The following is a 72089-nucleotide window of genomic DNA, read 5'->3' as shown; positions in this document are numbered from 1 at the left end:
GTCCTTATGAATCTCACCCACCAAAACCCTCTTCAATCTTTTTGCCAAAATGTCTGCAAAAATTTTGTAATCCACGTTAAGCAATGATATAGGGCGGTAGTTCTTAATCTGATTCTTTTCCTTCTCAGATTTTGGTATAAGTGTAATATAAGCTTCTTTCCACGATTCAGGTGCCTTCTTCCCCTCTAAGATTTCGTTGCAGACTTCCTTAAACGGTTGAATCAACCAGTCTTTCAAAGCTTTGTAGTATCTGGAAGTCAGGCCATCTGGTCCTGGAGATTTTCCCAATTTCATGTTTTGAATGGCTCCCTCTATTTCTTGCTCAGTTATTTTCTGGTTCAAAATCATTCTACTTTGATCAGATATTTTTTGTAGTCCATACTTTTTAAGAAATTCTTCCATCTCTTTTTCCTCCACCGGCCCTTGTGCATAAAGTTTCCTGAAATAACTCTGAAAACAGTTTCTAATCTCATTTGGCCTAAAAATGTTCTTTCCTTATAATAAGCTCAACCATAAACTGACCAGACTGAAGAGAATGTAAATGCTTCTCTTACCAAGTAGCAAAATTCAAAAAAAAAAAATGTATTTGGGTGTCCATTGATGTCTCAAGGCCCCTTTTAACACCAGGTCCCATAATGCCAAATCACTAACACTTTTCTCTAAAGATTCATGAGTTTTTCAAGTAACAATTTTCAGAGTGGTTCCCTGCTTACCTGACTGAGGTTCCTCTCTGCATGGTGGGAGATGAAGGCACTTTTACAAGGGGAGAATAACCTTAATTGGCCTGGGAAGATCCACACATCAGCAGTTTTTCTCTTTGTTGTGACTTTGGGAATGCTGATATGTCTCTTTTCAAATGTGCTTTCTGCAATCTTCTGTTTTATTTTCAACTGATGTGATGTAGATGGTAATACAGAATGTAGATTGAATTCACATCCAGTGTATCAAAAGGTCTGTGAGGTGGAGAGAATGATCTGGCCAAGTTACCTGGGAGCAGAAATGCAGTGCTTGCACTCTGGGTTTATAAGAGTGCAAGAGGTCAGCAGTGCTGCAATGGTGGCAAGTTCAACTACACCAGGAGCAGCCAATGCGGTGCTCTCCAGATGTTTGCTCGATAACATCTCCCTTCATCCCTGATCACTGGCTAGTCTGGCTGAGGCTGATGGAAGTTAGAGTCCAATGACATCTGGAGGGCATCATCACATTGGCTTCCCCTAAACTACATGAAGAATTAAATGTCATTTGTTCTGAGCAGCCATAATTGCCATAATTATGTTGTTAGCGATTCAGCTGCAAAGGAGCAATGGATTATCATAGTAAAGTTTGAAGAATGGGGAAATGTTTTAACAGATCATATAATCTACCTTCCTGTGTGGTCGCCAAAGAAGAAGAAGAAGAAGCTTTAAACACTCCTTATGTGTTTGCCTCTGTTCTCAAACAGGGTGTAAGTAAAATGGTTGATCCATCTTAAGACAGGATTCTGAAGGTGCAAGGTGTACCATCTTATGCAAATAGGAACAGCTGCTAGTCATGGTGCAAATTTCCTCGACTAGCAATGCAAATGTTGGGTACATCTTGACACTTGCTTACAACCCATGCACACACCTTTCAAATGCCCCAGTCAATAGCCCAAGCAACACCATGCATTCTCCCTTGCACTAATTGCTAGCTCTGAAAACCCAGTGAATTGACCCCCTATTATTTTCAGGATATTTGTTTTGGTTCCCTGGAGTGCTTCCCGTAGAGTCCTTAAACTGTGCCATGCTCTGTTTCTTTTCCACTGAGATGCTTGGCATTGTGCCTAGGATAACAATAAGCACTACTACCCAAGTCAAGCTTGTTTTCCCTTAGCTGTACGGGAGAGAGCTCAACCAGCTTGTGCCTTGATTGCGAGAGGCTTGCTATGACAAGGTTTGAGACTTCCTGAATAAGCCCATTTCAGTGCAGCATCTGTAGCATAGCCGAGTCAACATCTCCTAAATGGCCTAATCTATCACAAGTGAGCTCATTATTGGAGCAGAATGAATAGGGAGTATTTAGTCAGCAAGCAAGCTTACACTCATTCTGAATAGTTGTTTTATGAGTTTTGAGTTATAGTACCCTAAAATAGATCGGAATGCTTGTAACAGCCCGGTAACATGAGTTGATTACATTACATAAGTAATAAGGATGGAGTCATTTCACTGAAGCGAGCCTTTCCCTTTGTTGAATTCTCATTTTATATGCTGCCAGTGATTTGCAGCCTCCCAGGAGTTTGATTAAAAATATATCTGCATTTGCCCATCAGGGCAAAGGTTTTCATCTTTACAGATCCACATGGCGATGGCGCTTTAAGTTAATCTTGTTAAAGTATGCGCTACACCTGTGGTGAAATGAGATTAAGGCTCAAAGCATATTTATACCTGGGTGACTTTTCCAGCCTTGCCACAAGGCTCTTGTTGCATTTGCAATTTTTGTAGCAAACAAAACCACAATTATAGCAGGCTGGTCCTGGTGGAAATTCAAGACTACTCTGTAAAAAGGAGGAGGGCGGGGAGGAAAGCTCACACCGACTAGCTGCCAGAAACGACGAGGCAAAGAATAACAAGCCCTGTGTTCAACTGATATAATCATTTTGAGATTAGTCTACCTTGGCTGCTTCATCAGATTGCTACCCAAGTTATTAGGGTCCCTTTACAAGGGTTGCATAAGATCCAATCTGAGGACTGAAAGATAAATTTAACAAAGTTATTCCATATGGAGTAACTGCACAGAGAGCATTGATATTTCTTCCAAGTTCATCACCTTTCAAGCTGCCACTGCTGTTTCCCAGAGAAAGACCTAGCTCAGTGGTTAGAGCGTGGTGCTGATAACACCAAGGTTGCAGGTTTGATCCCTCTATGGGACAGCTGCATATTCCTGCTTCGCGGGGGGTTGAGCTAGATGATCCTCAAGGTCCCTTCCGACTCTACAATTATATGATTCTGTGTCAAATCTAGTGGTGAAGCTGTCATTTAGTAGCAGAGCATCTGTTTTACATGCAGAAAGTCCCTGGTTTAATTCCTCACATTGCTAGTATAGACAATACTGAACCAGATAAGCCAATGGTCTGACTCAGTAGAAGAAGAAGAGGAGGAGGAGTTTGGATTTGATATCCTGCTTTATCACTACCCGAAGGAGTCTCAAAGCAGCTAACATTCCCTTCCTCCCCCACAACAAACACTCTGTGAGGTGAGTGGGGCTGAGAGACTTCAGAGAAGTGTGACTGGCCCAAGGTCACCCAGCAGCTGCATGTGGAGGAGCGGGGAATCGAACCCGGTTCCCCAGATTACGAGTCTACCGCTATTAACCACTACACCACACTGGCTGCCTATGTTCCTAATTAATCAACTAATGACTTCCATCCCTTTCAAGCTGGACATCAGCCTTGGAATTCAGCACTCCCTTTCCCATGGCCATCATCCTTTCTTTCAGGGTGACAATAGAGATTACATTCTAGTCTAGATCTCGGCCTGATATGTGAATGGTCAATATACTTTGGCCAGCTAGCACATTTGTAACCCCAATGTTTCCTGTCTAACCAAAGGAAACAGACATATGGCTCCAGAGGAAATTCTACCCAAGCAAAGATAAGGGAACATTGGTGAGGACATGTGCCCAACACCCTGAAAATCCTTTGCGTATGGTTGTTTTTTTAAAAAAAATCCTCTGCTTTTTTTGGATTTTAAAGAGCAGCCAGAAATAAGCATACAATTTCCTTAACTTCCTTCCTGTTTTATGGATTGAGTTAGATAAGAGAGAGAGAGAAGTTTATAACAAGTTTTACAATATATCTAAACTATGCTTGAACACTAGTGAATCAGAAGGAAGTTGGCCTGGAGAGATCATTCCTCGCATATTCCCAAAACTATGACTGACCAAAAAACTCTTTAATGTCACCAGAAAAAACCTTCTTTTTGGAGTATTTCTGTCATTTAAAAAAGGGGCTGCTGTGTTACATGTGTCCTGTGTAGTCCTGGTTATGCTTAGTTTTCTATGGAATACTCAAGGATTTTGATGTTTTCTAGCCTTTATTTCAAATCATGTCTCCTATGTTAACTTAAATAATGTGATTGCTTTCTGTGCAAACATTTATCTTTCTCTCTCTCTCAGAGTTTACCCTTTTTAAAAAATAGTTTGAGAATGATTTAAAATTCTACCATCTAGTTTCATGCACGTAAGGCTTTAATCACTGTGAATGCTTAGGGAGAGCGGCTAACAGGATTAACAGAATGAAATTTCCTCAGTGTTATGTGACTCATGAAGGCAGTAACTCCAAACCATAGAGCTCAACTGTAACAGAGGGGCTGGGGATTGCTGAGGTCTACTTCACAGTGCATTTTTTGGCTGACTGTTTAAATACTATTTCACGTCGCAATGAGAAAATCTGCTGAAAGCTGGAATGTAAGGGCAACATCCAGTGATTTCTGTCTGCTTGTGCAAAGGAAACTCACTTGTGTAATGGGATTTCTGCTTTCTCTTTTCCCACCCCAGATTCTGGTCCCTCAATGTAGAGTAGGGGCCTCATGTGAGGTAAGGATGTGAGGGGCTTCATGAAGGAGGTAAGGAGGGAGAGATTCCATTGTTATGTCTTGTTTTAAAATTAAATTTGTCATTTGCTTTATCTTGCCCAGATAAACCCAACCCAGAGTGGCTTAAAAGAAAAAAAGGGGGAAGGGGAAATGAAAAGACAATAAACCGCATGTGGATACATGAAAGCCAAGAGGAAAGAGAAATACATTCAAAACACCCCACTTCTAAAAGCCCACAGATACTTAAAAACCAAAAGCCTTGTTATAGAAGAACGTTTTGCCTGGTGCCTAAAGATATCTAATGATAACACCAGGCAAGCCTTCCTGAGGAGACAATTCCACAAATGGAAATTGTGAAACGGCCTTTTTCTCATGTTGCCACCCTCCAGAATTCTCATGGAGGAAGCCCACGAGGAAAAGCCACAGGTGATGAGCACAGGTTCATATGGGTAAAGGCGGTCCTTCAGATATTGCAGTCCTGAAGCATTTAAGGCTTTATAAATCAAAACCAGCACTAACATCAGTTGGGCATATTCATTATGCAGCCGGTGCATTCATGTAATTTGGTGGAACAGCATCTGTTCTGTGTGCAGATGGTCCCAATTCTGGGCACCTCCAGGTACAACTGAGACCCTGGAAAACCAGTGCCAGTCAGTGTAGACAATACTGTGGAAGATGGGACTGGTGGTTTGACTCGATGCAAGGCAGATGCTTATGTTCCTGTGCTTTTAAAATGTTACAGAGTGTGTGATTCCCCTCCCCTCCCCCCGTGCAAAGTGATTGCAATCTATGAAGGGCGGTATTAGCATAATTAAAATTTATCTTAGCATCTCAAAAACATGGGTGCGTGTTTCGCTTTTTTTAGTTGCTGATTTACATATCACACATTAGAGCTTTCTTTCTTTTTCTTTTCTTTTTCACCCAAATCCAGTAATCACAATAGAACTGAAAAGTTTTTTTCCATGAATTGGGCATGTCTAATGCCTGAAGTCTCTCTCTCTCTCTCTCTCTCTCTCTCTCTCTCTCTCTCTCTCTCTCTCTCACACACACACACACACACACACACACACACCCCAAATGGGTTAACACAGGGGTCAGCAACCTAAGGCCCATGGGCTAGAAGCAGCTTGCGGAGATCATTTGACCGGCCCACAAGCAGCCCCCGAACTGAGCTGCCCGCTAGCATGCTGAGCTAAACTAGTGCGGCACGGGGACTCATTTCCGTGGCACTGGAAATCGCGTCTGCGCAGACGCGGACGCCCAAAATCATGTCTGCGCATGCGCAGATGCTGAAAATCGCTCACGCGTGATCCAGCCCACAGAGGGATCTCCATGGGCCCAGGCAAGATAAACCTTGCTGACCCCTGGGTTTACTCCTTCAATGTCAAAGAGGAAGGAATAAAGTCCACTGCTACTGAAATCAGCAATCTCTGTTCCCAAATGCCTTCCATACTTTTCAACCAAGTTGCATGAATTGTACTTTTGGCATTTGTGAAAACTGAAAATAATGTCTCTGACCAGCCAGAGTATTAGCCATAACAGCCACACAGAGAGCAAGCTTGTCCTTGGAGAGTTTAGAGATTCTCATTAGTTTCAAGAAGCTAAAAAGAATTGAGTAGTGTTGGGGCAGTTGACTCTAAATAATATACTTGAATGTATGTGCTTTTAGATCACACGAGAGAGGATCTCTATCTTAGGCCACACTTAAAACCAATCTAAAAAAAAAAATACAACAGTTATGACTACCTTGTTCCATTCATCCCAATAACATTCGAGTATGACTAACCTGGGAAACAAATTGACTTGCCAAGTTTGAGAGGATAAGCATGACTCATCCCTCACAAGTTTGGCTTACTTTCATTGTACATATAGAAAGTCCAGAAGAGAGAAAAACTCTGGAGAAATTTAAGCATTAACGATGGCTGACAAAACTCCAGAATTAAAAGAAACATCATAGAATACAAAGTCACAACAAGAAAAATATTGCTGCAGAAGAAGAACAGATCAAATTCCAAACTAAAACTCGTCGTTGTTCTTTGAAAGCCTAGGGCAATGAAGAAATCTTTGCATGGCAGTTTCAAAGTGAGCCTACTACGTGACAACGATCTACTTTTGGGTAGGGCATCCATAGAAGAGCCTTCATTTTTAAACTTTAATGTAGGCTTTCTTAACCTGGGATCCTCCAGATGTACTGGACTACAACTCCATTTCTGATCATTGATCATGTTGGCAGGGGTTGATGGGAGTTGTAGTCCGACACATCTAGAGGGCACCAGGTTAGGGAAGGCTGCTTTAATATACAGGCTGATATGGAGGTAGGTGATCCTTCACTGCCATGCATCTGGGGAATTTGTGACCCTTCAGATGTTTCTAGACACTGATCCTATCAACCCCAGCTAGCGTGGTCCAATGACCAGGGCCACAGTTTTCGCACCCCTCCTATCCCTATACAGTGGTACCTCGGGTTCAGTACTTAATTCATTCCGGAGGTCCGTTCTTAACCTGAAACTGTTCTTAACCTGAAACACCACTTTAGCTAATGGGGCCTCCTGCTGCTGCGCTGCCGCTACACGATTTCTGTTCTCATCCTGAAGCAAAGTTCTTAACCCGAGATACTATTTCTGGGTTAGCGGAGTCTGTAACCTGAAGTATCTGTAACCTGAAGCATATGTAACCCGAGGTACCACTGTACTTGCTGCTATTTTGTAATCTTGAAACTCTGAGCAAACTTGTTGGGTGGATATGTCTTTTAAAACATGGCTATTTTCAACCAAATTGACTTGTAGGGTTGCCATATGTCCTCTTTTTCAGGGGTAGAGTTGTCATAGCGATCCATAGTTAAAAGTAGAAGTCGACTCATGTGTCCTCTGCTCTTCCAAATATGGCAACCCTAAACTGAGACTCAAATTATGGAACTGAATGCCACATAATGGGGCTTTAAAGAGAGACCTGATAAATTCATGAAGGTTTGATCCGGGCACCCAATTGTTTCTTTCTGTTGTTCACCCATAAACGTGGGTCCACAGAGATTCACATATTTTCCTCCCCACTGTAACTAATGCTGGTTTAACATCCTGTTTTTCAAGGGCGGTGGTGACTGGTTTTGGTTTATTTTTTACTAGGGTTGCTGCTTACAGTTAAATCCCAAGTCATATTTTATCAGTAATATTCGATTAACTGCTAATGTATGTTAAATTCTTCTGTGGTGGGCACTGAGTCTCCTTTGTCTCCGAGCAAATGTATTTTGCAGAAGCCACTCATACAAAACGCCTTTCATTTAACTCCCCCCCCCCCAAAAAAAAACTCCCAGAGAATTTTAAACCACCCAGTCCATTACCAAAGAGATTTCTTCCTCCCTCCCACAGAAGAATGCCCAGGGCAGTAATGGGACATGCTGGGGCAAAGTCTTTCAGCTGCCTTGTGCTTCTTATCTTTTTCAGATATTTATGGAACTTGAAGCCTTCAATCTTTGCACTGGTTGGGGCCAAGTATAGTTCTGAGACATTACCATTGCCTATGGGCTCGATTTATATTAAAAATTGTTAGGTACTCTTAAAGGTCTTTGCAATTAATATGATTTAACTACTGGACTGCATATTCAAATCCCACTGAATTCAATGAGACTAAGAACCATTGTACACACAAAACAACAACAAACTCAGGTTTGGCACAGGGTTGTACATCCGAAAAAGCAGCTGAAACCAGTTCTGATTCTCATGGCTGCAACTGCATGACCTATGTTATGAAACACCTGTTTGTTGCCGTCATGCTGCACATTAAGTGTTCACTTTAAAAAGCGAATGAGTGGAAGTGTGTGCATGTATACAGAGACATTCATAAGTACACATAGAGTGGTTCCTGGTCACAAAGCACAACTTCACAAATCTGGAGTTCCTGTGTCCTAGACCTAGAGCACCAATGGGCAGAAGATAGATCTGGATTGCTGACTCATAATAGATCAGCAAGGATTTCTGACTTGCATTGTTTTAGCAGCAGCTGAAGCAAAATGACCTCTTGCCCTAAGCTTAAATAAAGAAAGCCTGAGGTATTTAGGAGTGTATTTTTGTGTGTGGAAGGACAGTGTGCTCCATTCAGTTCTGGTACTCAGAACAAGTCCCTGAACTTGGCATCCTTTAATTCTAACCTCTTTCTCTTGCCTCAGACTCAGGTTGGTGGGTCTCAGAGTTCTAGTAAAAAAACCAAAGTAGATCCCTCAAGCCTGACCTCTGCAGGTGGCAATCCTGCAGAAGGGCCTTTTGTGTGGTGGCTCCCTGATTGTAAAACACTCTCCCCAGAGAGCTCCCCTACCCCACTGCTTGATGAGTGTTAGGTACCAGGCTGACTTAATTTCCCAGCCTTCCAGTGTACAATCTGCATGCACTATAGGTTTATTTTACCTGCAAGCTTTGTTGTAGTTCTCCCTGTTTCCTGGCTGTTTGCAGGTTTTTTTTACAGGCTAATTCTTTGTAATTTTAAATGTTAATTTAAATGTGCTTTGTATTATTTGCTTTTGCGTCACCATTAAAATGCTTGGCATTATAAATGGGAGGTCTGTGTCCATTTCTGTGTCTAAGCACAGCACACGTCTTCTAGTGCAATAGAATCTCACCTTCCTCTCCTCTCCCTGCTTACCCCCACAAAAGCAGACTTTTTTTTTAATTAAAGATTTTCTGGGTTTACAAAGGTATGAGCAATCTCTCTCTCTCTCTTTTACCAAGTTACATTTTTACAGATCAGTTTCATTTGTTGAGACACTAGTGTTACATTAGGAAGAAAAAGGGGGGAAGAGGGGGAGGGGGAAAAGGTGAGTGGGGTGGGGGCAGGTGGCGATGTTTCTATTTTACTTAATATATGTGTGGGGTTTGGTGTCAGCGTCGCTTGTGCAGGTTCTCTGCTATTTGCTTGTGTTCCTTTGTTGGTGAAAGAGGTTGGGGTTGGCCTAGGGTGTGGTTGTTCATTTGTGATTGGTTGTGGTGAGCTTTGTTTTCATGTGTGAGTGGGGTGGGTGGGTGTTTGGATCAGGTTAGCCATATTAATCTGTATGCTGTTGGTGGATTTTTGTCATTTTGTCTTGTTGGGCTGTGTGTGTGATAAATGGGAGCCATACCAGGGTGAAGGCATCTTCTTCTATTTGTCCCTGTGTCAGTTTCAGTTTATTGGTTAGTTTTTCTAATAGGGCTGTTTCCCATACTATTTGGTACCATTGGTCCATTCTTACTCCTGACAGGTCTCTCCGGTGTCTGGTTATGACGTTTCTGGCTGCTGAAAGTAAGCAAGTACTAGAAATCACCCCAGAATTGGCCCTACTAAACATCTTCCAAGACAATAACGCCCATTTATATCACAAAGAACTCATAACCCACCTAGTTATTTTACATATTTCTTGTATGGCTGTTGTGCAGAATAGTTGGATTTGGGGGCATTCCCACCACATGTGGAGATATGTGCCTGTGGAGGTGCACCCTCTCCAGCATTTAGGTGAGTTCCTGGGCGTATTAGCGCTAATTTTCTTAGTGTTAGGTACCACCTGTAGGTGAATTTCAGAGTGAGTTCTTTCCTTTTCGTTTATATGGATATAAAGGGGGGTTTAGACCATATTCTGGTCCACTGGGTGGGGTTAATCTCATAGCCTATGTCATCCTCCCATTGTTTTTTGATTGCGTCTAGGGGGTTCGTGGGATTTTGGAGTAGTATTTTGTATATTGTGGATATCATCCCTTTGCCATGTCCCTTTGTTGTTAGGAGGAGGTTTTCGAAAGCTGTCAGGGGCCTAGTTGCTGCTGATTTTACTGCTGGATTGTTTAAGAGGGCATGTAGTTGGTGGTGTGTTAACCACGGCATTTGGGTGTCTTCTAGTTTGTCCTGTATTTCTTGTGTTGACAAGGGTTTGTTATTTTTATAGACGTCTATTAGGCGATATAAGCCTTTGGTTTGCCAGGTTTTTATCTAGAGGTTTTGTGCTGCGTAGTGGAATAATGGGTGGTGCGCCAGGGGAAATAGTGGGGATGGGGTTGGGGACAATTTGCCTATTTCTGCTATGTTTAATCCACACAAAAGTTAAGAGGTTTTTACAATACCTCATCACCATCCTCTATGCAGGCAAGCAAGAGAATGTTATTACAGTTTGAGAGATTTCTGCGGAGCAATGGAGCAGAGTTCGCGAGGGATGTGGCTTAGGAGGAGTTCCAAAGACTAGATAGAAAGGTCTGCATTTGCCCCAGGTATGAAGTTCCCTATCCCTGGACCAGGGCATAAGGTTAGAAAGCAAGCTCACAAGACAAAACTCTCAAGGGTCAGGCAGCCTTAATACTTTGCTTCTATGAAAACAACATTGCTTAACATGGTAAATGGCATAAAATAAGGCACACGTTTTGCTAAAAGCGACAGCATCTATTCCCAGTGCTTTTGTTTTTCCAGGGGGTACTCAAGAGCATGCAGAACCAGCACCTCTTTTTTTGTTGTTGTTAAAAAGTGTGACACTTACTGTAAACAACTTCAAGAAAAAAAGCGCTGTCTATTCCGAGTGTGCATATATGCGATGGGCAAACTGCTTTCATTAACTACATAGTATATTTAATCATCTGCCCATTTTATCCATGTTGCACAATTTATTAACAATTCTTCTAGAATAGTTATGGGGGACCTCCCTCCCTTTTGCAGCTCTGAGTTGAAATGCCAAATTAAGACCGACAGGCAAGCAGGCAAGAATGGGCACCGATCAATTCCACATGTTTTTTGGCATCTTAAGTATCCCCAATGTTATGCATTAACTCTACAATGCAGGGAGAGCAGAATATTTTAAGCTGGTTGAGCTGCTTTGTGATCTATCTGTGGACAGTTTTTGGATGCCAACCAGAATATATTAGTATTTTCCTGCAGAATGTTCTGGTTTGCTTCCAAAAATCATTTCCGAGCAAAGAATTCTCTCTCTGTGGAGGCCACACTCTTTTGCAGCGTTTTCCAACCAGCATTCTTTTTATTCTGGTGTTAATGGTAATATTTGAGCTAGGTTGAAATCACTCTCCTCAGGTTGTAGCCACTAATATAAATTGTAGGAGCACAATATTTACAAAAAAGAAAGCAAGCATCAATCTTTTCTATTGGCTGTGGACCAGTTCCAGGCATTCTTGGATGAGATTTATTTTCTAGATCCATTTCAATTAGAGTTAAAGCCCAATTTTGGCACAGAAACTAAATTGATCACTTTGCATGATGACCCTTGCTGGGACAGAGACAAGGGGAGTGGGTGTCTGTCTATTCTCAATGTTGTCTCTGTAGCTTTTGACTCCATCAGCCATGGTACCTTCAGGAGCAGCTATCTGAGCTGGGGTAGAGGGCACTGCTTTGAGTTGCTCCCAATCCTTCTTGGATGGCCATTTTCAGATAGTGGTGCTTGCAAGTGTTGCTCTGCCCTTGGAGCTTTCTGTAGGATTCAGTACTATCCCACGTGCTGTTTAACATCTACATGGTATGTACCATCACTTACATATATTAGTAATTTTTACTGAAGATTTTCTTGGGTTACAATAGTATGTGCATTGTCTCTCTCTCTTTTTTTTTTTGAGGCCATAGAACCATTTCTATTGATCAGTTGCATTCAATGTGAGACATTAATGTTGTATACAGTATAAGTTGGTGGAGAAGTGGGAGGGTAGAAAAGCTTACATTCTTTTACTTAGTGTATGTGTGGGGGTTTTGTGTCAGTATCACTTGGGTAGGTTCTCTTTCTATTCATTTGTTATTTCCCTTGGCAGTGAGAGAGTTTGTTGGGGGCAAGGCATAGTTGGTTGTCTTTAGTTGACTGCAATAAGATTTGTTTGTGTGTGGCGGGGGGGGGAGAGTATTGTTGAGTCAAGTTAGCCATATTGATTCATATGCTATTGGTGGGTTTTTGTTGTCTTTTCAGGCTGTGTATAGGGACGCGGGGGCGCTGTGGGTTAATCCACAGAGCCTAGGGCTCGCCGATCAGAAGGTCGGCGGTTCGAATCCCCACGACAGGGTGAGCTCCCGTTGCTTGGTCCCTGCTCCTGCCAACCTAGCAGTTCGAAAGCACATTAAAGTGCAAGTAGATAAATAGGTACCTCTCTGGCGGGAAGGTAAACGGTGTTTCTGTGTGCTGCTCTGGTTCACCAGAAGCGGCTTAGTCATGCTGGCCACATGACCCGGAAGCTGTACGCCGGCTCCCTCGGCCAATAAAACGAGATGAGCGCTGCAACCCCAGAGTCGGCCACGACTGGACCTAATGGTCAGGGGTCCCTTTACTTTTTACAGGCCGTGTATATAATAAAGGGGGGGTAAGGTGTCCTCTTTTATTTGTCCCCATGTCAGTCTGTAGGTTAACTTTTGTAGTAAGGCTGTTTCCCCATATGATTTGATACCAGTCGTCCATGTTCACTCCTGACAAGTCTCTTCAGTGTCTAGCTATGGTGCTTCTGGCTGCTGTGGTTAGGTGGGTTATGAGCTCTTTATAGTGTGTGTGTGCATTATTGTCTTGGAAAATATTCAATAGGGCTGGTTCTGGGGTGGGTTCCAATATCTGTTTGGATATTTTGCCTATTTCTTGTAAGATTGCTGTCCAGAAAGGTTGGATTTGGGGGCATTCCCACCATATGTGGAGGGTATGTGCCTGTAGAGGTATAAATGATTTTAAATAAATAAGCAAACACCAGGTCTTAGTTGCTACTCTGTATATTTGTACAATAAAGAGAAAGCTCTAAGGAGCAAAGTTGTGTGCCAAGCTAAGTAGTACAAAGACTGTCAAAGAGAGTGTGAGGATTATAGAAAGAAAAATCATTCAAACATGCCATGTTTAAAACATTATTTATTTATAGAATGTACAAAATTTACAACATTAACAAGTCTGAGCACTATTTACACAGGAATACATCCACAGAAGGTTACAAAAACAGTAGAAAGGATAATAACCAGGAGATTTTGCACAAATATGGCTTCAGATGATCATGCTTTTACTTAGACACATTTCAATATTTTTTTTCACAGCGTAAAAATCTAAAATTCAGAATGAAATACAAATGCAGAGATACAAATTTAGTAACACCATCATGCTTAGACTGCAAAATTTTCAAATTAAGATTTCAAAGTGTGGTCCAATTCAATGGTTACAGAGCAGTATAATAAGTTTCCTGAGTGATGTATCACATTATAATAACCACAGCTTTCACAGACAGGACAATTCAGTCATTCTTGCTTGTGAAGAAGTGCTTAACCACATGGTTCAATCGTGCAACAACGAACAACTGACTACCATTTCAGAGATCACAATGTATGCAACACATCTCTTTGTAAGACACAATGCGAACAATTCTCTTAGTGATTAACATGTAGACCAGCTCTATCACATAGAGACTGTTTAAAATAGCATCCCCATGAGGTGCTCGCTACACTCTTAATGTGTAGGATGGCACTCACCTGTTTCATGCTAGCCATTGCCATGAATGGTGCCGTATTGGTGCAGAAACTCTCCATATGACCTAGTCACATTACTTCATAGCAGTGGTGTGGCGAGGGCATAAAGGGATGCCATTGCTATCTGCCTCCATATGGTGAGTGCACAAGTGTGGCATGTAGATAACTTCTAAGTGCCTTGTAATCCTTTCACATTTCTATAATATGGAAAGTGCTTTCCAAATTACTGATGCAACATGACTTAAAGAGCATATAAATCGAACATATATTTTGGCACACAGTTTCAGCCCCAGTCATGACTTTGGTAAGTTGAGGGGTACTCTATGAAACAAGCTCAGTAGTACAGAAGATTAAAAGCTGGCTGAAGTGACGTCTTCCTGTCCAATTGCAACCGTTTTAGTGGTATGCCACAACATTGGATGAGCAGTCCCAATTGTTAGTCTTGCATCCCTTTGAATTGCAATTATATTTGAACTAGATTTTACACGGGGCCTCAGGAAAAGGGTATGTCAGATCTGGGGTATGAAATTAGAGGTTACGGATTAAAATGTATATGATGTAAGAAACGAACAAACAAAAAACAAGCCATTGCTGGCAGAGAGACATGGCTGGGTTGGATCCCAGGAACAAGAAGAGGGAGGCGAGTTTTACTGCCCCCCACCTCCAAAAAAGCCACTCCTGAGGGTCAAGGTGACTTCTAAAATGGAGTAAGTGAGAATTGACCAAAATTGGATGGAGACACCTTGTTTTCAAATATATTCCTTGAAATTTCAATAACCCCTATTTATCCCTGCTGAATAACGTAAGTTAGTCACACAACTAAATGCATCTCATTGCTTTCAATGGGACTTCATGACTAATTTTATCAACATCATGATGTCTCACATTGCCAATGGATCTGACTCCCAACTGATCCCCCTAGCCATGAAATGTGCAGTGTACATGGGACTTTGAACCAGGACTGCTGAAAAAAACAGTGAAAATTACTTCCAGGTAGTTGCCTCCAGTTCAGACTCCTGTGTGCGCCTTGATGCATAAATGGATAGTATGGCCTGTTCTTATAATAGAAGCAGCAGGTTTACATTTATTTATACACATACATCCCACACACAAAGTCCTGCAACGAATACGAGAGTTCATGTTTTCATAAAGTAGCTGAATTACAAATATTTTAGGATTTGGGTGTGTGTCTACAAACACAGCACAGAATATGAGGCTGGTAGATGCTGGTTTGTTTGCTTTGGACAGAAGTTTTTATGAAGCACTTAGGATTTAGAAAAGGTTTCTTATTGGAATACATTTGATCACAGTTCCCTATTCCCATTTTCCCCTCCCCGCTCCCCTTGGTTTACAGCAAGAATATGCGTTGTAACTTGGAAAAGTGCCAGGTCCCTGTGGATCAGCATTAGCCAAACATAATAAAAAGCCAAAGACAACTCATAAAAATCACTATAACTCATGATTACACGGCTGTTCATTGTATATAAAATCCCACTGATCCTTTATACTGTCATAAGGCAGTGACACATATTTGAATTAGCTTCAGCTTTACTTCCCCACCCCCCACAGCACTAGTCTAAAAAAACTGTCATTGTCACATATAGGCTGAAAACACATATCATAGCAAGTCATGGTTGTTTTGTGAGAACACACCATGATACCCACTTCTCAAGTGGGAGTGACAAACCGTGATGATCCCCAACATATGAACCAAGGTTAGCTGGTGTTTTACTCCAGTTAAGATTTGATGTTACACCAGAGGACCGCATCTCATTGCCTCCACTCACTAGTGAACAAGGAAGAAGTGGGAGCTACACATTCTGCACGTTCATAGTAAGCAATCAACCATGGTTTGCCATGACATACTAACAGCCCCATGCACTGCCCATAGCTGCTTAACAATAGAACACTGTATAACGTGTCACCAATCCTGATCATGTCATAAAAAAATAAATACTGTGATCTAGTATGTAAAATAAACCCTCTGATGTGCCAAAAGTATTGTCTGGATTAGTAAACGCATTTCAGTGGAAGCATTTCCTTAGTGAAAAGGAATTTGTCCACAACGTTCCTCTGTCAAGAAGTTCCGATCCAAATTCGGATTCTCATTAAACATTTTGTAGGTGAGTCCTACTCACCCATGACAGCAGCCTAACAATGCCCAATGTGCAGCTTTTAAGGGGCTCCAATGCACACAACCAGCATCGATCACAGGGACGGATTCACAAAGGAAATGGGGGTGTATCTGTAAAGCACATCAAAACTGGGTTTGCAACATGTGCAGTGCCCTCCTGGGAAAGTTTACTCAGAGGAATGTTCCACTGGATCAGAGAGGTGTGCACAGAGTGTGCAGGACTCTACTCAGAAAGCCTCATTGAGTGCAATGGTCTTCACCCTTGGGGAAGTGTATACAGGACAGAAAGTCTTACTCTATGAATTGGTCAAATTAAAAGCCTTTTGAAATACAAGCATTTCCCCATTTGTTCCAGGTCACTGCGTGAATTCATGTGAAATTGGAAACCCATTGAAAAGGCCTGCAAACACACTGTTCTGCCCTTTTAGTGATGTCTTTCTGGTGTTTCCAGGTTTGGGGCTGTGCATGTGTGTGCTGCCCTAAATGGCCTCAGCCCAGTATACCTGAAGGAGCGTCTCTACTCCCCATCATTCTGCCTGGACACTAAGGTCCAGCGCCAAGGGCCTTCTGGTGGTTCCCTCACTGCGAGAAGCAAAGTTACAGGGAACCAGGCACAGGGCCTTCTTGGTAGTGGCGCCCGCCCTGTGGAATGCCCTCCCATCAGATGTTAAGGAAATGAAGACATCTGAAGGCAGCCCTGTTCAGGGAAGTTTTTAATATTTGATGTTTTATCGTGGTTTTAATATTCTGTTGGGATTCGCCCAGAGTGGCTGGGGAAACCCAGCCAGATGGGCAGGGTATTAATAATAAATTATTATTATTATCGGACATGCCTAAAACAGGCCTGTATTAAAACAATGGCCCAAATTAACTGGGTAACAGATGTGTGAAAGAAAATGCTACTTATTTTGTAAAAAAGAAAACACTGACTGCTTCAAAAAGCAGAAGGTGCAGAAACCATCTTGGAAGAGCCATGGACTTCCTTCATCACACATAAGGAAATGCCTCTAAGCTGGTACCTGTTTTCCATAAATGCATGAATCAAGAATACTTTTCCTTCAAGAGGATCTTTTCATTCATATGCAATAATGTATGCAGTTTATTAAAACTAGAATGATCAACCAACTAATATTTCTTTAGTGCTGTCAGCTGATTAATCAAAAGCCTTTTTTTGCATAGTGGAGTGGCTTCACTGGGGAGCCCTGGTTTTAATTTCTTTACTGTTATGTACAAAACTCTAGATATATTCCCTTCAGAAGTTGAAAGCTACTACTTAGGAAGAAATATACCTTTTCGATCAAGTATTTGCAGTGACCAAAAGCTTCTGATTACAAAAGGTTTCCTTCAAATTATTAGAGTTACAACAAAATTCTGTCCTCTTTTTTAAACCAAAGACACAGATTAAAACAAAGGCTTTTTAATCAGCCAAGGCTAAAAGGAATTCAAGACAGCTGACTTTAGAAATGTCACTAAGAAAGAAGGGTTTAAAAACATATATTAAATTAAAGACATATGTATTCATAAATACTTTCATCCTTGAATGCTTTTCTCGATATGTAAGTGGCACTTTATCCTGGGATGCCTACGTAGCAAAAACTAGCAGGAGACATGCCATTATGACTGGTACACTTTGCAAATGTCTCTGTGTGTGATTTATGGGAGTTGTTGTTGCAAATATGGCATCGCTTGAATTTCTGGGTAACGGTAAGTTACAGATGTTTCCCTCACAACACGAAGTGCAGACCTAGAAAAAGGAAAAAAAGTATTGGTCAAGAGAATTGCTCCATATGTGAAAAAACCTTCGTCATATTGAGATAACTACATGTTACAGTCCAAGTTCCAGGTTTTGGGTTGGTTGGTTTGTTTTTAAATGATAATGGAAATATAAAATAAAATGGAAATTTAGATTACAGAAGTTGCAGAAAAGGGCTAATTTATTTGCCTGTTTCCAGATTCAGGTAGGTAGCCGTGTTGGTCTGACGCAGTCAAAATAGATAAAAAAAATAAACAATCGTCCAGTAGCACCTTAGAGACCAGCTAAGTTTGTTCTTGGTATAAGTTTTCGTGTGCATGCACACCACTTTTGGAACTAGGAAGGACTTTAGTATGCCATTTGGATTTATGGCTTGAAGTTTTGTTTTTAAAGAAAAAACAGCCAAGTTTTTAAAAATCCCACTGGATGTACCCAAGCCCTTTCAGGGTGGGAGAAAATTCAGCTGAATGCAATCCCCACTTGCAACTTGAAGTGGAAAGTGCTACCCCTCTAGAAGCTGCTACCATGCCTAAAATAGTTTTTTTGGAGCGGAGCTGTATTGTGGTTTGAAAAGTAAGGCTAACCAAAACTCACATAATACAAAATTTCTGTATACAGTGGTACCTCTGGTTACGAATGGAATCTGTTCCAGAGGTCCGTCCATAACCGGAAACAGCTCATAACCTGAGGTGCCATTAGCAAAAGCATGCCTCCCGCTGCGTGTGCCTCTCTGGTGCCCAATTTCCGCTTGCATCCCAGGGCAAAGTTCACAACTGGGAGCGGCTACTTCCGGGTTACCAGAGCTCGTAACCCGCAGTATGTGCAACCAGAGGCATTCGCAACCAGAGGTACCACTGCAGTCTCAAGAAATTAATAACGAAAACAACCTCCTCTGTTTCCAGATCATTTCCAAATTTCAAAAGAAAAAAAAGGCCAGCTGTTGTGAACTTTGGAGAAATCGCCCAAGAACCCCATGGAAGATATGACTGGTATGTACAATATTTCTGTGTTTTAAAAATGAACCAGTTTTATTCACATGATTACAGGTAACCACTTCCAAAAGTTAACTTACCATCACATGCATAAAACCATCTTGGTAGCATCCATACCATAGTTGAGATACATATGCAGGCAGTGCTTTTTTCTGGGGGGATGCAGGGGTATGCATACCCCTAAACATTTTGTGAATCTAAGTTTGGCCTCATTGAGAGGCAGTATTTCAATATACCGTATTTTTCGCCCTATAGGACGCACCTAGATTTGGGGGGGGGAATAAAGGGGGGGATTATTCCCCCCCCCTAGGTGCAGGGCTGGGGCGGGGGAAGCCTGAGCTTTGCCCAACCGCAGCCCCCAGAACGGGACCCAGAGCCATGCCGAAACTGCACGCAGCTTTGGCATCGCTCTGGGAGCTTGCGGGGCTGGGGGAGGGGGAAGCCCTCCGCCAGCCTCCAAACCAGGTGGGGAGACAGCAGGATGGCGCGCTGTGCCTCTCTGCTGTTCCCCGAGTTTGCAGGGCTGGCGGTGGGGCTCTCCTGAAGCCTGGAGAGCGAGACGGGTCGGTGCGCACCGACCCCTCTCGCTCTCCAGGCTTCAACGAAAGCCTGTATTCGCCCCATAGGACGCACACACATTTCCCCTTCATTTTTGGAGGGGGAAAAGTGCGTCCTATAGGGCAAAAAATACGGTGCCGTATTTTTCGTCCCATAGGACGCTCCGTCCCAGAGAATGCACCTAGGTTTTTTTTGGGGGGGGGAAATAAAGGAAAAAATTTTTCCCTTTATTTCCCCCCCAAAAGCAGGTTGGGGAAACCTAACCAGGTCGAGGAACAGCGGGATGGCGGCGCTGCGCCTCCGTGCTGTCCCCTGAGCTTGTGGGGCTGGCCGATGTATGCCCGGCGCGAGGGGCGCTCTGCTTCAGGGCGCCCCGCCCACCGGGTGGCAGGCTGCTATCCGCAGCATGGGGAGCCCTGTGGGGAATTCCCGCAGGGCTGCCTAGGCTACGGATGTGTTCCCGAAGCACCGGGCGCTCTGCTTTCAGGGCGCCCGATGCTCCGGGAAGTAGGCTGCTATCCGCAGCCTAGACATCCCTGCGGGACCTCCCGCAGGGCTGCCTAGGCTGCGGATGTCTTCCTGAAGCCTGGAGAGCGAGAGGGTTCGGTGGGCACCGGCCCCTCTCGCTCTCCACGCTTCAGTGAAAGCCTGCATTCGCCCCATAGGACGCACCCAGATTTCCCCTTCATTTTTGGAGGGGGGAAAGTGCATCCTATAGGGCGAAAAATACGGTAAGTAGGAAAATGAGAGTACCCTTAAACATACCTTCTTTTTTTTTTAGAAAAATAGCACTGTATGTAGGATTAGCCTATGGGACAAGGGGTTTCTATTTCCCCAAACTTGATAAATGCTTACTTACAACCATCCAGTTTTAATAGTGAATATGCTTACTTAATTTTGGGGTGCCAACAATCCTCACCTCAGTTCCTCCTTTTATGCAATGCTTAATAATTGGTGCCTATCTGAATACAAAACAAAGACACAAAAATAAATCATCCTAACTAAAATGGCCATGTCCCCATTTTGTTGGGTAGATACACACACGTGGTGTGAAAAAGATCTGTTCTGTGTTGGAGTGAGCGTGGACCAAGGATCGTCCATTTCACTTCTTACCTTCAAACCCTTATGCTGGAGATCTATGCATCCTGTAGACAGGCAATCCTCCAGAGGAACACAGCGCTTGGTAACAGATACACTTTTTCCATTGGCTTCCAGTGTGTGTTGCGTATAGCAGTATCGTGTAGCTGCCAGGACAGGGGGGGAAATTGTTTTTGTAAGAGGTTTCATAGGGCTTTTTGGTTTGGAGAAAAGGCGAGTGAGAGGTTACATGGTAGAAGTTTATAAAATTATACGTGGCATGGAAAAAATGGAGATAAAAAGCTTCCCCCCCCCCTTTCATAGCACTAGAAATAGAGTGCAAAATGTAAATCTTGGGAAGCTTCAAAGAGAACTTCTGCCTTCATCTATTTTGCACATCTCCTTTACACATTTTCATGAACCAAACCTTTCTTTTAAAAACAAAAGCCTCTAGACTGTACAGTCCAATGCCTCAAAGCTTGCTATCCTGAAGCCATTTACTCATTAACAGCATCCCATTATTTTGCAATCTCTCTCAATGTCTTTGGGGATTTCACATTCTCTAAGAAGTAAGTGAACCCGATTCTGGCTAGGACTAATATCTAGCTAGCGTGTACATCATTTCCCGTGTATTTTGATAGCTCAGCTAATGTAGTCATAAGACTATGAGAATAAAAAGGTTATCCAAAAGCTGTGAGTCTAAGCAGCTTGTGGAGCCTTTGCGGCAAAGATAAAAGATGGATTAGATTTTCCACCCAGTCGATTCCAGCCTCCAAATCCCATATTTTGCAGATGTACAGCAATCCCACTGAGAGGAGATGTAAAAGGCTCCCGCTATCTTTCAAAGTAGATAACACAAAAGAGCTTTAATAGAAGCCTAACTATGGCAAATGCATCTCAGCTAAATCATCAAAAGCAGGTAGCTTATGAGCTACACTAATGAATTCACGGGAGTAATGGAAACATGAGTCCAAAAATGTAAGCTGTTGTGCAGCCTAATTAGCCACTCTCCTTTAATACCCCAAATCATGTCTCTTTGAAGTTGGGAAATATTTTCAAAAGTCGGTGCTGCTGCTCACTTTATGTTTTATTGAGCAGCTCCTTGTAATACAGCTTTGGGCAGTGTGGCTGCTCCCACAAATCGTTATTCTGCCCCCAAATAGAAAGTTCATGTAAATTGGCTGGAATCTAAGGTATTAGTAATAAATAAAATTTCTATACCACCCTTCATCTGAGGATCACAGGGCAGTTTACGATATAAAAACACAAAAATATATAACATACAACACGTCCCCCCAAATAATTCCCCACCCGCTAGTTTAAAAGGCCATAGATTGTTTAATAAGCCAAATTCCTGGGGGAAAAGGAGTGCTTTTGAACGGCACCTAGATACCAGGCAAGCCTCCCTGGTGAGAACATTCCACAAATGGAGAGCCACCACAGAAAAGGCCTGCTCTTGTGTATCCGCAGGGTATTCATTTTAGAAGAGCTTGAGAAAGAGGACACTAGTCCTTCAACTCCCTATAAACTGCATTTACCCACTTCAACCTGCTTTGCCATCTTGCTCTGCACAGAAAAGTGTGCTGGGTGCTTGGAAAATCCAGTTTCATTCCTCATGGGCAGCATCATTTTCAAGCAACTTGGCAGAGCATAGTATTCCCCCAGCATCCTTCTCCCATAGCGGGAGCAAAACATGGAGTCTGCCTTCCCTTCCTCCCTTCAAACTAGATTTCCACCACATTGGCTTCCTTCCAACTAGTTGCCACACTCTGAGCAGGACTAGAATAAAAAATTGGAACAGGCATATCTTTGGGCTGTTTCAATTGCTCTGTGTCTGCCAGCTTCGTATTTGATGAGGTAACCCTACTGTCTATATTCACTTGAATTAAAATGCTTCCACAAATTTGCTTCTTCCCTATAGTCTCGTCATTGGGAGCAGAACAACAACACCGTCTGTGGTCATCAAATCTATCCCAGTGGATTAAATGGTAAGGCCAGACCATGTGGAAGTTCTACACCGATCTAGAAGGGACTGCAGATGTTGCTGGCCAGCTTCCAAAGCACTGAAGTCTGAAATAAGACTGAGGAGAAAGATTGCTTCCATATTTGTTTATAAAAGATAGGTTGATGGATGTGGATGTGGGAGGGAGTTGCTTGAAAGTGAAGAAAGGTTTTGGGGTGAAGGGTCTGAATGGATGAGAGTGAAGGCAGAGGAGCAGTGGATGTACAGGGTGCTTGAGAGCGGACTCAAGTTGAAAGAGATGGGGGTAAGAATACACGGGGGATGATGAGAGGAATCCTACAGGTAGCAGTGAAAGGGACTTCTAGAATGGCTATTTCCAAATTGTTTGTAATGTGCAATCAGTGGGATTATTTTGCTTTCTTTTTTGCTGGTATTTGGTTAATATTGCCTTGGAATACTGTATGTGAAATGTATTCTTGAATTGTTATACACTGGAACCTCTGTTTTCGAACATAATCTGTTCCAGAAGACCGTTCGACTTCTGAAACATTCGAAAACCGAGGATCAATGGGGCAGTCCGCAAAATCCATTGGAAAAATGGAAAAACAGGCAGCAGAAGCCGTTCGACTTCTGAGGCGTGTTCGAAAAAGGAACCAATTCCTTCTGGGTTTTTGGTGTTCTGGTTCCAAATCATTCTGCTTCCGAGATGCTCAAAAACTGAGGTTCCGCTGTACTTTGAAATGTTATGGGGTGGCAATTGTGACTGTTGTACATTTAAGGTGTAAACCATCTAGGGTACAGTATACAAATTAAATATGAAATTGGGTTGGTTTGTTTGTGTTTATGTACGCAGCCTTCCCATAACAGGAGTTCTCTGGACAAAAGCAAAAGCAAGCCAACATAACGTAATAAAAACTATTTGAAATTAAAGTAAAACTGAGACACAAGAGGCCCAGATTATGAGTTATTTAAAAGGCCTCGAAGCTGCTTCCTTCTCCATAGTGCAGGGGTCAGGTAGTCTGTGGTAGTAGGGCACCTTGAGCAAGCCCAAAATTGGGTGCCCCCAAATGAACCTTCTCAATGATAGGTCTTCTCTACTTTGCACCCCCCTCAGCTAAATCTAGCACTGCAGGGGTAGGAACCTCTGGACTGTGGGCCTAATCAGGCCATGCCTCCTGCCCCACACCTCATTTTATAAAGAATGTCAGGCATGGGACAGGTAAGGATGTGGTTCAGCCAAGTGGGAACTGCTGATCAGCTGATTGTCAGACACAGCCAATCAGCTGATCTGTGAAGCCTTGCATAGTGTTCTCAAAGAAATGAACTGATGGTCAGGCTTGTGCATGGTGCCTATGCCTGCTGCAGGCAAAACCAGCTCACCTGAAATCATGATGCAGAGTGATTCACAGGTGGGCAATATTCTGTCCTCAGTACAATTCCTTAGAGGTGGCAGGAAGGCCTATATCTGCTCGAAGAATCTGTGTAGCAAGTTTCAACCACATCTAAGACGAACGCACATTCTGAAAACACTTTCACTGCAAACACACAGCTCATTTACCTCTTGGGCAATAGATATCTGGAGCCCACTGGTTGCAGTCATAGTTGTCGACTGCTTCTTCACAGGTGAAACACTTGAATCCCCCAGGATATGGAGTAGCTGGGAACCAAAAACAAAAAAAGCCACAGCTACATTAGCATCATCAATTCATTTGGAACATTGTTTAAGGGGTGGGTGAGAATAGAAACAAACGGTGCTAAATGTTTGTACAAGATTTACACAAAAGTTGAACATTATCGGTGATGTGATGTGGAGTTCCATGTTTCTTCCTTGCCGTTTAACCTCAGAAAAACCTTCAGATGAAAAACAATGTCAAGCCAAAAGAAGAACAGTACTTTCTTGGCTGAAGAAAAAGAATATACGGCAGGGGTAGCCAGGGCTTATTTTCAGTTGGAACTCAGTTCCGGCACCTGTCAGGTGGACGCCATTGCCATCAGAAGAGACCGAGGAAGGTGTTCATGGTGAATTTTGGCACCTCTTTTTTCATAAAAATAACATAGTGCCTTCTTGTCTGCCCCAGACAGCAAGGGCCATGGGCATGATGGAAGCTGCAGATCAACACATAGAAGCTGCACTGTGCTGCTATTCCTGCTCTGGGGATTGAGCCTCCAAGAACCAGTTTGTATAGTAACTGAAAGGGCTGCTCTTTCGGGGTATGGCTCCAGATCTGCCATTTCAGGCACTATCCAAATCAAGGTAGAATTTGTATTGAACAGAAGCACAGCAGCACCTGTTCGAAAAGTGCCCAACAAGAATAGAAGGGGAAAGAGAGAAACTGAACAGGAGAAAAACAAACGTAACAGATCATGTGTACCCCAAAATGCTTCCCCACTCATTTGTGGTATTTTATAGCACTCTTTGAAATTTTCAAACCTACTGCAAAGCAAGAGAAAAGCAGCTTGGCTATACAACAACATGAGCAACTCCAGGAGAAACATTAAATAGATCCCCAGCTGTGTGCCTGATTTTCCTGCAGACCTTCCTTGCCCCAAATAAGCTATATTAAGTGGAACAGCTGATTGAAGGCTGGTTAGATGTCATTCTGCAAGAGGCAATTGCCCTGCTTCTTTCTCCAGCAAGGCAGTTCCATGGGTGGAATTCCACTCAAGGCATGCGTCATTCTAACCTTTTGGATTCAGAAGCCTTTCAAGTAGCCACCGACATGATGGACGTAATGTTAAGAAAGGTCTACTGAAAGGAAGGGGGAAGCAGCAATCCAAATACCCCTCCTCAATGCAGCAAAATTGAAGAGCCAACAGATTAGGCAACAGAGCAGGGGGCAGTGAGAAATGGACCGACAGCAAGTGCCTATCTGCAGGATCAGTAGATAATTGTTCCTGACTCTAATCAGCCCCTGTATTCAGAAAGTGACATTTTATTCTCTCTGCATATCTGCACTACAGACCCGCAGCACAAGCCTATGCATGTCTACCGTGAAGTACCACTGAATTAAAGGAGGATGACTTCCCAAGTAAATGTATATAGAACTGTAGCCTTAAACAGGTTCAATAGCAATTTCCTGTCTCTGGGAATCACGGAAACTGCAGCTCAGGTGGGGCTGGGGAAGAGTGTGCGCTAGGGAGCTCTAGCAGAAAACTATCAACACCTTCACCATCTCCCGTTAAGAAGTGCCCTGATGGATCAGTCAACAACTAATCTAGTCCAGCATTCAGTTCTCAGAATGCCAGAATTCTTTGAGGAAAATCAATAGACAACTTAAAACAGATATAAAAGATAATGTACATTTGCAACTAAACCCTAATGATGCATCTACAGTGACCCCTCTACATTAATTTAGCCAGTTAATTGAGAGAAATAAATGGCATTCAAAAGGGATGGGGGAAATAAAGGTCATAGTCTCACATTTGTCATAGCCAATAGAGATTTGGAGACCAGGGTACAGGGACGAAATTGCCGTGCAGATGTGGGAGCTACGCTTGCTTTCAAGAAAGAGGTAGAAAAATGCAAACTTTGCTTCTCAAACAACTTGAGCAACATAAAGCATCACAGTTAATCTCTGCTTTTCAGGAACACTGTTCACTACACAGCCACTGGCAGATTATTTCTCCCCAAACCCAAACCTCAGAAAAGCCTAAATGAAAACATATAGACTTTTGCTACTGTGTTCTCTAGAAGCCATCACAAAAGTGATTGCTTTCTTCCTCCTGGGAAAAATGAAAACCTGTTACAGTGATTGTAACATTGGCAAGCAGCCTATATCAACTCCATATATCATACTACCATTGCTGGCTTACAAAATGTGCCTTGGGCCTTGGAACGCAAACACTCCTACAGTTCCGTTCTGTGTTCTGAGAATGAACCAGTATCTTACGAAAGAAAGGAACGAAGTCTTTCTATGTTACACAAAGCCTAGAAAAAATTCCTTGACGCCTACATTCTCCAGCACCCATAAATCTGGTGCTAAGGCTCAGAATTTTAGTGCCAGCATAGTAAAAACAAACAAACACCCTTTTTAAAAACTGGCTTTGCATAATGTGATGTGCATGCAGGCACAGATAATCTATTGTGACCGAACTTTCACAATATGGGGAAAATACCGCCACACTTTGCAAGGTTGTTGTAAGTATTTTACAAGCAGTATACTATTCATGTAATGGGAGCTCATTCAGATCTGGATTTCTCAAGTGCCCATGAAGGCCAAACAAGCTCCTGTTTTCCAAGATGTCACAAGTTAATTGTAGGATGTACATGCTAGCCAGGCCTTGGTCACAGGGATTGCAACAAAGCTAGCTGCTTTGGGCTATAGCAAGGATAACCAGAGAGGACCGTGCATCCTTCGTGGATACATAGGGGGACAATGTTATGGGGCAGTCCAAAGGGACCCAAGGTCCAGGTTTTGTGCATTGGCCTCTGAATCTTCTGCCCTTATGATCTTAAAAACACACACAGAGACAGAATTTTTATGAAAACTTTGCTTAAACAGGGTAGCTTTCCTTCTAAACATCAGACTCCTTTTGCATCTATATAACAAATGAGTGCATGCAGTTTTTATGTAGTGGTGCCTCGCAAGACGAAATTAATTCGTTCCGCAAGTTTTTTCTTCTTGCGAGTTTTTCGTCTTGCGAAGCACGGTTTCCCATAGGAATGCATTGAAAATCAATCAATGCGTTCCTATGGAAACCGCCTTCAGACCAGGTCCGGGGACAGTCTGTCCCCCGACCTCTTCTGAAGGCTGGGGGGGGGGGGGGACAAGGGCTTTTCTTCCCACCGCCAGCCTTCAGAAGGCTGTTCTGAAGGCTGGCGGTGGGAAGAAAAGCCCTTCTCCCCACCTCCCACCCCGCAAGCTCCGGGGCTTTTAAAATGCTGGCGGGCGGCAGCGCAGCGTTCGCTGCCGCCCGCCAGCATTTTCAGATCGCCCCGGGACAGCGGAAAAGTCTCCGCTGTCCCGGGGCTTTTAAAATGCTGGCGGGCGGCAGCGCAGCGTTCGCTGCCGCCCGCCAGCATTTTCAGATCGCCCCGGGACAGCAGAGAAATCTCCGTTGTCCCGGGGGCGGAGCAGCCATCCGAAGGCTGCCGGTGGGGCGGAGAGACCTCCTCCCGCCGCCAGCCTTCGGAGCAGGGCTCAAGCAGAAGGGCAGCATTGCTCCTCTCCTGTGTTCAGAGGGAAGATATTGCTCAGCATTGTGACTCCTTGATGTTATACCTCCAGTCTGTAGGCAAGAGACACATACATGCAAAGCTAAGAAGGGCTGCAAGAAAAAACCTCCAGGAGGTGCCTGGTAATTTCTTTGCTTCTGCTTCCCCCCCTCCTTGTACTGAAAGGAAGCTTCAAAAAGCAGTAGCCACAGCTGTGAGCGAGATTTGTTTGGCTCAGGATCTAAGAAGTTAATAAGCCTGATAGACTGTGGTTCAGAGCAAAAGGCCCCAGTGCCCTAAGAGGACTATTCTAAAGGAAATCAAAAGCAACTGCCCAGTGCCCAGAATTTGCCTGTAACTATATCTTGCAATTCACTCTCTTGGTCAACAGGAAAGCACCTAGCGATGCCAAGCTGAAAGAAAATAGCAGAAATCAACTCCCCATCCCACCTTTGTGCCTTTGTTTAAAAACAAAATTGAAGCTGCAAGTAAAAAAAAAAAGGGTGGAAAGACACGAGAAAGGTTGCTTATAGTTGTGCAAGCATCATTTTTAAAACCACCTGTGAAAATGTAAGCCAGCCTTAAAATGTGTGTGCTTGTTGGCTTTATGATACTTACAGACCACCTACCTGCAAAAAAAAAAGTGGCATACAACAGAATGGAGAATGAACAACACAAACAATAAGGTGCTATAAATGCAATTTAATACAAACTAGAACAGAGATATTACCTAAATAAGATGTGGCTAGGCTGCCAAGTAAGGAATGTTTGGGAAAGGTTTGCTCGTGCCAACTGTGAGAGCTCAGGATAAAAGCAGGAAGAAGCAACACGACCAGAGAAGGCAAGGAGGGTGGAAAGACACCACAGATGACAGTAAGATTGCATGCAACATATGTAATGTGTACAAGGCCATTTGCTTTTTCTGTCCCGCCTGCATGCAGAAGCTCCTTTTCAATGATTCTGGGACAACTTGCATGCTCACTCTGGATTAAAAATATGAATAAGGTTTGCCATTTATTCCCCCAGGTTTTGTGCCCTCCCTCCCACCCCGCAGGCCAAGAAAGAAAAAAAGAAACACACCTGACAAGCAGAAATGCACAACACTGAATTCCTACCATGGTTTATGATTCTGGCTTGTTTAGACTAATCAGAGTTCCCAGTAAACTGCAGTTTTAAATCAAGAAGCAGGTATTTCCAAACTTTGGCTTGTGGGTGGCCATGCCCAAGGAGGAGACTGGAGCTTGCTGAACCAGGCCATTAAGGGGAGGGGAAAGTGGGAGATTGTTAGATATGCTTTACCATTCCAGAAAACACTTTCCCCTCATTATTTACAAGATCTATGCAATTGCTGCTATTTGCATTAGAAGCAACCTTGTTCTCGGGAGCTGTTTTGGATTCATAGGGTCTGTTTCATTGGATGGAGGACAGAACAGAGACATTAAGCATTTTATTTATTCCTATGAGCCACTTCAGTGCCAGCAGATATAGTAAATACTGTATGGCGTTTCTGAAAGCATTTTTGGCTTTCGCTTTTTTTACAGTTCTGTTTTCTTTTACTGTTTACAGTGGAGAGAAATGGGAAGGCTCAGACTCAGGAGATGCAGCACCACACAGGGATCTGTGGAGCGACACTTTTGTTCAATAACTGAAATGACTTAATCAATGGTTGTCATTATTTTAAGATCCTGTACTTCTCTGTTGGGGGGATGTTTATGGCTTTTTTCTTTTTAGTGTTGACATCCAAAAATGAAAAAATGCTGTTTGTAAAGAGCTTTTTCATATTCCTTGAGAGGACATCTTAATACATGGGTAGGCAAACTAAGGCCCGGGGGCCGGATCCGGCCCAATCGCCTTCTAAATCCGGCCCGCGGACCGTCCGGGAATCAGCGTGTTTTTACATGAGTAGAATGTGCCCTTTTATTTTAAATGCATCTCTGGGTTATTTGTGGGGCCCACCTGGTATTTTTACATGAGTAGAATGTGTGCTTTTATTTTAAATGCATCTCTGGGTTATTTGTGGGGCATAGGAATTTGTTCATTTTTTTCCTTCAAAATATACTCCGGACCCCCACAAGGTCTGAGGGACAGTGGACAGGCCCTCTGCTGAAAAAGTTTGCTGACCCCTGTCTTAATATAATAAGCTGCTCCTTGAGACTTACTTGAAGGATGAAGGTAGACAATATCTTTCACTGTAAACTCCCGGGCTTGAATTCCATTCAGGTAATCAGCAATGAAACGGATGAGCAGGACCCAGGCCAGCACAGGGCAAGATGCCATTGCAGAGGGGGAGCCTCAAACATGCGGATTTCTTGGGAGTTCGTTCTCCTTGTATCTGGAAGAGATGTGCACCTGGAGGGACAGAAAAAAAGAAAGCACACAACATTGGTCAGTCAGTAAACTCAATTAAACTATTCCCAGCAGCGGCAGACTCTGATCATCTTTCATAATATGGCACCCGGTCCGAGCTCCAAATTTGGCACCACAAAATGGATTTCTTTTGTACCCCCTCAACTTGGTTGGAGGAGGGGAGTGCCCATGCCACCCTAAATCCAGTGCTATTCCCAAGCAATGAGTACTAATCACGTCAGAACGCAAAGAATTTGGGGTCTCTGCCATACCTTATACTCCAAAACTGGATTGCCAAAACACAGCGATAATTATGGCCCAACCTCTTACTTTCAAAAAAAGGTAAAGAGGCAGCACATGCTTCCCCAGATCTTATCTCTTGCGTCTCCAGTTAATGAATCTTGGGTAGCAAAGCTAGAAGAGGCTTTCAGTCCTCATCTGCTTACTCAGAAAGGCCAGAAACAGTACAGGAAGTAATGGAGCCAGTGGTCTGATTCAAGTTACCATGAAAGTTGTTTCCTCTGTGCACATCATCATGCATAGGCCCTCATATTTTATGACTGTGCAGGTTTATTTTACCATATGCACAGCCAACACATGCACCCATCTACACCCAACTAAAGGAAATCTTGCATATAAAAGATTCCTTTGCAGAAGGTACATTTCAGAGGTTACCTGGATTTCAATCAAATCGGTACATTTTTATTTCATTAGAATAAGGTCAGTACAACTATCTCTGTTCTCTTCATGCAATTATAAAAAACAACAACTATGTACCATAATGCTTGAAGCACCAACCTGAGTCAGGGCTTGGAACTGAACTGACGCCAAAAGTCTTTGGCACCGGAAAAGTGGCACAAAGGTGTAAGTTTAGAACACTTGGTGAAATTCCACACAGCCACTTATTTATTATACAAGGCCCTACAGTCCACTGAGGGCTATCACCTTTAATATGCCAGCTACAATTTATTTTTAATCAGGAGAGATTGTTACCGTGAGATCCTATCATGAGATTCTTGGGCAGTTGCTAATGAAACCAAGAAAACCATTGTTCACAGAATGTGGTCTCAGCCACAGTAAAATGTGTGCCTTATGAAACTGTAAGGATCATCACACCAAGTTGCTTGATGTGTTGTCATGTAATGTGCTGTAATGTAATACATTCTTTTTTACACTAAGATCTGTGGCCCTTCAGGCCCTCTCATCAAAACTACCAGCATGCTCTTTCTAAGCAGTTATGTTCAAGTCCATAAGCCTATTCACCTGGCAAATTCTGCAGCGTAGCCAGTCTTTCAGACTGCAATAAACAGATCCATCCTTTCCCCTTGAGACAACAAAGCAATAACTGGAGCAGTAATTAAAGGAGAGTAAGTTGCTTGAAGAAGTGCCACACAAATGATGGCATCTAGCTAGACCCACTTGTTGGACAACTTTTTTGTAAACAAAAGAAGAAGATGATCTAGCTTATCCAACAAATGGTGCCAACAGACATAATGGGAAGAAAATATAGAGCAGCAATTGTTTAGACTATCTGAAGCAGGCAATTTTACCAAAGTCTTTCCATCCCCATTTAAACTCCTAAGAAGACACACAGAGTGGCCTTCTAAAATCACCCCTACCAAGTTGAACATGAAAGCTATGAGTGATAGGGAACGATTATTATATTATTATTATTTAAAGAGAGAGAGCAGAAGATATATATTCTCCCCTCCCCCACACACAATCTTTAAAGCAACCTATTCATTATAATACTTTTATCCTTGCTCTAATACTACAGCTGCTCTCTTCGGCATTCTTTTCTGGAGCCATATAATGAATTTAATTCTATTCTACATCTACCGTCTCTTCCAAGGGTTTCAGTAGGGGGCAACCAAGGAACCTGGAATCCCAGACCTTCTAGGATTGCTCCCAAATCTCTTGCCCCATCCTTTTCTCAAAGCTTTTTTTAAAAAAATGCTTACAGGATGTGTTGTAACACAGAGGGCCATTGACACCCCAGCCACTCACTACCTTAATTTGCCCAGAGGCACTGTGTCTTTTCATGCCAATCTGTGTCAGGAGCTTGAGTCCAAAGTTCTTTAAGTACCTTGCAGCACTCCTTGTCTCTTGCATTGAAGAGAACATGGAGTAGATTACATGGGGTAAAATGGCCATAGTTATGTTTATACCTCCAAATCCCATTCAAATAACACATCCCACCCTATTCTGGAGGGATGAATGGAACTGCACCTGATGAAGCCATGGGCAAAGCCACACTGATGGGAGAGGCTTCCCACTCACATGTGCATCAAGGGAGAAAAGGGTAGTGGACAACCCCACATGCTTCTCACTACGTATGCAAGAAGGCACTGTTCCCCCTTCCGCTCATATTCACTGCACATAGCACTGTTTCATTGACATTACTTTATTCCACTCCATTCATTATAATGCAAATGCAGTGCAAAGGAAGTGGGGGAATGCAATCAATTATGTATCGTTTGTGGACTGAAAGCAACGACAGCAAATACCTATCATATTCACTGAGTTGGCTTCCATTCTGGACACATGATGAATAAGCCAACATTGGCCACTTCTGCTTGCTCCCATTTTCCTTGGACTTCTCCAATAGCCCTACTCCTCACCCATACAGGTCTGAGGGAAAAAGTGAATATGGCTAATATGAGAGCTTTATCAACAAATACAGAAGCCTGATCAGTTCTCTCTCTCTCTCTCTCCCTCTCTCTCTCTCTCTCTCTCTCTCTCTCTCTCTCTGCCAGGAGAGCTTGGCTGTTCTGGAGGGTTGGCAAGCAGATCTCCAGCACCCTCCTACCTACCTGGCAGCGATCACATTCTTCTCCCTGCTCCTCAACAGAAAGTGAATGGCCTCCTTATATTCTTCTAAAAGCCTCATCCTTCCAATCCATAATGCTAGTAAGAAATGCTGCGACAGAGCTGGTGCCAGCCTTTAGGGCAGACATGCAGCTGGCTCCTGTTTTCAGACATCAGTCCAATGGAGAACAGGCCATTGAAAGAAGTGCTAGCAGAACTAAAGCCATCTCCCTTCTCTTAAAAGGGTTGAAACATTAAATCAAAAGCTTCTCAAAGATGCAAAATTCAGGATAGAAATCAATGACCAGGAAAAGCAAATAAATGAGGTTATCAGCCAGGCCCAAAGACTTTACTGAAGAGCCATGTTTTAACTCGGCATCTGAAGGACATGAAAGGCTAGCAAAAGGGAAAAACGCCCTGCTCCTTTTCGATACCTGCCAATCTTCACACAACTACATGTAATAGGGCCTCAGATGTTACAACAAAGTACAAAAGGGGGCACATACAGGGAATGGCCCTGCATAAACATAATGGAAAGATGTGTTGGTATCCTTGTGGCAGGCCTGAATGCTAGAAATGGTTGCTGGTGGTTCTCAAAGTTTTAATTATTATTTGTTGAATTTATATACTGCCCTATACCCGGAGGTTGAGTTCCAGTGAGGTTCTAGTATTACAGAGTTTGGAAAACTGTGGCCCTACAGATGTTGAGACTCCATTTACTGATGACTGGTCAGGCTGGCTGGGGCTGAAGGGAACTAGAATCCCAACACTGTCTGGTAGACACCAAATTTGCCATCCCAGATCAAAATAAACCAACACCAGAAAATATAGAAGATGATTTATTTATCCCAGGAACATACTGCAAAGGCCGATGCACAGTTCCAGACTTGGGAGTTTTGTCCTGTCATTGCAAAAAAAAAAAACCCCAGCCATTCGTACAGTATCTTGTATGTTACATAATAGGAAATACAGGGGATGTGTTCTTTATTTATTCCTCCACTCATTCTGTAAGCTGCCGGCTGTAACAATAGTTCTCTGGGTGGCAAACAAATGACCACAGTGCAAATGAACAATTGTATTAGGCAAGAAATTACAGGGTGCAGCACAAGAGTCACCACAGCTGTTACTACAAGAGTTAATGCTAATGCAATTAGTCCAGGTTCAAGGAAGGATGCCCAATCCAATGCAATCTGCTGCTCTGTGAGTGCGTATGTCATAATGGTTTCTACAGCCCAGAATAAACCAGTAAAATGACTATGACTGGAAACATGGCCACCAAGACCCTCTTTACAGCTGTGCCCTAGGAAGCTTGAAAGTGCACGAGGCAGAAACTGGAGAGATAAAAGGCAGATCAAAAGAGCAAGCTACAAACTCTCGAGGGATAGAGTAGGGAGCTGTGAATACACTAAAACTGCCCTCGGGCAGAGCTGTTCTAACATACTGCATGCATATTACCACCAGCTCCTCGGGCCAAGCAGACAAGTCATCTGGGTCTTAGTCACAGCTGCTTTCATAGTGAAAGCACATTTACATACTTAACTATGGAGGGTTATCTATTTGCAATTCATATTTGCAAGAGGGTTCCTTTTATGAAGTAAACAAAGCAAGAACTGGAAGGGGGGGAGAGAGAAACCAAGGGGTTAGTAGATGCCAGTTATTCACTGCATGTGATTCAGATATTTTGTTGACTTAAAGCATCAATCGTTAAAAAGAAATTTAAAATCTGAGACTGTGTTTCAAAGGGAGCCCAACCTAGCCAACTGTCACACAGAGGAAAGAGGTGGATTTTCCAGAATTCTGAGTGTTTAAATTCTTCTATTTGTCCAATCCCCTAATATAATGCTTCTCGCAATCAACCTTGAAATTTCCACCAAAGGGGCATTGCTCTAGGGCATTCTCAACCTGGTGCCTGACAGGGGTTTGGGGCTCCAACTCCTATCAAATGCAATAAGCACAGATCTTTGTAAATCTACTGTCCCCTGGATTCACTCTCACTTACTGCGTCCCCTTCCCTTATGTTACACCTATTCTGTTTTTAAAAGCTTGCGTTCCGATTGTCATCTGTCACCCTGTAGTATTCTCTCTGTGTCTCATTTCCTTTTCTGACAACTTCTTGATCCTCTCAAACCTGTTTTTCACTCTTTTCAATCAAATGAGACTGCTGGAGTTTGAATTTCTGAACATCCCTTGTTTTCCTCTGCCGTATATCCATATTCTTGACAAGTCCTCTCCTTTTCAGTTGATCGATACAGCTAGAATCACTACTCTCTCCACAAGCACTGCTCTTTTTCCTCTGCAGCCTCTACCATCATCTAAAATGCTGCTTATTGACCCATTATTTTCTACTCATTTCTCAGTTCACTCTCTTCTTCACTGACTTTTTTCTCCTCAGCATCACCTACCTTTGGAACATGGCTACTGTATATCCATCTTGTCTTCTCCCTCTATTGGTACCAATCGATTCCCTCCTTCTCTTGCTGTTTCCTACCACTCAACATCAAACCCTTTCTTCCTCTATCATTTCAATCAAGCACCTCCCCAATACACATTTTTAATTCTTACTTTTCCTGACTGATTCATCCTTTTCTTCTTCTTCTTCTTCCCTACTACGTCTTGTCCTTGAAAATATTATAAGCCTCTAGAAAGAGCCCATGTTGCTTAAAAAAACACACCAACCTAGTCTTGAAGGATTTCAGGCACACTGAAATGAAAGTGTATTTACTCACTGTGACCAGAGATATCAAACTATCCTTCCAAAGATCGCATGGTCAACCCATGGTGGAGATCCAGGGATCCTGCTTTCCCTTGTAATATATGAACTCACCCACCAAAATAACCCAGGCTCTACACTATATTACCTATTGTTATGTACAGCAGGAGCAGGAAACCTCTGGCCTTCCAAATATGGCTGCCCTACAACTCTCATCGCAACCATTATCCCTACATGCTAGGACTGATGAGAGTTGGGAGTTCAACAACATCTGGAGGGCCACAGGTTAGCTATTCCTGATGTTCAGCATCGTCAATGGTGACTTTGTAGCTGGAGAGGAAAGGAAGGTCATCAAGCCCTCTATACAGAGAGACAAAGTGCTTATGTTCAAATATCTAACTAATTAGTCCACGCCAGCCAAATTATTGTATAATTTACGCAGAGAACTGGGCCACACTAAAGTGTGCCAAATAATGGTATCTCCAAAACAAATATATTCAGTTATAGACTTTCCCTGACTCATAAGATTGGGCCTGTTTTATGTGTTTGAATCCCCCCAAAACCTGTTTTATTTGTTTTTATATACTTCTATATTACTTTTTCCTTGCTTCGTGCCATTTTTAAAAATTATTTTTGTTTTACACTGTACACTGCTTAGAGAGTTGTAAAATATCAAGTGGTTTATAACTGTTTCAAAAAGCAATCAATCCATAATCAAGCAAGGGAGCTATAGGGGTAATTATCAGTAAAGCAACAGTAGGTTTTTAAAGGAAAACAAAAAATGCCGCACGATGCTTAGTTCCTTCAGCCTGCATGTAAACTATTCCTAACATTCTGGCATGAAGTCCCGGCTAACTTGAAATTCCCTCATCCTCACCCAGCTTGCAGCAAGCAGCAACACATCTTCCCCAATGTTAGGCAGGCCTGTTCCCCCTCCCTTGGCCTTTTGCTCCGAAAATGGAGCTACTGAAGTCACCCAGCAAATTCGCCAAGCAGCAACATAATTGTCCATTTGTCAGATCTGATTAAGATGGCGACATGTTGTCTTTGCTATCACCAGCCCAGGAAACAATAAAAGGCCGGGGATAATAAACTGCAGAAGAGACTTCCTTCATGTGCTGCAGTAACAACATCAACTGTAATGAAACTTTTAATCCCTCTTGAATGCTGGACAGGACTTGCAGAGTGTCTCGTGGCACCCCGTCAGACCCATTCCCAGAACCGGCCTTTGATTTGTTACCCTCAGATGGTGCTTTGCTAAGAGTCTGGTCCACAACCCATTTGCAGAAATGGGAACGTTCCAGGGCACAGCATCTTCAAACAGCCTCCTGGGCACCAGCACCTCCAATTATTAAAAAAAATATTTTTTTGTTTGGTTTGAAGATTCATTACAGGGGGTGCTACCTACTTTTCTGTTTTGGGAGTTGTGGTTGTTTCACCCCTTGGGATGTTTTGCAGGGTGGGAGGGTTCTGAGCAGCACCAGTTTTTCTTTTGCAAAATGGGTATTTTGTGACATCCAGAATTTTAGATTTCCAAATGTGACACCAGGCTCCTACACTGTTCTAGTATAGAAGACCATGGTTAATCATCAGAAGTATACCCAACTTGAATTAGTCATTGGCTCATCCAAATAATCCTCTAGTCACATTACAGAGACATTCAAGAAGAATTCTCTTTTTCCCTTATTACCCCTAAGTGTCATAATAATGCAGGATTGTTCTGTCAGTCTCTTATGATCTAAACTCTTGCATGCATTAAGGATTTCACAGGATCTTGTGTGAAAAGGTTGTGGTGTATATTATCAGCTTCTTTCCCTTCAACGATTACCACAGCCTTCCTAAAAATACCTGTTTTAGGCTTTCAAGTAATAATTTAGTTCATCCAATCTAATAATTAATCACCTAAGATGTTCATCTTGAAGTCTAAGAAATATTTTTCTTCCTAGTGGCACTGCAGTACTTGGTGCAGGCAGATTACCAGGAATTCATATGGCTTTTGGTGTGGGAAAAATGTTTTTTTTATGTGACAGAAACCACTCACACAGCACCCTCAGAATAAAATTAAAATAATTTATCAAGGTGCAGAAATAGGGATTTGAACTAAACAACACAATTGCCTAAAAACATTAATCCATAAATAATGCCATATTCTGACATTATCATTCCTATGTGGCTTATTTTTCACATGTGTAAGGTGATTTAATAAACATTTCTATGGTCTATGATTGGTATCAAAGCAGCAGAATGCAGAAGACAGAGGAAAACTATCCAGAAGTAGCAACTTTCTTGTTTATGAACATGCATTTCAAACGGCACTGGGGAAGAGGGGAAAGAAGGTGATTTTGAGTGGGGAAAGGTGGAGGAAAGGTTTGAGGCTCCCATCATCTCTGACCTTGCTAGCTGGGGTTGATGGGAGTTGGAGATGTCTAAGAACATGTGGTGTGCAGATATCCTTCATTCCTGGTTTAAGTGGTCCCTTCACATCATCCACTGCTTCTCCACTCAAATGTCCTCTTGTTATTTTATTTTCTTCTGCTTGGACTCAGTTACATTCATTTGTTTGCAACACATAGTTGGCTCCAGAAACTTAAATTCATTTGTAAAAACAGAAGCTAAGGCTTTGCATACAGAATTCTAACATGATGCAACACCATTGTATTGAATCTAAACAAAATATAAATGCAACCATTGTATTTCAACTGCTTTTATAGAAATGTTTTTATATTATAAATCACTTTGAAATACATTGTGGGAAGTGATTCATAAGCCAGATGAACAAACAAACAAATAAATAAGCATGTAACCCTAAGCCATTATGATGAGCCTCAGGCTCCCATGCTCCCTCTCTTGTTCGACAAGGTAATGGGAAGCTTCCATTTCCATTTAACCACAGTTTATAGCATTACATCTGATCCCTAAACAGTGGTCAATCTTAACTATTATTTATGAAAGGAAGCTTGCTCTATTAACCATAGTTTAAAGTTGGCTTATTTTCGTAAACCATTGTGAAAACTAATAGCAATTTGTCTGGGTTCAGACACTGCAACAAGATGAGTTAAAAAAAGAAACCAAAGGGTTTTCAAATTCCACCATACAGCAGTGCCAAAAGGAGGACAAGCCCTGTTGCCCAGACTTTTCCTTCCATGTGTTGCTAAATCATGACTTAGTACAGGCTTCCTCAGACTCGGACCTCCAGATGTTTTTGGCCTACAACTCCCACGATCCCTAGCTAGCAGGACCAGTGGTCAGGGATGATGGGAATTGTAGTCTCAAAACTTCTGGAGGGCCTAGTTTGAGGAAGCCTGACTTAGCACAAAAGGAGTCAACATGATGCCGTCCAGATCCCAACATTTAAATTTGCATTGTTTTATGGAATTTTATGCTCCATTGCATTTGTACACATAGCTGTACACCACCTTGATACATCTTGTAGGAGAAGGTGGCTTAGAAGTAAGTTCAAATGGCTAGTGATCCTGCATACAAGTAGTTTTGCATTTCCTTTCGGCTTTCACCTAAGTCCAGTGAGGGCACCATCTGCAACACTAGCATAGCAATCCCTTAAAATGGAGCCGCTTCCACAATCCTTTCTAAATATCATTTTGGGGATGGGGTGGTGAAAGCTATCAAAGATACCTCAGCAAGCAACATCTCACACACCCTTTGTCAAGTGGGGCAACCTCCAGGCAGGTCAAATTTTCAATCTCAACCCCCCCCCCCCACAACACACACACACACCAAGTCACAATAGTATTTGCATGTCTGAATCAGGCCTCCGGCAGCTTTGCTGTGGAACATGCTTACAATGGGGAAAATTTTCTTTTCCTTCTCCTCCTGCGATGAGGCTATATTTTAATATTTTAATGTTTCAATATTTTAATGTTGTATTTTCATTTTGTTTTTAAGTTATCATTCAACTTGTTTTTATTATTGCTTGTAAGCCGCTCTGAGCCTGACCTTAGCTGGGGAGGGCGGGGGATAAATAAAAATTATTATTATTATTATTATTTCATTGTGTATGATCCCCCGTCAGATGCCATGCAATGGACTTGAACCGTAAATAATTTGACAGCACACTCTGCAATCCCACTGTAGTCCTTCAGCTCCTACCTCACTCCTGTTAGGCAACAACTGACATTGTTTTGGATATAGCAATCTTGGTGCAAATTTGATTTGGGGTGCAGGAACAAAAAATTGCTGTGGTGGAGTGGAACGCTGCAATGTAATGGAAGCAACTGTTCCCAGAACAACACAAAATTCATGCTGCCATATCATTTCTCAGAATCTCACTTTTCGCTGTACCTTCTGAAACTACAGAAAACAGAGACCAAAAAATCCCCTCTGTAATAATAATCACACGGCGCAGTTTCACAGCACGTACCAAGGCTTTTCCTGTTACTGTTGTATTTGGAAGAGTTTCGTTTTGTTTTCACCAAAGGTAAGGACAAAAGCATGTCTAAATTGGAGAGCAACAGCCAGGAATAAATGGGATGAAATTTGATAAGGATAAAGAGCAGGCCCAGAATTAAAACCACCAAAATTGTATTTACTACTTGAGAAACATATGCCTGGCAAGCAGTGATGCAGAAATAGGACGCGAAAGGTCAATGCTGATGGCCAGCTAAATAAGGAGAGTTTTTCCATATGTTTAACACATAAATATTTCAAGTGCTAATCTCACACTGGTCCTGATTTAGCATCACTAGTGGATACTCCATTAACTCGGTCCTGAAGCCATTTTTCAACTATATCACTACTACTTTTATTTGCACAGCACTAGAAGTGGTTCAGGTAAGGTAAAGGACCCCTGGACAGTTAACTCCAGTCAAATTCGACTATGGGGTATTGTGCTCATCTCCACTTTCAGGCCGAGGGAGCTGGCGTTTGTCCGCAGAAAGGTTTTCCAGGTCATGTGGCCAGCATGACTAAACAGCTTCTGGTGCTGGAGCACACAGAAATGCCGTTTACCTTCCCACTGCAATGGTACCTATTTATCTACTCACACTGGTATGCTTTCGAACTGCTAGGTTGGCAGGAGCTGGGACAAAGCAACGGGAGCTCACCCCATCATGTGGATTTGAACTGCAGACCTTACGATCGGCAAGCTCAAGATGGCTGCACAGCAGATGGAATGTTGGTACAGCTTTGGAACATAGGAAGACACTGTGCTAGGCCATTGGTCCATCAAGCTCAGTATTGTCACCACTGACAGAGGCTCTCCAAGGTTTCAGCAAGGGTCTCTTAAAATGCAGGACATGGAACTTGAAACCTTCAGCGTGCAAAGCAGATGCTCAACCGTTCAGCTATGGACCTCCCCATAAGACATCAAACTAGCTTGCCATCAGGTATTGAAGGGGAAAGAATCTATCTGCTGAAATTCCCTTTTCTTTTTCATACTTATAAAAATATATGTATGTAAGCAAATCATCCTTTTGCCCCTAGTCACCCTCCCCATGCCTTTCCTTAGGTAGGGTGGGGGGAGCAAGTGCTGCCACTGTTGTGACTCAGCATAGGTCAGAGTGTGTCCCACTTGTGGTTTCGAAGCCACCAGATGAAAACTAAGGAGTTGATGGGATATCGCACCAGTGATGTTAGATTCCATAATTCTCCTGAACTTTAAGATTACAGTGGTACCTCAGGTTAAGAACTTAATTTGTTCTGGAGGTCTGTTCTTAACCTGAAACTGTTCTTAACCTGAAGCACCACTTTAGCTAATGGGGCCTCCCGCTGCCGCTGTGCCGCCAGAGCACAATTTCTGTTCTCATCCTGAAGCAAAGTTCTTAACCCAAGGTAATATTTCTGAGTTAGCGGAGTCTGTAACCTGAAGTGTCTGTAACCTGAAGCGTCTGTAACCTGAGGTACCACTGTACACACTTGGATTCTGTGGGGCTTGCCTGTAAATAGAAATACAGTGGTACCTCAGGTTACATACACTTCAGGTTACAGACTCCGCTAACCCAGAAATAGTCCTTCAGGTTAAGAACTTTGCTTCAGGATAAGAACAGAAATCGTGCTCCGGCGGCGCAGTGGCAGTAGGAGGCCCCATTAGCTAAAGTGGTGCTTCAAGTTAAGAACAGTTTCAGGTTAAGAACGGACCTCCGGAACGAATTAAGTACTTAACCCGAGGTACCACTGCAAAGCAGAACTGCTTGTTTATGTTTTTGCTCATTCTTGTATTCTGTGTTGGTGCTCAGTTTCACTCCCACTTTTTCTCCATGCCTGGGCTGGCTGACATTTTAAACAGACAAAAATCATTCCACGTCTTTCTCTTCTCGACAAATCTCCCTCCCCAACACCTCCACTCATTTTTTTCCTTTCCTGTCCCCCCACCCCTTTCTTCCAAGCCTTGGGAAAGGTCAAACACACTCTAGCTGGTTTGACGTCTGTGCAGGCTTCATTATATCACATAGTCATCGGTTAAGACCCAGAGTAGACATGGTGAAGGAGTTCACCGTCCTACCTCAATTACAGCAGGCAAGTATGGTCAAACAGTCAAACACAATTAGTGTACTAATTACTCCATGAAAAAGTGGACCATCTAGTCTTGCTGCTAATTACAAGTTGCAAGGGGAGTTCATGGAGCTAAAAAGGGCAGCATTTTTTCAAGCGCTCATGAATGTGCTCTCTTTGGCTACATACACACCATACTTTTAAAGGATATTCTACAGACACACATGCGCGCGCGCACACAGACACACACACACACACAACCCTCAAAGAATCCTGAAAACTATAGCTTGTCCCTCACATAAATACAATCCCCAACACTCTTAACAAATTACAGGTTTCTTTTTAGGGTGGGGCATGTTTCAAAGTGTCTTTGCAACCCTTCTAATTAACCAAATTTGTATTCCTGTCCTGTTTCCCCCCCACCACCATTAGTGTTCCAAAGCAGCTTATTTCATGAGGTGTGAATATTCTAGAAGAGCAATCATCAATAAAGTAACAAGTAGCCAAAAGTAAAAGCAGAAGCAATAATAATTAGTTAAACCTTGAAGAGATTTTTTTTCAAGGCCCAAGAAAACAAGATAGCCTTCTCTTGGTACCTGAGCAACAACAACCTCAAGCAGACATCTCTCCAGAGATGTGGCATTACCATAGAAAAAGCCTTGTTCCCAAATTAATCTGATAACCTGGTTTGTACTTCTACTTGCACACTTAACCACTGACAAGTTATTCATATCTCCAAAAGATTTTCCCATTTCCATTTCGCAGGGCTCTGAAGTTTGTCAAGATAACACTGTATCTTTTGTGATTCAAATATGAAAGTAAAAATATACATTTTATCTATTAACTACAACACTCAGTTTCAAATAGAACAAAATGCATACTTCTTGAAGTCACCAACTTGACAGTTCCCAAGTACTGGCTTCTGGGAACTTAACTTCTCTGTTCCCAGCAAGACCCAGAACCTGAACCCAAAGCCTCTGGACTGATTCAGCAAGGCTCTTCTCATGGGTACAAATACTTGAGGAATTCAATTACTGTGAACTCTGATGGAAACAGCAGCTCCATGGACTAATGGGTGGATTAGATGCAATTATTCTTCTGTTTTTGCACTTCTTTGAATTTTGCGATTCTGCACCTGGTTTAAAAAACGTGCCAAGGTGAATTAAAATGTATATTTTATGATGAAATGCACGTAATTGAGTTAAAATGCATATTTCAATGTGATCTTTGTGTTGAAACTAATAAATATGTGTTTTAATATGTGGGACTTATGTTCCTGACCCCCCATGTGCACCAACTTCTGGGTTGGTGCAATGCACATGTGTGCAATTGCACATCAATTGTATGTGCATAAATCAGTTGTTGCCACTACACAGATAATTGTGGAAACAGGATGGGATGAACATATGTAAAACTGGTAACAACTGGACGCAGACTGATCTAAGGATGGTTATTCCTCCTGCCACTTAAAAAGTACTTTGCTCATCTATTTTAAAATCAGATGGAAGGTGATACCCAGGCTGACACTAAGGCAAACTGGGGCAGTTTCTTCCAAGCAGACTGGCTGGCTCAGAAGAGCTCAAGGCTGCAAATAATTCCTCGGCGAGAAGAGCAGACAACTGCCTTTTCCCCCAAGTGCTTCTCCTTGCTAACAGTGTTTCCAGCCTACCAGGTGAACACCGGAACTTTTCCCTGCCAAGAGACCTACTAATAAGGAGTTCTCCAGCTTGTCACAACATGGCAGGCTACAAGCTGCAGCCCTCCTGCTTAGAAGTGGATCTCTTTACAAGCAGCATTCACCCCTGGGATATACACAGTTTTCTGGGAGGGAAAGCGAAATACAAAAACACAGCCACAACAACAAATCTCTAGGAGCTGGCAGTCATCTGAAACAGGAATCAGATCATCTACTTGATTGCAAATTGATGTTGCAGTGCATTATTTGCAAGAACAAAAGTGATGCATACTTTTATTGATTTATTGTATTTGCCTCTACCACACACCTTAACTGTATTTTCTTTTGTAGTCTGTTTAAGGGCCTTGGCCAAAAAGCAGTATATAAATATACCAACGATGATAATCATGAACAAGAAACATAAAAATGGCATCCCTAGACATGCATATAAGCTACCAGGAAGGACCATTCCACAACAGTTTAATACTGTTCCGTGCCACCCCAGCCTCCGAATGATGCAAGATTCCAGGGGTTCTAGACACTAACCCAGGGTTCGGTTTCCTGGGAGTGAAGTAAAGTGGAGACCAGGCCCATGCAGAGCTTGTCTGAGGCCAAGGGCAAGTGTTCCTTGTTGGCTGGGAGGCATGGGAAGTTCTTTGCATGACAGTGTAACTCTGGTAGGCCCCTGGTGGGGGACCCCAGCCAACTTAGGCTTCAGAGGCCCGGGCCAAATGTACTTGGCTGCCCCAATGCCTGCACAGGCCTGGTGGAGACCGTGGTGTCTTTAGGATATATGGTTTATTTACACGTATATTCAATCTTACCACCACAAGAGGATCTTGTTCTCCCATAGCCAATGCCTTGGTTTCAAGCAGAAATCAGACAGGGCTTTTCTCCCAGCTGCCCAGCCTGCAGCCTTCCAGCTTCTAGTGAACATAACTCAACTCCCAACTCTGCCTTTTTCTTTCAAACTACCAGAGAGTTGAAGGAGGGTGGCCATCTTTCTTCTGCCAGGCCGGTACAGAGAAGACAGATACACTTGCCCCAGGCCTCAGAGGCCCAAGCCCTGCAGGAGGGGTATTGGTCAGGGGCCTGCCAGATTTTTGCTACCATGCATAGAAAGGCCCAGGCCAACCAGGGACTCCTGCACAGGGTCTCACTTCTGCTACAAAGTGACTTCCTTCATTATCTTTTGTACTTTTGTACTGTTTTATTGTTGTTAGCCGCCCTGAGCCCGGCTTCGGCTGGAGAGGGCGGGATAGAAATAAAATTTATTATTATTATTATTATTATTATTATTATTATTATTATTATTATCATCATCATCATCTTAATGGTGTATCCTTCAAGGACCATGACCTCACCAGGAAGCTAGCCTGGCTATTCCAGGAATTGAAGCCATGCTAGATTGAGGAATTAGAAGGGGACTCAGGCATACAGCCACCCCCTCCCCAAAACAATACTTACTTAACATGGCAGTTAAGGACAATGCCACTTGCTATTTCTTCATCATGAGAATACCAGAACTCAGGAGTTCATGTGACTTTATTTCCAAGTACATAAAGCTCAATGGGAACTTGGATAATGAGACAGTACAGCTCTTATGCAGAGAGTACAAAACAGTGCGAATATAATGCTGCCTGGTCTTCTTGCCATGTTTAGGATGGCACCCAATGCCCTCCAAATTCTCCTCTCTTTCATTTTTTTTGGAGCTTAAGAGAAGTATGGTACAACTGTGCTGGCATTTCCACAAAACTAAACACAGCCTGAAAATCCACTTTCAGCTATCAATAGGTAAAGTGTCTGGTGCAGACATAACAGTAACTGTCATGAGGTTCTGAAAAGTGGAAGGAGGGAGGGCCACATACCCAACCATGGATGGTTAGAAGATCAAGCAGAGATGTAGCTGAACCAGAATCAAGTGTTAAGAGGAAAGGCGTTGCTTGGGGAACAAACAAGCAAGCGCGCAAGCGCACACACACACACAGTATAACCCCATCCAAAAATAGTCCCCATATCCAAAATTTACTAGGTCAGAATATACCAATGAAGGCAACCACATCTGAATTCAGGCTCCTCAAAAATAAGGCGACTTTATTCAGATTATTATAAAATTACATTGTTTAAGGTTGCCACTACCCCTTCCCTTGAGAGAGGCTCTGTACTTATACGGGACGTGGGTGGTGGTGTGGTCTAAACCACTGAGCCTCTTCGGCTTGCCATTCGGAAGGTCGGTGGTTTGAATCCCCATGATGGAGTGAGCTCCTGTTGCTCTGTCCCAGCTCCTGCCAACCTAGCAGTTCGAAAGCACACCAGTGCAAGTAGATAAATAGGTACTGCTGTGGCAGGAAGGTAAATGGCATTTCTGTGCACTCTGGCTTCTGTCACTGTGTTCCGTTCCACCACAAGCGGTTTAGTAATGCTGGCCACATGACATGGAAAGCTGTCTGTGGACAAACACCAGCTCCCTCGGCCTGAAAGCAAGATGAGCGCCACAACCCCATAGTCATCTTTGACTGGACTTAACTGTCCAGGGGTCCTTTACCTTTCTTTCTTTTTTTAACTTATGGAGCTCCTGGCAGTAAGAGGCTGTTGTCAGAAATGTAACCCGTTGATAGTCCTTTGTGGCATAGTGGGTCAGTGGGTCTGGCTGGTAACCAGAAGGTTGGTGGTTGGAGTAGATGACCCTCAGGGTCCCTTCCAGGTCTACGACTCTATGACTCTATGCTCATCAGCCAATGTTCCTGCCCTGAGAGCATGTGGTGAAGGGCAGGTGACAACAACAACAGACTTCCCCGATAACTGTTCTAAATGCTTTATGAGTTTGTAATTAAACAGCCTCCTTCACAGCTCATAAAAACAATAATTGCAGTTAAGATCTCCACATGGCAGCCTTTAACATGTGCATGTGGCCTTAGAGATCCCACAAACACAAGTTTAGTGTACACACATATTGGGGGATATATATATATAACATTTACAAGGCAATTTTTCTCTCTCTTGGGCCAACCTTTTTTGACTGTACCCCTGGTCTTATCACATTAATAATTTGGGAGCTTCATTTCCAGAAAGCAAGAATCAAATGAATATTTTATATTTGTTAACACAGCCCTGGAGCAAAAAGAGCAGGTGGGGAGAGAGGAGCCCATACTCACTGATTCAGAAACCTTTAAAACAACATCCTGACGCAGCCAGCCAGCAACGGCAGCTTCAGCTGAGCTGATCTTTCTGGTGCTGCTTCTGGAAGCATGGAAGAATGAGTTTAAGTCGACATTCCTTCAAGCTAGATCAAGGCACTGAAATATTGAACATGATAGCACCTATTTGAACACAAACGCCAACTTAAATGCATGTTAGTTCTTGAAATGAAGCCTCATCCCAATACTCTCAACTCAAATACACACGTAAGCAATTTGGGTTGTACTGCAGGGCCACATTAGATGCAGAAAATGGGTTGCAAAGACAACAGCTATATTCAGTCTGGAGCACAATTTAGCAAATTTGAACTACCTGCTTTCACAACACAGTTTTGCAAAATATGGGGGGGGGGAGCCTACAGCTGGTGAGCATGCTGTCTTTGTTCAACAATATTTTTTGATGACATATTCTGAAATGTGTAAAAAATAATAATCCTTGACATGTCTGCAAATAAGATACTTGCCTTCATAAGTCATGGAAGCCGAGACTTCCAGCGTTCAACCACTTTGCCTTGCAGTGGTGCATGTATGGGTCCAGAACCCACCCACCCAGTTAATGGTTTTAACGAAGCGTGGGCTAAAAACAGCAGAAATAAACCAACCCTGGGTGGGGTAAAGCAGCGGGCAGGATGGGGTTAAGCAGCCCTCCCTCCACATCTCTACTCCAAAATTCCCCCTGCCCTACTACCACTAAGCAGCTGCTTGGCAGATATGTGGGTTATGAGAACGGCCACCAAAATGTCTCTGAACCAAACTCATTAAGGATACTTGCACAAGGCACCCACTGGATCCTATGGTCTGTCCACCAGGTTCTCTGCCACTAAGCAATGTTAGCGTTCATGCTGTGTGATATACCTAGAATTACATTTTTCTCCAAGGTGGCACTAGTCATAACACAAATTTGGCAATTATCAGGTCCTTGTGGTTTGCAACACGTTACAAGCAGCTACCGAAGGTGGAGAAGAGATTAAACCTGTCCCTGCTGCCTCTTAGAAATAAGCTTCAGGATCAAACAGCAGCCCACTGCAGAGAGATCTGGAGAGAAAATGAAAACCAGAATGTCATTTGTCCCAACAGATCAAGGCCTATAATTTGTTAACTTCCTCTATGAGCATTGTCCTTAGGCTCAGATTTCAAGCTTGACATGTTTCAGGTAAATGCCCTAGGACAAATGTACTGACATGCAAAAGAGAGTCAATGAGGTAACCATTTTTTTCATTAAAAGAAGTTTTGCATCATTCCTCTGAGATAATTCTGCATCTTATACCTGCTAACTGCTGCACCAAGAACCATGCTTCCTTCACACATTTATATAGCACAACCTGTGCAGTGATGTCCGCTGCTAACCTCTATTTTCCCCGCAGAGCATTTACCAAAAACACTGAGAGGTATGTGGGCGAGTTTACCCGGCATAGGTACTTGGCTGGCACACTGAACCAGAACAGTAACTGGCTTTGCTGCATGCCAACAGCATCATTTGTTAGAGCAGTGTTAGAAACTGAGCTATGGAAGCTAGGAGCTAAATGGCACCTTAAACCTAGGTTATGGGCGCAGCAACGGAATGTCTAGCCGCACTTTTTTAATAACAAGAATACAAAGCTGAAAATGAATGAACTGCAGCTAAAATCTTATGTTCATTTATCACATGGTCTAGTTCTCATCTGAAGACTGCAAAAAACAAAGCCATGCTTCCCCTCACCGCTAATATACTTAAGAGGGTCTCTTCTCCATTATTTAGAGAGTGGCTGGAAGTGGGAAGGCAGAAAAAGGTCCTCCTTTCCTTCCACTCTGCAGACAAGCCCTGGATTTCCCCTACACCCCCTTTCCTTCATATAAATATATCTTTTTGGCACCACAATTAACACATATTAAAAGCCTACACAACTGATGACAGAGACATCCCACCTTGAGCGTCCAGTTCGCAAACCTAAGACTTAAGGGTTCCTTCAATGATCCCACTCCAAAATTTGTTTTGATTTTAAGCAGAGTCTGAGATAGACAACACTTTAACACGCATTGCTTAAACCATCAAAAATAACTGGCTAGTATATTTCAAATTAAAAGGACATCATACATTAAAAGTACATTAAACAAAGCAACTAAAACCTAAACAAAACATGTTGGGGTTAAAAGAAAAGGAAGTTTTCAGGTCCCCAATCCATGCACATTTTAATTGGGAGGAAGCCCCATTGAACTCAGCTGGGATTTACTTCCAAGTAATAGTGGCAATTTTAACCTGAAATCTTCAGCGCAGTACTGCGGCCAGAGCGCAAAACACTCCTACAACAATGGGAGTGTTGAATGCTGCATTAGAGTGGTGGAAAGAGAGGCTGTCAGCACAGCCATGCACCAGCAGAACAACTGGGTGCCATTTTCTATCCCCCCAACCCACTGCCTCCCATATTGCGTAGAAACCTCAACCACCACTGCTCCACAATGGCCATCAATAATCTCAGCAGAAAGTACAATGAAAAAGGGCTTTGCTGGAACAACCTAAAGGCACATGAAAACACAGAGAAAGGAAAATACCAACAAGGGGAAGGCAGAAATATGAAGTCACATTTAAATCCCTCCATCCCAAATGTTAGAATACCTTCTGTGTGGAAATCCCCTCCAAGTGGTGATTCATCAGGCCACTCCTTTGTATACTATTAGGCATTCTGACATTCAAAAAATGCTGAGAGATCTGAAGCTTTTATTGACTGCTCTGCTTGCTAATATTGTTTTAATGTTGCTTTATCTTGTTTTATGTGGTGTAAACCATTTTTAGGGTGCTTTGTTACTAAATAAAAATGCAGGGTACAGATTTAAACACTTACCCCTTCACAAGGCCCATGTTCAAAGACAGAGAACAATCATATTGCTAAAGTGTTTGGTTCACAGATTTCCAGAACAGCTTTTAAATGGCAAATCAGCACACTGGCATGTTTCTCAAACATCTGCATGTATTTTTTTTACCTTTACCTATATATTTTTTCAGTCTTAGGTTTGGCGGGAAACAAAACAAACAACAGACACTCTCTTCAACTGCTTCTCTTCACTTGCAAAGACCTGAAAAATCTGAGGCAGGGTGCAAGACTTCCAAATCCACCCACTGAAGTACAGTCACAAATTGTTCACTACACAAAGTTCCAAAAATTACTTAGGCACTATATATGTCATACCTTTTCTTTGGGGGCTTATACACTGAAGTGCTTCTATCTTATTGTCAAGTATGAGGTGAGTATAGAACCGCTTCCCGTTTTCTAATCTAATCCCCCACTGCATGTAGGAAAATATGCTTAACACTGTTGTGGGTGAGGGCGAGAGCTAGAAAGCATGGATTCACCAGTTCTCCATTACTGGGCCTTTCCCATAAAATAATATTCTTACAACAACAACAACAACAACAACAACAACAACAACAACAATAATACAGCTCAGATACACAATGAAAACAAACAAACACACATTTAAAAAAACCCAAAACCACACAAGATACACTGAAAAAGGGCTCCCTTGCAAATAATTATTAGCAAACAAGGTACGGCCTGGAGGCAGATGAGGCAGCAGAGGGGCTGAAACTAAGCAGGTCTGGTTTGGGCCAGTGTCTGGGTGGGAGTCCACCTCAAAGCACCATGAATATCACCTTGAGTTCCATGTTGGAAGACAGGCAGGATATAAAATTACAAAGCGCATTGCTTTGTAACGAGCAGAAAAGAAACACAAGCGCCACACATTTCCCCCCTGAAATCTTGGATGCCACAAGCCCTGAGGCTACTGCTGTCAGTGCAAACCAGCTCCACTCTGCTTCTCATCCGCTTTTGGTTAGGAGAATTTTGATCAGGATCTTGTCTACTCAAAGAATTTGCAGTAGCATCAAATCCACCCTCATCACATGTCACCTCCATTCACTATTGGCCCTTACTGTCCCAGAACAAGTGTCTGATTCAAAGAAATGTAGTCACAGTTACAGGTACATCTCTAAATTTAATACTAATACTAAAGTATAAACATTTTGCTGATTTCGGGCTATTTTCAAATACTTGCCCTCCATCCCGAGACTGCTTTGGGTTTACTGGCATTTCATTGGATAAATTCACCCATTTATGACTGTGTGTGCCAGAAAAAAGGAAGGAAATCAGAAAATCAGCATCGCTGGTTGTTTAGCTTCTGACGGCAGACAAGATTAGCAAATTTCAGAGTTGACTAGTAGCTTTCAGAATTGACTACTATAAAACTACTACTTTTTTTCTTTTTGATGAATTTAACTTAGGAGAGAAAGAGCATGCAATATAATACCAAAGGCTCGCAAAACACTGCAAGTCTTTGGCATGGGCCACACACTCAACTGCTTCTAGCGACATACAAATTATTTTGAGAAAACGAGGAAGTACCTTAACGCAGGCAGAAACAGATCATGGAACGTAGCATGGAACTGGACCCTACACAAACATCAGCCGACCCCACACACTGAATGCTGAGCTGGATGGACCCGTAGTGAGAACAGGGGAGAATCCCAGGGTACTCAAGCAGCCCATCTCCCCATCCACACACAGAAGAGTAGGTTTCCTACATAAACAAGCTTAAGCTTTCCATTTAAGGGCAGCTTTACAGACAGAAAGAACACAGCTCAAGCATGGCATATTCTGCCACCTACTTCTCTCTTGCCAATCCCTGCTGGCGTCCATATTGGTAATTTCCACTGGGCAAGTCAACGAGTGCAACTGCAAGTCAGAAAACAGGGGCCAAATCAACAAATTCAGGCTAAACTGGGAAACACAGGCTAGAGGGAATAATCTTGCCCAACTGTCAGAGCACACTATCACCCAAAGACCTGAAGCAAGGGATGGTGTGCAAACCCACTAGGAATTGGTTCCAAACTGTTCTTACCATCAAGTAGATTTCTTGCTGGTCAACCAAAGTCTGACCTCTTTCAGCTAAAGCCAGCAAGATCTAATCTGCTGGAGCAGTAAAGAACAAGGCTTTGGCCTTTATTGTATCGGCAGCCCTTTATTTGAAGAGTGCTCTTAAAGCACCTTTCCTCAGTTTTCTCTTCTCCAGGCTATATATACCCAGGTTCCTTGAGAAGTCTTGTTTTCCATACTGCTGACCTTCTCTGCCCTTCCCTACACCCATTCTATTATGCCTGTATCCTTTTTCAAGTGTGTCTCCCAGAACCGGACAGAGAACTACAGTTGAAGTCTGACTAGAGCAAAACCAAGTGGAAGGGTTCCTTCCCACGACCTGGAAATTATGGTTCTATTCACTGAAGGCTAAAACTACATTAGCCATGTCAGATGAGCACCATCCTAGACTCCATTTCCTCCCCATGTCTTTATCCGGTGCCAGTTCCATTGTTCTGAATACACAAGCATGAATAGCTGCATTTCTACTCCTATCATCTCCTAGCTCTGGGGGCATTTCCCTCTGAATAACTTTTAATAAAAAATGCTTCCTCTAAAATTTCAAAGTTTGACTGATTTCTTGACCAATATTACTTAAATAAAAACAGCAAATGCAGAAGGTAAGCTGTGCAAGAAATAATCTGCTAGGACCAAATATAGCTCTCTTGGGCAGAGGTGGAGGGCAAGAGTTCAGACCATCAAGAAATTCAAGATTAGCACTTTCAGAGTAGCCAAGTTTAGCATTAGTAACAGACAGGTTTTATAGGATGCTTACTACTATGGAAATCATCTGTCTTAATTGCACTTGCTGATAAGGGGAAAAAAGAGTTTACACTCTACATTCCTTATTGCAATTTTTGGCTGTTGAACTTTATGCCTTACATTTATGCCCATAAATCTTCTTGCACTGTAACCAGTCATTACAATAGCTCTGAGGAAAGTGATGAAATTCTAATTAAAAGCCAAGTGGGAACACCTCACAGCCACAGATTATAGGACTCTACCAGCAAACCTGGGAACCCCTTTGCTAGCAAGCCTTCTTGGTATATTTCAAGGATGGGGCATCTGTGGGGCTCCATATGCTGTAGGACCAAAACTCCCAGCATCCCTATTGGCCATGCTGCTGGGAATGCTGGGAGTTGTAGTCCAGCAACATCTGAAGCCCCACCAGTACCTCTGTTATTGGTCTGTTTATCACCGTCTTGCACATTGAATGCCCTTGGTTTCAAATACGCTAAAAGAAATGAACCTTTCCAAAGCATCCTAAATTTGGGCATTCTTAAATGGCTGAACTGGATACAACTCTGTATTGCAGGGAGGGGGGAATATTTAGTTCAACATAGTATACAATTTATTACAACACAGAAATCTGGAAACAATCAGAACAAGTTACAGAGCAGTGTGACCTTCTCATAAACAAACTGCATAAATACACTGTAAACAAACATTTCTATTTTAGGTTCCCAGGACATTATTGTTAAATTGGAGACATTATTATTTTACCATTAAACACACACACACAAAAACATAAGCAAACAGATTTGCCAACAGCAAAAGCTATTTAAATTAAAACTCTTTCTCAAAAATATTCTCTGAACAATTAACTGACTGTGCAAATATGCAATGTCCTTAATTAGAATTCTGTTCTGCTTACTACACTTTGGGGGAACATTTCTAGAGAAATGTTGGCTACCACACAGGACAACAGAAGGAGCTGTTCACACACACACACAAAGAACAACCATCCCACTCTGTTCTGAGAGTTCTTATTGTTTCCTATACATGCCAAATGAACAGAGAGGAGATAAACAGGTGGTCTGCCTCCACCTCTCAAGCCTGCCTCTGATGACAATTGTCCTGACAGTGCATGCACAACTCCCTTATCCTACTCAGAAATTTTATTAGTAAGATTTTTATCTTACTCATTTGTTGACAGCAGTAGAAAAGGGTGAAACAGACAAGAATGGGTGTGTGTGTGCTCACATCTCATTCTGCCAATACAGGGCACCATCCCTGTGAGGCCATCCCTGCATCCTGAGATCACCTGTGATGAACCACCAGTCTCGTACAATCCTTTAAGAGGGAGGCTGCCTCTTACCAAAGGAGATGGTGATGAGAAGAGGAATTAAACTCAGGAAACGCACCTTCAGAGCCAATCTCCCTTATGTATTTTCAGAGCTCCCATGTGCTTCTCTTACTGTTCTCACTCACCCCACTGCAAGAATACACATCTCCTGTGCTTCATCTTAACTGAGGTAGTAAAAAAGGATAAACACAGTGCGGCTAACCCCACCCATTTCATGTGGACAGGTGGCATTTCTGGCACCTATCGTGAACTGTTAATAGGGAGGTCCATTGTTTCCCCTCACCTACCCTGGGACACCAGAAGATGTCAGGAGCTAGCAAACCTGCCCTTCAGCCACACTTGACTTGAAGGCAGGTTGCAACTGAACTCCACACATTCCCACTATAGGAAGAAGAATTCAGGAATGGCTGCCAAGCATGGGTTGCCACTTGTACTGAACCAAAGCTTGCATTTGGAACATCGTCTGGGTAAAGCAGGAGCCTGGAGAATAGAGAAATATACTTTATTGAATAAAGAGCTGCCCATTCATGCTTGCGTGCTCCTCGTATAGCAATGTCTAAGGACAAAGCTGAGATGTTACACACCAATTCCAAAGAGGGCAAAATAATCAATGGGTTACTCCTTGTCTGGTCAGAAGTAAGTTCTATCATATTTAACAAGGCTTAGAATTGCAACCTTAATCGCCATCTGCTTTCTAAAGGTAAAGGGACCCCTGACCATTAGGTCCAGTCATGACCGACTCTGGGGTTGCGGAGCTCATCTCGCTTTATTGGCAGAAGGAGCCGGCATACAGCTTCCGGGTCATGTGGCTAGCATGACTAAGCCACTTCTGGCGAACCAGAGCAGCTCACGGAAACGCCGTTTACCTTCCCGCCAGAGTGGTACCTATTTATCTACTTGCACTTTGATGTGCTTTCGAACTGCTAGGTTGGCAGGAGCAGGGACCAAGCAACGGGAGCTCACCCCGTTGCAGGGATTCGAACCGCTGACCTTCTGATCGGCAAGTCCTAGGCTCTGTGGTTTAACCCACAGCACCACCCACATCCCAGATCTGCTTTCTAGAGCATGGCAAAACCCAATTCTTCTTTTAATGTGACTTTGGGAAATTCACTGATCTAAGTTGGAGAGCAGAGACCAGTCCAGCTAATTCTGGTCTGGGGCACGGTTATTCTTCACCGCTTGCATATTTCTTTTTTATGATCACTATTTGTTGTTGGTAACCTTGAACTGATTAAAAAGTGGGATATACATACTTTTTGTTTGGAAAAAATAACCCTAAATAAGTGTGTGTGAGGGAGGGAGTGAGAGAAATACGAATTCACAATCTTATCCTTTCCTCACACCTTCAGTTCTGCAAAATGTATCACTCTTCCAGCAACTAAAGGTGTGTTAAGGAAGGGCCCAGTCCCATGACAACTATTTGTGACTTGTTTTTGACTTCCATAAAGCTGAACAGAGATCCACCTGCATTAAGTACTACTTTCAAAAGACTCAGAGATTCTGTAAGATGCAGAGCATGGAACCAGTAAGTGCTAAAGGATTTGCATAATGTGTGATGCACATCAAGCGATGACAAGAGAAGCTTCATGCCCATCTGATGCCTTGAGTCAGAAAGAGTTCAGAGGATCCACCTAACTGAAAATGTAAACTATGAAGTGCCGGGTCAATAACTGAACCCCATCCCTGCACTCTCATTGGCTCAAACGCTTCCATTTTCAGTACAGTGTAATGTGATGTCCAGACAAAGCTGTCAAAACACTAGGACATTTTACTATGATGAAAAGCTTGTTTGTTTTGGTGGGAGCCCTGCTGTTTAGAGTGCGCAGCAGGGTGCCCAACTGAAGACCTATCATCCAGAGCGTCACTGCGCTTACTCATACCACATTCTGCAGAATAAAGCCCAAAATAAAAACTTTCAACTGTATTGTTATTATATTTATTTATACCCTGCCATTTTCCAGTTCTGGACTCAAGGCAGCTTACACAGATAAAACAGAACCAGCTAAGAACATGGGGGAAAGGCAATAATTATTATAATTCAATTAGTGTTGTTTTAATGTTTAAAAATCCAATAACAATTTTTTAAAAATCACAGCACCTGCTCTGTCCTCAAAAACAATCAGTCCACAAAGCCCTGTTGGAATAGAAAGGCCTTTACCTGCCAGCAGACAGACAGCAAGGAAGGAGCCAGTCCAAGAGGGAGTATTACTTTCAGACAGTGCAAGAAATATTTAGTAGCTCTCTGGGAGCGAGGTGGGATGATACTCTTTAAAAATTATAAGAAGATTGGAGCTGTACCGATTTCTACTGTTCAAAAGACAGAATGACCTTTCAGTCTGTTAGATTAGCCACTTCAGTTAATATAGTGGCATGTTCTGCTTCCTTGCATTGCCCATCAACAGTTAGTACCTACAGCCGATTGGGCAAGCTAGGTAAGCAACTATTTAAAAGGCAAAGTGTGGCTAGCTTTTTGTTTGGTTATTATCAGGCCACTGCCATCCAGATCACTCCTTCACTAAGAGAACCTTAGAACTGAGAACAATTCTGCCACCATAAACCTTCCCTCTTAGTTAACTAACTGTCCTGTCTGCTTACTTTGCAATACTTGCAGAGGCGCGTTGGACTGTTGAGGAAGGTAATGAAAGAGGAACTGGAGAGAAGCAAAGAAGCTGAACAGGTCTCAGACATGGTGATGACCGACTCCACTTAATTTGACTTTCCACTTTTATTTCGGGACCCAAGCCATTAATTTGTAAATGAGGGCAAACGGATAATTTATAGTTCCATCCATCACAATAAATTTATCCTCACCCAGCCAGAAATAACCCCATTAGGAGTCTAGTACAGAGCAAGACTATGTAGCCAAGACTTTTACAGGGTGGGGGAGATCAGACAAGACATCAACCTCTCAAATCTAATCTTGATTATCATTCGTAGTCTGGAGAGAGAAATTAAAGAAATAAATCAATGTCTTTATAGTCTGATGTGCTACATGGCAATAATAAATACCACCTTCTGTGATTATTCATGAACATTCATAAAGGTATTTGAAGATGAAGGGTGCCAAGTAATAATTAACCAGTGTGAAACATCGTGAGTTTTGTTTTTGTCCAAGTTATAAAAGCTCAGCAAATATACCGCGTGTTTCTCCTGGAGGCAACTATGCACCATCTGCATAAAGAAAATCTACATTGCCAGTTGACTTGTTTCAAGGCAGAAGAACCACCAAGAAAGCCAGCTTAGAAGTTTAAGCGCCATGGACTGCCCACGATGAATCTCGAGAATTGGAAACTTGGCAAATGTGTTGAGAATTCTTTCTCATAGGGGTGCCTACTGTATCCCAACTCCCCCACTATGATTTTCTGAGCAGAGGAAGAGAGTTAAGGCTGTGATGTACATAGATACACTATGAACCAGTTGCAAGAGGATGGTGAGAGCAAATATATGATTGTTTCCCCAACATCATCAAATTGCCATACACCACCACCCCAATTCCCATTTTGCCCAGAGCTTCAAGAAAGACATTATTAGAGACACCATTAAATAATTATTGGTATCTACATTGTGATCTCTTCAAGGTTGAGAGGGCCCATTAGAGTACCTTGCACCAATATTTAAGCTTGCACTGAATATGCCCCTATTTCCAAGTGGGGGGGTTGGTTTTGGTCACACAGTGATAACAGAAATGAGATTTTGCAGTTTTATTTTATCTTTTTACTTCAAATGTTCCACGACTAAGTCCTGACAAGGAAAGCACAGTACTGGCCGAGCCTGGGTACCTGAAACTAGATACTCTCACAAACTCAGCTGAAGGGCATCAAATACGTACATATTTCATTTATGTTACAATGAACACCTAAAACGCAAAGGTTGTGCACACCCATGAGAAAGTCTATCAGGTGAATGTCTGAAAATTGGGGGTTAATGCCAATAAGAGGATCTGTCCCGTCAGTATCACAGCTCTGTGTATTTAAAATCCTACAAATGCAAAAGTGGCAATTGGCTCACTGTGAACACTGACAAAATAGATGTCTCCTAACTATACATCTTTGGCACCTGTTAAATTACTTATTCCTTACAACATCAAAAGCATTTCAGCGAGACATACATCAATAACATTCATAACTCTCACATATGTACCAGCTTCTGAATCCTAGTGGTTCTTGCAGTATCCAGCCAAAACATTTTATTAAAATATTATTTCATTTCTGAAAGGTGATTTTCAGCACTGTGGACAGGCCTTAATGGAACCCCAATGAGCCCCATCAAGTGATATAGGCTCTTTCCCATTGCCAGTAATTTAGATTACAATCCAAGGCACACTTAAGAAGCAAGGCTCATTGAATTCAGTGGGCTTTTTGCCTAAATAAACCCTCTCAGAAGTCTGCTTTACCATCCATGTACTGTACTCCTTTATTTAACCTCATTGCATTTTCAGGCTGCAAACATTCTGACCCAACAGTGGGCAGATTCAAAACCACACATCCAATAGTGTTAAAATGCTACAGAGGAGATGGAACAAGAGCTCTGTTCATTTATCTCACTGTCCTCCATGTTATTCTTCAGTAGTATCATGCATAATGCAAACATCACATTAAAAGCAAAGAAGATGCACTCACGCTACCCATACGTAATGCAGATCTGACATTTAAGAAACCACCAATACGGAGTAACAGCAGTAGAAAGAGATGCAAAGATGAAAAACCCACAGCTGCATAAAACAGCATTTATAGAGAAGTCCCAACACAGTTTCAAGCAAAACATAACTCTTTCTAGGGAATAGCTGTCTAAAGAACAAAGCTTTATTTTAGTGTAAGCGTATGAATTCTAGAAGGCACACTGGATGGGATTCAACTAAGTTGCTGTGTGCATGAAATGAGTTCTGCTCACATTTGGGATTCTCCTCCCCCTAAAACTGTTCTGGAGATTAGGGGAACCACAGGGAGGGTTTAGGAGGAACAGGAGGAAGGAAGGGGGGAGTTTAAATACATGAGCAGACCTCATTTCCTGTGTACATAATGCTACATTAAGTTCCAATTTTATTATTATTATTATTATTAATTATTATTATTATTACTATCATCATCATCAACACCACCACCATCTCCATCAGCAACATCATGTGAAGATCAGAAGTAAACTTAAGTAGCGCTGAAGTGTCTTAATGTTGGCATGTTCCCTTGTCACAAAGGAGGTTCCTCACAGTTAGGTCATGGTCTGCAGCGCTCTTCAGTTTACACATGGACACAAGATACATGTTTCAACAATGTTGTCTATAAGGCTATCTAGTTACAGCCCAGGAGCCAAGAGGTGAAACTGTATCCCTTTGAACTTCTTACCAAATTAGACCACAGTGTTAAAGGTATCGGGGATTAATTAGAGGGCAGGTTTCGGTGCAGTTGCTCCAAAGGCTGGTCATGTGCCCTCTTTCTGCTACAGCACTGTTTGCAAAAGAGAGCTGGGGAAATACACATCTGCAGAGGTCTGGCCTGCTCTCTACTGGTGCTCTGAAATGTTTCTTTAAAAAATAAAATAAAATAAAGAGCAACACAGAAAGCAAAGAGTGAAATAGCAAGACAAATGCTATGGATGTGGAATAAGAACACTACAAAAAAAAGTCAAGCAGCACAGAAATGGAAGCTTAACGCTGCAATTCTATGTCTATTTACTAATATTAGTAGTAGTAAGAATACTACTAATTTCTCACTTGTACCCCATCCATCTGACTGGGGTGCGCCAGCCACTTTGTGTGGCTTCCAACAGAATACAACATATCAGGCATGATACTCATGTCCAATGGGGCTTACTCATTAACAAGTCCCAGACAATCACTGAATTGGGTTTGGAGGCTCATATGGAAGACAGTGGTCCTTGAGGCATACAGGTCCCAAAGTGCTGAGGGCTTTAAAGGGTTAAGATCAGCAGCCTGAGTTGACCACAGAAATAGATCAGCAGCTGGGGTAGATCTCACAAAACTGGCTATCACCCATCAGCATCCTACCTGCGGCACTTTGAACCAGCTGAAGTTTCTGAACAATTTAAGGGCTGACCCACCCAAATCAATTCTAGAGGTTTCAAGGACATACACGATGACAGCAAGGAAGGGTCTTGGTGAGTGAGTCAGCTGAAGCTGGAAAAAGGAACCCAGCACCACTGATGCATCTAACAAGAGTACCATGCCAAGGGTATCCCCAAACTATAAATTCAGGGGCACTGGATCAGGACATTTTGCTGCTATGGGCAAAACACCATGATTATGCCCCTTCCTCCATGTCAACTCCCCCCCTCCACAGATCCGGGCTTTCTTCCACTGCCCCACCCATACTGCCCCTGGTCCCACAACTGCAGTCTTGCCTGAGGCTGTGCCCATGCTACCACCATGGCGCAGCAACAGAGGTGAGGACCGTGAAGGCAACAGCGCTGCACCAGCATTGAGGGCAAAGCCCCAGCAGGGCTGGCAGCAGAACAATAGCAGGGGCAGGGAGAGGGCCGGATCCACCACCCGAGGCTAACAGCCTCACCTAGCCTCAGGGGCAGCTCACCCCTGTTCAGGGGGGATGCAACCCCCTTCCAGGACAAACTGTAAACTCAAACCAGAGTCAAATGGCCTATCCACTAGCCGTAGTTCTGTTTTGCCTGGACTAAATGTTGATAGCGATTAGCTGCAACAAGTGAGCCTCATAGGCAAGCAAGGATTTGAACCTAGTTAACAAAACAGTTGTAGCCATGGAAGGAGAATGGGGGGGGGGGGAGAGAATACAAAACAAGGAACACTGAGATTCAAACAAGTATTTAAGAACCGAAACCAGAAAAGCCAAACCCAAGTTGTCTTTAGCTTGTCTTAGCTCCAAAATAAAGGAGAAGAGCTTTATTTTCTGTCTATCCCTTTTTGCCCTCCAGATGAAAAAAAGGACAAATTTTATGGCCGCAAGGAAATCACTGCAGCTCATATACTGAGGTCTAATTCACATGGCCCATTGAGATTTACCACAAATTGATATCTACGACAAAGCTCCTGCTGATTTATGGAAAGGGTCACTTGGGACACTGAGCTCTTTTCCAACCTGCTCATGTTCTTCATCCAAAAAGGGCTACCAATGGTATAGTTCTTCAAAACCACATTCCATTTAGTTCTGGAGCAGTTCCACTAGTTTTTTAAAAAATGAAAGAGACAGAGATTTAATTCTCTAGGAAGGGGAAAAAAACTTGCCTCACAAATGGAAAAGGGCTACAGGAAAACATATGACTCTGTTTTCCAAGATGACACCCTACTACCGGTTGATAAAAGTTAATATTCCCTCTTCGGCTGAAAAAAAAGGAGCCCTTACATGAATTATTTGTACACAGGCTGTGTTTCCATACAGCCTGTGGAGGAGAGCTACTATCTTGCCAGCTTTGTGATGTCATATAAATTCTGTGCCAGTTTCAGGAGTGTAAGCCTAAAGCATAATGAGCTTCCTGCTCCAAGAGGAGCCTGTGATTCCAAGTGCTGCCCTTGATGTCAATGCCAGGACAAAATTATCTAGGATGAGCAAATGTGGCTGTATTATCAACTTTCCAATGACACATGCAAGACGTACGTATTCAACACTACCCTCTGTATCTTATTACTCTTATGGCAGTGCAACAATATGCAGTCCTTTAAAAAATATATATTATTAAAAATTCAACAAAAATAACAAAAACAGGAAAAAATAACAAATACAACAACAAACGTAGAAAAATATACACAAAAACATTATCAAATCCATAAAATGGGATTCTCCGAATCCCGTGACTTCCCTCCACCCCTGGTTCCTTAAATTTTCTTTTCAACTACATATCATTTCTACTCCAAAATATTTTTAGCCTCAAATATGCAGCCCTGAAGCAAAGATTTAGTGACAAGATAATGGGATCTCGCAAATCCTCCAACTGAAATTTCCCGCTAAAAAAAAATTAACTTAAATAAGAGCTCAGAAACCCATGGCCCTCCAGATGTTTCTTGACAACAACTCCCATCATCCCTCATCATGGGCCATGCTGGCTGGGGCTGATGGAAGTTGTAGTCCAACAACCCTAGTTCTGCATCCCTGACTTAAAGGAAACACGCCCAGGAGAACATTGCATATAACTAGAAGACAAGCGTGGTTCAAATATAGAGAATGTAAATAAAGATTGTCCTTTGAGTCATGAGAAGGCATGTAGGTCACTGGTTATCAAACCTTAGAATTCCATCTATGATCTTATTGCCTGGACTGACATTTTGCTGCTAAACTCTCTTAATCTCAACCCCATTTCAGTCATATGTCATTAATGGCTCCAGCAACCACTGCTTGAAGACTTGTATAGGTTTTCAAAGCCTTCAAGATCCTGATTCACTATCTTGGAAACAGAGACAAAGGATTATACTGTACCCAAGCTACCATATTGTTTTCCCCAAAAAGATAGATAGGTACAGATAAATTCAAGTTAACCTCAGATCCGTAATAAATGTGGTGCCTAAAGTATTTGCAATCTGGACTGGAGGGTTTTGGAACTGAATTCTGTTGTAATTAACGACCCTTCCAAATAACTGTGCTCAGGATCATGGTGTTACGTCTTACGCCTCAACTCAATAGTTTTAATTTAAGTTCATCTCTACATAAGCTTAGCTAAACCCAGTGCAGGAGACACAGAATGAATTGATTTGAAGGAGCAGACACTGGGTATAAAAATGAGAGGGAGAAATTCTTCACACAGGAGGTGGAAATCAGTGCTATCAACCAATTATCTTGTTCTGTGCTATTCAAGAGCAGAGAGAAAAACATCACAAAGCCATGAACTAAGGTGCAATTGTCCCATACAGAAGGCTTGGCTGAAGAATACAGAACAACTGAAAAAATATTTAGCAAGGTACACTAAATTTCAAAGGATTTTAAAAAGTCAATTAGTGTATAAAGAATGTATCTTTAAGCATCTTTGCTCCCCCCACTACTTATCTACCTTATTTTCGCTAAGATAGAAATTCTGTTCTGGTTTACTATTTAGGTAATGCAGCCATTAGCCTCAGTTGCAAGCAACACAATTAACTGGTACTTGATAATGCTCATTTAGGTAACTGGATGCTCCAGAAAACCAATGAGGTGCAACTCAGGATAAGTGAAGTTCTCAGAAGATATGCAATGGAACAGTTGTTCTACAGGAACATTACATGCAGGTAAGAGAGAGAGAGAACAAATAAAATGACACCAACATAGGAAGATTATGTTTGAAAAGGGAATTAATAAGAAAGGTAACATTACGAGGTAAACATTTTTCCCAAACAAGTGAGAAAAAGGAGTACCTTTGTTTGATTATCAAGTTTCTCTCTTTTGTAACTGATCTCCTTTGCTCACTTTACAGATAACAGTGGAATCAAGGAGGAATTTAATGCTTTTAAAGTATGTATTGCTTTCATCTCCAAATTTTCCAGCCCCGTGCAGGTCTCCCACAGGGGTGTTCCAGGCTAGCCTACTAGTGCCTGGAAACAGCTTCAAGGATAAAGGTAGACAAATTGCACAATCCATTGCTGACATGAGCTTGTGCCTTATTTCCCTCCCCTCCAAGCAAATGCAAGGCATTACACCCACTCTCATCTCATATAGCTCAAGGGAGTATTGTTCATAAGACAGGATTTTACCACTGTCCCAAATGATCAAATAATATTTTGGCTGGGATACGGGAACAATACAATATTTCTGTTTAGGCATCCCAAAGGTTACTTACAGCATTAGAACGCTTGGGTGAAGTAGCGTAACGTACCAAATGTTTTAGTTCCAAGCATTTATGCAGCAGGATGGAAGAAATTTTCAATAATGGTAAACATTCCTGCAGCTCTGAAACACAACTACAAGATTACTCAACTGATTCAAAGTGTTTGCCACATGAAAGGGAACGACATATGTAAACTTGTTAAGTACAATCAAAGCTTTAGTCTGCACCCGTGCCAAGGATTTTAACAATAGTGCTAAGAATGCATTCTAAATAGAACAATTATGGTCGACATCTATTTACTCTTAATTTTATGATAAAGAAAACTGTCTCACTGATTTAGATCTATTTGAAAGCTCCCTTTAGATCTGCAGCATAAAGACTAAAATGCATATATATTTTTGAAATGTAAGTGTTTAAGAATCAACACACAAATGCTATAGTGCTTTTTTCTTGTTGTGGGAAAAAGCATTGGATAAAACACAAACTATGCTGATTAATTTAGGCTTATCAAATCAAAAGTTTTATGCAACTGCTATTCATTGAAGTTGAGTGTTGTTGCATCCCACAGGATTTGCTCATTCCATGTGTATTAAATTCAAATATTTAAAGGCCTCCCTGTGGAAGGAAGCCACGGGGAATCAGCAACCCAAGCAATTTCTAAACTGACACATGAGGAATGCTGCTACACATGCAACAAATGCAGTCATCTGATTGCTTTGCCAAATGCACATATATCCATTCAATGGTTGTTCACACATTTCAGGAACTTCCTACAGGGTCAAGTGCAGGCATAGAGTTACTACCAAGACTAGGCTTGTCACTCCACAAGCCTGCTTTGGAAGCAACAATAAATATGGCTTACCATTACATGAATGAGCCTGCGGCTCATACGCTCCCCTCTCTTCCACTGCCACAAGGCAATCCTAAGTTTTCCATCCCTTTTTAAATTATCCACTATTTAGCATTGCATCCAAACCTGAACTGTAGGTACTCTTAACTACAGTTTATTGAAACAAGCTTCATAAACCATAGTTTTCTGGATTCAATGATGCAAAGTGTGGTTAAACTAAAAAGGAAACAAATGCTTTCAAAATCTTCCTTGTTGCGGCTCATACATACAATGGCCAGCTATGGTTTAGTGTTACATTTTAAGGACTCTGTGGAAACCAGCCAACTTCAAACCATATTTTATAAAGCTGGCTTGTCACTAAACACAATTAAGATTGACCACGGTTTAGGGTTCAGCAGTAAAGGTAAACTGTGGTTAATCTATAAAGGAAGCAGAAGCTTCTGAACTCCTCACAGCTGTATTGGCGGGGGGGGGGGGGAGAACACAGAAGCCTATGGTTTAATGAACCAGGCCAGTACCTAAGGCACAAGCTGGTAGCATTTGAGAGAGATTCTATTAAGAAATGCTTGGGATTGTGCATATATTATCCCATGCTGGATACAGTAATCTTAAACCATTACTGCAGACTTTGTGATAAATGTGCCCGCAGCAACCTATTTCCACATACATTTGCTAGACTGAGAGTTATGACAGCAGCACTTCCTAAGAACCGAACTTAACACAGACATAAAAAAGTATTTATTGGTTATGAGCCAGTTTTCAATATGGGACTGGAGGAACCATTTTTATCATGCTTAGGATATATCAACAAAGCAGTGGGGTGGGGGTGGGGAATCCCTTATAGGTTTTTTATCTTAAAAGCCCATAGAAACTGCACAAAGCCATAGCTTTATAGAAATGCTCTTTCCTCCACAAATTGGATATGCAATGAGTACACTGAACAACATACATGTACAACAGTTCTACATACTGTGTGTGTGTGTGTGTGTGTGTGTGTGTGTGTGTGTGTGTGTGTATATATATATGCACAATTAAATGAGTTTAGTATTTCCCTCTTACCAGTCTAACCATTTAATTATTGAAAAGTGCATATAGAAGCTAATAGTTCAACTTTGCATGTCATCTGTGCAAGCTATAGCTTATCAACTCCAGAAGAATCCTGTTCCATTTCCCATTTACACTGCAAATACCGAAAATGGAGGATGGCCGGCTTTGTGAACATGTTGCATAAATCCTACCCACAATCCTACCCAGTGGAATAATGCTCATTGATTTCAATTATGTGTCACAGAAAGAAATCTGTATTTGTGTATTTGCTGTATTTGTGCTAATGTAAAGCACTTTTGCTTGTGCGAGGTGAGACACTCAATCTACACCAATCCCCTCTATCACAGTTCTCTCATTCTCTACTGGCAGATCTCCCAGTGCTCTAGAGCAACTTTTCATGGGTCCGTAGAGGATGTACTCATTGCGGAGGTCAGAAAATATTGGGTGCCCTGCCTTGTCCAAGAAGAAGTGCTTTCTGCTGGTGCAAGGCCACCACTAGATATAATCTTAGTGCCATATTCACACAGAGAGACTTGATTCATAGAAGGTTGATTTTATTTGAGAAAATAAAGCTGCTATGTAAGCTATGAAACCAGTAAACCTAACACACAGTCAAAATAATAATTTTAGGTACTGAAGCATATTCTCAGGGATTATCTAGTTCTATCAGAATCATCATCGTATTCAATATCACATATTCAGTAATCATAGACAGTAACAAGCATGGCCACATCCCCACACTTGATTCTACAGCGCTATCGGTGTTGCTGGGCTCTTGACACTGGATTAATGGTTCTCCATCAGCGTGATAATAAAATAAATAAAAGATGGCTTAGTCGGTAGAGCAGGAGACTCTGAATTTCAGGGTCGTGGGTTCAAGCCTCACGTAGGACAAAAGATTCCTGCATTGCAATGGGTTGGACTAGATGACCCTCGTGGTCCCTTCCAACTCTACAATTCCATTGTTCTATGAAAACAGTTCCAGAAACTAAATATAGTTTGCTAGAAATGGACAGAATAAATGTATTTCTTCAAGAAAGCTCTAAAATGAATTGTAGACACTAAAAACAAATGTCCAGCCATAGTTACCATACTTTTCTGTGTACAAGATGCCCCCATGTATAAGACGCCCCCTATTTTGGGGGACTCAAATTTAAGAAAATGGAGGGGAGATGGCACGGAGTTGTTAAGCTTTGGGAGGGGATTGCTGAAAATCGCTCACCTGCACCCGTCCCAAAATCTGCCTCGTCTGTCCCCCTCGCCAGCAGAAGCTGCCAATCGCACACCCAATTGCCGCAGCTTCAGCCAATCAACACCATTTACGCAGAAACCAATCACGTGCACAATAGCAGCAACCAATCAAACATCTACCCTATGCACGACCCATGTATAAGACGACCCCCATCTTTTGGCATGATTTTTAAAGGAAAAACCCTAGTCTTATACACGGAAAAGGACAGAAAGCAGTTATAAATGCCACTGATTTTAACAAGGGGTGGTTCTATGCAACTTGCCTAGGAGTGAGCCCCACTGAACTCCGTGGGAATCACTTCCAAGCACATGCAGACCAGACTATACTGCCAAACACATACTGTATCAACGGCTAACCACTTTTGCTTCATTACAGTGGTACCTCGGGTTAAGTACTTAATTCGTTCCAGAAGTCCATACTTAACCTGAAACTGTTCTTAACCTGAAGCACCACTTTAGCTAATGGGGCCTCCTCCTGCTGCTGCTGCTGCTGCTGCAGCGCCGTCGGAGCACAATTTTTGTTCTCATCCTGAAGCAAAGTTCTTAACCTGAAGCAATATTTCTGGGTTAGTGGAGTCTGTAACCTGAAGCATATGTAACCTGAAGCGTGTGTAACCTGAAGCGCATGTAACCCGAGGTACCACTGTATTCCCATTTGAATATTTTTATTTACACACACATATATCCAAGTAACTACACTAATTAGGGCAGAGAAATTTGATTCGATAAATAACCATTGCTGCTGCCATGAGTGCTGGAAGGAAGACCTGCTCCTTGCTGCAAGGCCCATTTCCACCTGGCCCAGGGGGCGGGGCCCAGACTCACCCTGAACAGCTAAAAGAGGCTCCTGGGAGGCCACTGGGACATTGCTGGAACAGCTCTTGGTTTGGGGCAACTTGCTAAAATGTTTAAATTGTTTTAAACGGTTTTAATTTTGGTTCCTCTGTTTTGTTTTTGTCGGGTTGGTGTTGGTTAAATGTTTAGGTGGAGTTGGTGGTTATTTTAATTTGGGTATAAGTGTAAACTGTTTATTATTATTTTTGTTGTTGTCACTGTTATTATTGATTTCTACAGATTTATTTATTTATTTGTTGGTTGGTTGCTTATATAAGATATTTTGTTTTTCAATGTTTGATGTTTTGTTGTGTTTTTATATATGTTGTAAGCCGCCCAGAGTGGCAGGGGAAACCCAGCCAGATGGGTGGGATATAAATTTTAAAAGAGAAAAAGAAATATTTGATCGAAATAATCAACCAATATTTCCTCATGTGGAACAATTCAAAATCCTTACAATGGGAGTGTGATCTAGTTGTAGATCTTTGGATGATTTCTAGGGTGCCCAACTCCCAAGTGTGGTAGCAACAAAAAAGCTCCCATTGGTACCCCTCCATACGTAGAAATGTATCTTATGTGTGTAAGTTGTCCCAGTGTGTACTGTAGATAATTAGCTCCATCTCTCGGCCACCTTTTTGAATCTAGCTTTGCTCCTATAAGCCATTTTTTGTAACCATCTGTGATAGATGGACGTCAGGATTCTTACAAAAAAACAAAGTCGATCACACAATAATTTCCTCATGTTTAACTTGCCTCGACTTTAAGGCTACATATCTTGCTGCCAACTGTGGCAGCAATCCACAAACCTGTCAAGCCTTACCACCTGGACTTAAAGTGAATTTAAGAAAGATTAATATCCTTTAAATCACATCTCATCGTTTGACTTCAAATCTTGGATATGCATCACATTCAATGAATGTTACAGCTTGAGATCACAAGCTGTAGACGTTCTATCCATAATAATAAATCTCGAAATAGCTTATTCAAACTCGCAAAATGAGAGATGGGACAGCCCATAGAATGAGACAGATTTTTAAAAAGAAAAGAGAAAGGTAAGAAGTGGGAATATTTATTGAAGATATAACCCTCTAGTTACCTTACCAAGCCAGGAAACATCAATATTCTTTGCCCTACTCTTGTTTTTCCTGAAACACATCAGGTAATTTATAAGCATCATACATTTATGGAAGACCAGTTCAAAGCATCTTCACCCCTTTTCATCCATGTGTAAATTATTTGATGTTGTACTTATTAAACGGTTTTATTTATTTATTGCCTTTCTATCCCACCTTTTTTGCCTCTTCCTCAATCAATCCCCACATCAACCCTGTGAGGTAGGTATGGCTGGCCACACCCAGTTAGTTTCATAGCTGAGTGGGGATTTGAACCCTTGTCTCCCAGGTCTTACTCCGACACTCTCACCACACCACCACACTGGCTCTCACAACACACATGTGAAATTACTTGATGCTATGCATGTTAACTCAGAAGTCAGTCAACGAGACCAATTTTGAAATCAAAGAATCACTTCAAAAACAGTCATTCTAGCAAATGCTCAAAATGACAGACTTAGATGAATTAAAGTAATTGCAATTTTTCTTGAGTCATTAAAGTTATGAAAGTTTTTATGGTAAATGAACAATTCCAAAGGAAAACCTTTTGAAGTTCACAGTATTTTTTTTTTACAAAAACAAACAAGCAAGCAAATCTCAGGACTGAAAGAATTTTTTCATTTTTAAGTGGCAAGACGGCATTCAGGCTAGAATGTGCAACATTATCTAGACTACCACATTAAAATAAATGTGTGAATCACTCCGCTTGTATTACCAATATAGACCACTAGTAAATGTACTTATGATCTAACAGCTTTGTATGTTTATTCAAAAGTAAGTCCCACTGTGTTCAATGGTACTTACTCCCAAGTAAGTGTGCAAAAGATTACAGCCAGTGATTGCAATTTGCATGATTTCCTGGGAGTTAAATCCCATGGGTTTTCTCCTGGGCAAACATGCATAAGATTAAACTTAGACTTGGACTTCCATCTTCCCTTAAGAGATTTTCTCAGCAAGTACCGGCTTTACCTATCAATTTTTAGCAGTTCTAGACACATGTCCATCCAATGAAAAGAGCATCACCCTACAGACAAAATGCTTTGCAACTATGAGAAGCAACTATTGGAATTCACAGCAAAATGCATTCACATAGCATTTGAGTACTTAAGTCAGGCTTATTAACTTTGTGTGTATGTCACATTAGTAGAAAAGGAGCCTCAAAAAATGTAAACTCTTGAGCCTGTTAAATAAAAAGGAGTTCTGCATCCTCAGTCTACCACCAAATGCATTCCGTTTATTCACATTTAACACGTTAAACGGTCTGACCAAAAATCAATAGAACTGAATCAACTTTAACCTAAGCATCTCAACGGAGCTGTTCTAGATATTCAACTACAAGGCCTGGTTTGTTCCTCTTAATAGAGTTTCTGCTGTAATGTTTAAAACTAGGATGTAGCTTTAATTCGAATACCACAAAACAGCGAAGATCCACGTAGATACTTCTTTTAAGTATTTCATCTGTGGGGATCAACCACCAGGCTGCAAAATATCCTGCGGTCACTGGGGGTGGGGGTGCGGGGGAGAGGCTTGTTTGTTTTTTTAAGTCCACTTTATTTAGCAAAGAAATACATCTGTATTTAGTAGGTAATCCTCCCGTCTCGAATCCGTCTGTATTATCTCCAGCTCGGAAACTTCCCCCCAGCGAAGCGCCTATTTTATTTCCTGCCCTCTGAAAGCTCGCCAGCTCTTGATCTTTGGGGGCGATGGACTGACCATGACACTCTCGCCGACGAGGAGGGAAGACCAGACCCAGGAAGGGGGGAAACCAGCGCGCTCGTGATCGTGCACTTGCAAAGCGCGCCGATCAATTCCCCAAACATTTCATCTGTTGCTGCAGATCCCCAGCGCTTGCAGCGAGCAACGCACAACAAAAGCCTCGCCTGAGACTCTGCGACTCTCGCACGCAGCGCTGTGCCTCCTCCTCTACACGGGGACCCTCCTTTCCCCATTATTTAAAAACAGTCATCAAGGTGGGGGGAACCCGGGCTACTCACCGCTTGCGTGGCCAGCCGCCCGCCTCGGGCCAGCCGCCCCATCCCACGAGCGCACAATGCAGCGAGCGAGGCTGGCGGCGTGCACTGCAGTCCTGCTCTGGAACGCTCAGCCTCCCCGACACTCCCGCCAGCCAATGAGAGCGCCGGAAGCCGCGCTAAATTCTTGGGCTGCCTCGCCATTGGCCAGCCAATTAGCGTGGCTTGGCTGATCAGAGGGGTTGAGACGAGCTGCAGGGCTGGTCGCCCGCGTTGCAAGGCGGAGGGAAAGAGCGAGAGAGAGCCAAAGAAAGGAGGAGAAGCAGCCTTGGCTTCGCCACGCAGCCCTTCGACCCACCTGGGGGTTCCTCCACAGGTCACGAGAGATCACCCCTTGTGCCCATCGCTTTGGGGTTGCATGTCACAGAATCCATGGAATGATTCCCAGATCCTTCTGGGGCGCCTGTGGAACCCCCTGCCACCAGGAGTGCCAACTTCAATAAAATATGTTGGGGGGAGCAAGCAAGCCCCTCCCCGCATAATCGATCACAGGACATGGCACATGCACGGCATTTGAATGATGGCAATGCCCATTAACTTTGGGGGGCAGCCCCCTCAAATATTGGGGGGGGCTGAAGGGACCTTGGTCCCTAGGAGTTCGCTCTGATGCCTGCCAGACTTCCCCAGTCACCAAAGCGTTTCTGTTTCCCGCACCCCAAAAAGAGCCCGTCACCTTTAGAACCCAAACCCTCTCCCAACAGCACCACGACAACAAAATGCTAGAATGCAGGTGGCAAACCTGAGCACAGGACTGGGCTGCTTTTTCCAGTAGCTGGAAAAGAAACCACCATCGCCACTGAAAGTTTGTGGCAAAATATGCCCCCAAAGGCCCAAGTTTCCTTATGTGACAGGCCACCTGTGATTGGGTCCCACATCTTAGGAAGCAAGTAAGATGCCTTCCTTCTGCCATTTCTTTCCCCTATTCCTATGCTACCTTAACCTCCCCATCCTCTGCTGCTCTCCTATGGGCAGCTTCACCTGTTGCCCCCTTACAGTCAGAGTATGGTTTTTGCCCTCTCACTCCTCCCGCCCCCCAATAGTAAGACACATTACTTCCCTCACCCACTGTATCTCTTTGGTCCTCGTCCCAGACATCTGCAGATGCTTTCATGATCAACCTGTGGCATGAATGATAGATATCACCGGGGCAACCTAAAATGAATACAGTGGTTCCTCAGGTTACATATGCTTCAGGTTACAGACTCCGCTAACCCAGAAATAGTGCTTCAGGTTAAGAACTTTGCTTCAGGATAAGAACAGAAATCGTGCTCCTGCGGCGCGGCAGCAGCGGGAGGCCCCATTAGCTAAAGTGGTGCTTCAGGTTAAGAACAGTTTCAGGTTAAGAACGGACCTTCGGAACGAATTAAGTACTTAACCCAAGGTACCACTGTACTGTGATTCTTCAAAACAGGGTCAGGGTCCATCAGGAACCATTGCTTCAGTGCTTCAGGGAGTGCCAAATTCTGACCAGATGCATAGCTGTCAACT

The 72089-nt window shown here is 42.6% G+C and overlaps 1 protein-coding gene across 2 annotated transcripts; it reads right to left on the bottom strand.

Annotated features, from left to right (window-relative positions):
* Nucleotides 1-17511: 17511 nt before the first annotated feature.
* Nucleotides 17512-70684, bottom strand: LYPD6 (LY6/PLAUR domain containing 6). 2 transcript variants are annotated; one of them, XM_053406437.1, is made up of 6 exons: nt 70566-70676; nt 46750-46834; nt 29768-29957; nt 24012-24110; nt 20527-20657; nt 17512-17854 (listed from the first exon to the last, which is right to left on the bottom strand). In XM_053406437.1, the coding sequence occupies exons 3-6, from the start codon at nt 29883-29885 to the stop codon at nt 17693-17695; spliced, it is 510 nt and encodes a 169-aa protein (XP_053262412.1). In that variant the 5' UTR covers nt 29886-29957; nt 46750-46834; nt 70566-70676; the 3' UTR covers nt 17512-17692. The 2 variants fall into 2 exon arrangements, with proteins under 2 accessions (XP_053262412.1, XP_053262403.1); XM_053406428.1 differs by lacking the exon at nt 46750-46834 and having other exon boundaries at nt 70566-70684.
* Nucleotides 70685-72089: the final 1405 nt, after the last annotated feature.

This window comes from Podarcis raffonei, chromosome 1, assembly GCF_027172205.1.
Source record: "Podarcis raffonei isolate rPodRaf1 chromosome 1, rPodRaf1.pri, whole genome shotgun sequence".
NCBI lineage: Eukaryota > Metazoa > Chordata > Lepidosauria > Squamata > Lacertidae > Podarcis > Podarcis raffonei.
Note: the sequence above shows the minus strand (reverse complement) of the source record. Positions and strands in the feature narration are given on the sequence as shown.

Excerpts from the sequence above, each read along its gene's own strand:
- LYPD6 (XM_053406428.1), bottom strand. The coding sequence starts at position 29,885 with ATGGCATCTTGCCCTGTGCTGGCCTGGGTCCTGCTCATCCGTTTCATT. Across the intron at positions 20,658-24,011 it reads AGATATCTATTGCCCAAGAG|CTACACGATACTGCTATACG; the intron begins GTAAATGAGCTG and ends CTGTCCTGGCAG. Across the intron at positions 17,855-20,526 it reads TCCAGCATAAGGGTTTGAAG|GTCTGCACTTCGTGTTGTGA; the intron begins GTAAGAAGTGAA and ends TCCTTTTTCTAG.